Source organism: Oryctolagus cuniculus, chromosome 20, assembly GCF_051225735.1.
Source record: "Oryctolagus cuniculus isolate XC-2025 breed Fujian yellow rabbit chromosome 20, ASM5122573v1, whole genome shotgun sequence".
NCBI classification, from domain to species: Eukaryota; Metazoa; Chordata; class Mammalia; order Lagomorpha; family Leporidae; genus Oryctolagus; species Oryctolagus cuniculus.
Genome location: NC_142886.1, coordinates 37,393,753 through 37,465,841, shown reverse-complemented (window position 1 = coordinate 37,465,841; position 72,089 = coordinate 37,393,753). Strand labels below are relative to the sequence as shown.

General features: G+C 38.7%; 2 pseudogenes; both read right to left on the bottom strand.

The window, feature by feature from the left end:
* Positions 1-38,147: 38,147 nt before the first annotated feature.
* Positions 38,148-38,240, bottom strand: LOC127484671 (U2 spliceosomal RNA; annotated as a pseudogene).
* A 23,601-nt stretch (positions 38,241-61,841) lies between these two features.
* Positions 61,842-61,941, bottom strand: LOC127484687 (small nucleolar RNA SNORA31; annotated as a pseudogene).
* Positions 61,942-72,089: the final 10,148 nt, after the last annotated feature.

Genomic DNA, 72,089 nt, shown 5'->3' with positions numbered 1-72,089 from the left:
GCAGGCACCTTATCCAGCATTGAGGATATCATGTATTCAAGGATTAAAAGTGGGGTTTCCACAAAGCTGACTGAGCAGAATTCTTGCTGGAACTAGACTCTGTAAGTACAAGGGAGTCCAAGGTTAGCCTCATCAAAACGAGAACTCAGAGTAGTCAGAAAGAGGACCTCATTATGAGGAATGTTCAAAGCATCTTCAAAGTAACAGAGATACTGTTGGAGAAACAGTAAAAGCATAGTACAGTCTGGTAAGTTCATAAATGCAACATGGTTAAGTCATTTGACTTTTCTGAGTCTATTTTCTTAGAAAACAGAGGTAAAATAGTACAGTGCTGAACCCATATTAGGGTTTCTGGTACATGTTAAACAGTCAAGATATGATAGTAAGTATTCTGAATTTCCATTTTCTTTTTTTTTTAATTTTTATTTGACAGGTAGAGTTATAGGCAGTGAGAGAGAGTCAGAGAGAAAGGTCTTCCTTCCATTGGTTCACCCCCAAATAGCCGGTACGGCTGGTGCCACACCAATCCAAAGCCAGGAGCCAGGTGCTTCCCCCTGGTCTCCCTTGCGGGTGCAGGGGCCCAAGCACTTGGACCACCCTCCGCTGCCTTCCCGGGCCACAGTAGAGAGCTGGACCGGAAGAGGAGCAACCGGGACTAGTACCTGGCACCCCAACCGGGACTAGAACCCGGGGTGCTGGCGCCGCAGGCGGAGAATTAGCCAAGTGAGCCATGGTGCTGACCCTGAATTTCCATTTTCTTTATCATCATCAACATGGAATCTAGGCAAGATTATGATCTTTTGGTCAAATGTTGAGTTTCATATGTCAGCTCTGCAATTACTGCATGTGATTCTGGAAAAACTTTATTCTCCCAGAATCCCTGTGCCTTCATCTATAAATTAAGGATAGCAAAATAACCTATGAGGAAATTCAAAGTATAGTATATTTAAGAGCTATCCTAAATACAACATAAATCACATAAAACAGAATCAATAAAAATCAAAGTGATAATACTGTTTGTTATTAAATAACAATATGTACTATATATACAGTCATTGAAGAAAGTGTTAAGGCAGAAGGTTGTCCAGCAGTTAAGACACTGCTTAGGATACCTGCATCCCATATCAGAATGCCTGGGTTCAAGTCCTGGTTCCACCTGTGCTTACAGCTCCTTGCTAATATGTACCTTTGGATGTAGCAGATGCTACCCAAGTGGGAGACCCAGATTGAGTTTCAGGCTCCTAGCTGTTGTGGGCATTTGGGAACTGAACCAGCAGATGGAAAATTTTTTTTTCTGCACTGTATAACAACATTTTGATCAAAAAATGGCAATGTATAAGTGATTCTGTAAGTTTATAATGGGACTGAAAAATTCCTACAGGCAAGGTGACTTCATAGTACAACATGTTACTCACTTGTGAGTGGTGATGTTAGGTTAGCCAAACCTATTGCACTGAAGTTGTGCAACAATATAGCACATACAATAATGTATAGTACATCATACTGGCTAATAAAAATTGTTATTGGCTTATGCGCTTACTATATTATAGTTTTATTTATTTATTTGACAGGTAGAGTTACAGACAGTGAGAGAGACAGAGAGAAAGGTCTTCCTTTTGTTGGTTCACACCCCAAATGGCCGCAACAGCCGGAGCTGCACAAATCTGAAGCCAGGAGCCAGGTGCTTCCTCCTAGTCTCCCATGTGGGTGCAGGGGCCCAAGCACCGGGGCCATCCTCCACTGCTTTCCCGGGCCCCAGCAGAGAGCTGGACTGGAAGAGGAGCAACCAGGACTAGAACCGGAGCCCTTATGGGATGCCAGCGCTGCAGGCGGAGGATTAACCTAGTGCACCATGGTGCCGGCCCCCCATATATTATACTTCTTATCATCATTTCAGAATTTGCTTCTTCCCCATTAAAAATTTACTGTATGACAGTATTCTGTGTTGCACTGCTTGAGCATTACCCACATTGAATGGTTAAAAAAATGTAAAGAATAGAGAAGATTTTAAAAACTAGTGATTTATGGGCAATCAATTGAAAATGAAAGAAAAGGATACCTCTCTAACTACAATGTATTCTCAATTCTATTTCCTTTATGGATCGAAAAAAATCCTAGTGGTCATCTGTTCAGTTATTTAAAAAATATGAACATAACTCCCTTCTCAGTTTAGACCTACTTCCATGTGAAATCACTGGGGATATTAAAGAAGGTAAATACAGTTAACTATTACATCTGACTTTCTATGATTTTTTTTCAAAATTGAGTTTCATTCTTTTAGCAAGGGCCATACCAGGTTGGTCACTCTTTCTTTTTGGTATATACTATCTGGTGATAATGATTTTTGAAAGTTTTAAAGATTTATTTATTTTATTTGAAAGAGTTACACAGAAAGAGGAGAGGCAGAGAGAGAGAGAGGTCTTCTTCCATCAATGGTTGACTCCGCAATTGGCCGCAGTGATCAGAGCTGCGCCAATACAAAGCCAGGAGCCGGGAGCTTCCTCCAGGTTTCCCTTGTGGGTGCAGGGGCTGAAGGACCTGGGCCATCTTCTACTGCTTTCTCAGGCCATAGCAGAGAGCTGGACTGGAAATGGAGCAGCCGGGTTTGGAACCAACGCCCATGTTGGATGCCGGTGCTTCAGGCCAGGGTGTTAACCTGCTCCGCCACAGCGCCAGCCCAGATTTTTTATTTTTAGTTAAAAAATATTTTGTTTTCCAACAACCTGCAGTAGTAACCCTGGTTGATTTTAAAATCAGTTGACAGTATACCATTGTGCATTAACTTCCTTCTAACAGTAAAACATTTTAACTGGAGTAGACGTTTGGCCTTAGCAGTTAAGGCGCTGGTTAAGATACACGTGTCTCATAACTGAGAGCCTGCATTTGATACCCATCTCTGACTTCTGACTCTAGTTTCCTGCTAACGCAGACTCTGGGAAGCAGGCTCAAGTAATTGGGTTCTGGCAACCAATAAGAGGTATTTGGACTGTGTTCCTGGCTCCTGGATTTGGCCTCCACCCAGCTCTGACCATTAGAGGCATTTGGAGAATGAACTAGCAGATGAAAACTCTCACTATCTCCATCTCCATCTCCATCTCTATCACTATATCATCTCTATCTCTCTGTGTCTCTCTCAAACAGATATTAAAATATTTTAAAAAGGTTTTAGAATAACATTTTAACTGTTTTTTTTTTTTTTTTTGACAGGCAGAGTGGACAGTGAGAGAGAGAGAGAGACAGAGAGAAAGGTCTTCCTTTGCCGTTGGTTCACTCTCCAATGGCCGCCGCGGCCGGCGCGCTGCGGCCGGTGCACCGCGCTGATCCGATGGCAGGAGCCAGGAGCCAGGTGCTTTTCCTGGTCTCCCACGGGGTGCAGGGCCCAAGCACCTGGGCCATCCTCCACTGCACTCCCGGGCCACAGCAGAGAGCTGGCCTGGAAGAGGGGCAACTGGGACAGAATCCGGCGCCCTGACCGGGACTAGAACCTGGTGTGCCGGCGCCGCTAGGCGGAGGATTAGCCTAGTGAGCCGCGGCGCTGGCCACATTTTAACTGTTTTAACATTATATAAATTATTTAGTAAAGATAGTTGTAGATAGCATATATTGAGCATTTACTTCATGACAAAGATTATGGATTTGAGATTATAGATGAAAAATTTGAAGATTAGAAATATTGAGCAATAAGCTTAGAACATGCAGCTGATGAAAATCAGAACTTTGAATCAAGCTCAGGAAATCTGAGATCAGATGCTTGGTTAATAATTTTTGAAATAGTGTTCTTTGCTCATCCATTCATATCCCCAAAGCTTGGAGACAAGGTTAAATAGGTTGGATAAGACTAGTAGAGCAAATGCTTAGTAGAACAGGGATTTAAATTCAGAGGTCCAAAAATCTTTGTTAATCTTTCTTGATTGGTGATGCAAATAGAAGTAAGAGAAGTTATGATTTTTACATCACTTTATCTGTCTACCAGCTATACAAGTGCCAACTTCCACAATTTCTTATCACTGATATTCCTCACTGCTGTTTGTCTGCCAAACATATGGAATTAGCAATTAGCAGCTTAGAGTCCTGATGTTTCACTTTCACTGTCATCTGAGCTTTTTCTCAGCTTCATAAATAAAATTCTGCCAGGCATATAACAACCTTCAAGAGATAGAATGCAGCACTGGGGGGTAAGAGCTGCCATATTGAGCAGTTCTTGTCTCTGTGTGTCAGTCTGTCTGTAGTCTGTTGCAGGACTTTCTTGTGTCCACAAGTTTAAATTTGTGTAACTTAGCAAAGAACTCTGGCCAGGACAATGGATCAGATTGTGTCCTTAAAATGCTTTGAGGGCTGCATGATTGACTCAGTTTCCCAAAAAGAGGCCTGGCTTTTGCTCTCGGCTTCTAGGAGGTATATTCATCCTCTATAGGACTGCCATTGTTCCAGGTGAGAGCTTGCCACATAGTATCTTGGGGTAGTGCTGCTCATAGCCAATAACAGGAGGGTGAGGCTTGATCATATCAGAAAGATCCAATTGTGAAACTGCAGGTGAGGACTTGTATCATACAGCGTCAGTCAACCTCAGAACAGAGTAGCACCACATAGGCAAATAAACCAGCAGTACTATCATATGAAGCCCCCTGCAAAACTCTGGAATTGGAAACTGAATTTCCCTGGGTGAAAATTCTGTAGAGGCAGTGACAGTCTTCAAATACCAGGAAGGCAGTGCATCCAAATTCCTTGAAGAAGACAAAGGAATATTGATGCTCGGAACCTTCCCAGACTCTGTCCTAAGTGGCTTTTCTTTTGGCTGATTTTAGCCCCGTGATACGTTGTAGTATTGGATTTGACTCATACGTTATGCCACCTCATTTCAAATCTAATTTTTTTATTTTTTATTTATTTATTTATTTTTTATTTTTTGACAGGCAGAGTGGACAGTGAGAGAGAGAGACAGAGAGAAAGGTCTTCCTTTGCCATTGGTTCACCCTCCAATGGCCGCTGCGGTTGGTGCGCTGCGGCTGGCGCACCGCGCTGATCCGATGGCAGGAGCCAGGAGCCAGGTGCTTTTCCTGGTCTCCCATGGGGTGCAGGGCCCAAGCACTTGGGCCATCCTCCACTGCACTCCCTGGCCACAGCAGAGAGCTGGCCTGGAAGAGGGGCAACCGGGACAGAATCCGGCGCCCCAACCGGGGGGACTAGAACCGAGGGTGCCAGCACCGCAGGTGGAAGATTAGCCTAGTGAGCCACGGCGCCGGCCGAGTTGAGCACCTCTTAACAATGCTAACATCTTATATCTGAGTTCCAGTTTGAGTACTAGCTATCCATTTCTGATTCAGCTCCCTGCTAATATGTGTGAGAAGGATGTCTCAAGTTCTTGGGCCCTTGCCACCCATGTAGAAAACTCAGACACAGTTCCTGGCTCTTGGCTTTGGCCAAGCCCAGCCCTGGCTATTCTAGACATTTGGGAAGTGATACAGTGGGTTGGTGATTTCCCTAACTTTCTCTCTGCTCTGTTTGTGTCTCTCTTTCTCTGTCATTCTGCCTTTCAAATAAATTAATATATAACTCTTTAAAAGATTGGGTTGCTTTTAAAAAGATAGTCCCAGTACCTTTATATGTATGATCCCTGGTAAATGCTTCACAAGTACTAGTTTATTGTTTGAAATTGAAGGGCAAGTAGAAGCAATCTCAGAGAAATATCTATTCTTGAGTGATACAACTTCCCACTTCATATTCTTCCACAGATCTATTTCAGGAAAGGATTTAGGAAGCCAGTCTTGGAAAGACTGAGCCCTTGGATGTGATTATTAAAATGACATTGTTTAGGAATCATGAGTGCATTGTATGGGAATTTAAGTCCTATCATTTATTCCTTTAAAGGATATTTATTAAGGATTTTCAGTGTGCTGGCCACTATTCTAGAGGCTGAGAAAATAGCAATAAACAGAATAAATTTTATTTCTCATGGAGACTGAGCTCCTGTGGGGATAACAAAAAACATAAATTAAGTCCATAACATAATGTCAGGTAATAATAACAGTTATGAAGAACACTAAAGTAAATAGAGGGGGTGGAAAGTGAGGGGTATTTGATATTAAGTGGTCAGGAAAGGTCTTTATGGAACCATGACATTTGAACAGACATGGGAAACTGGCTAGGGGACAGCTTTGTCAATATCTGGGGGTAGAGAGTCCCAGACAGGAACAAACCTGAAACAAAACATTCCTCCGTGAATTGGAAACAGCAGGAGGTCTCCAGGGCCATGGCATTTAATTTTCTTGTTTTCCTGTAATTAATTTGTACATTTTAAATTAACTTAATAGTAGTTCAATGTGATATTTTAAAATTAAAAATATTTCTAACATTTTTGAGGGAGTATATAACTAAGGGAGAAATTTAAAGAGGCCGGCATTGTGGCAGAGCAGGTAAAGCCACTGCCTGAAATGCCATAGGGACTCCAGATTGTGTCTCTGACTTCACTTTCAATCCAGCTCTCTGCTAATGGCCTAAGAAAGCAGCAGAAAGTGGCTCAAGTGTGTGGGCCCCTGTGACCCATATGGGAGATGAGGAAGAATCTCCTGACTCCTGGCGTTGGCCTGGCCGTTGTGGCCATTTAGGGAGTGAACCAGCAGATGGAAGATGTATGTCTCTCTATCTCTTTCTCTGTAACTTTGACTTTCAATAACCAAAAAAAAAAAAAAATTAAAAGTACTAAGACATCTTCAAAAAAGGTATTAAAGAGCACTAGAAAATGACAGTGAGTAGAACACATCATGAAGACTCAAGAATCAACTCCAAATCAGCACATTAACATCAACGATCTGAAAATAATTCATTAAATGTATTAAGGAACATCTAATATTATAGAACCATTTGAAATAATTTGTTTTTTTTTAAAGATTTTATTTATTTTATTTATTCAGAGTTACAAGAGAGAGGAGAGGCAGAGTCAGAGAGAGAGAAAGAGAGAGAGGTCTTCCATCTGATGGTTCACTCCCCAGTTGGCCACAATGGCTGGAAATTCACCAATCCGAAGCCAGGAGCCAGGAGCTTCTTCCGGGTCTCCCACGTGGGTGCACGGGCCCAAGGACTTGATCCATCTTCTACTGCTTTCCCACACCATAGTAGAGAGCTGGATTGGAAGAGGAGCAGCTAGGACTAGAACCGGTGCCCATATGGGATGCTGATGCTTCAGGCCAGGGCATTAACTCACTGCGCCACAGTGCCAGCCCCCATTTGAAATAATTTGTAATGGGGTAGATTCCTTAGAAAATTGTATTGAGAAATTTTGCTACTTCTGAATAAACAAGTTAGCTCCCCTCCACACACAAACACACATTTTGTACTAAAATTTTTAAATGAGCTATGTAAATGTAAGATTGCAATCCATAAAAAATGAGAAAAAATGATGGCTTAATACTTAGTTAATCTTGGGTAGAAAATGGCTTATTATATAAATTGCTTATTATATCTTTTTAAAAAAACATTTCCACTAAAAATATTTTTTAAAAAATATTTATTTATTTGAAAGGCAGAGTTACAGAGAGGCAGAAGGAGGGAGAGAGAGAGAGAGAGAGGTTCACTTCGCAAATTGCCACAGCTGCTGGAACTGGGCCAATCTGAAGCCAGGAACCAGGATATTCTTCTAGGTCTCCCATGTGGGCACATGGTCCCAAGGACTTGGGCCATCTTCCACTGCTTGCCAGGCCATAATAGAGAGCTGGATCGAAAGTGGAGCAGCTGGGACTTGAACCGGTGCCCATATTGGATGCTGCCACTGCAGGCTGCGGCCTTACCCACTATGCCACAGCACCAGTCCCTGTATCTACCTAAAAAAAAATTAAAATACATGTATTAGAATATAATACCTCTTCAGTTATCTATAGTAAATACTTTTTAATCAAATAAGAAAAAAATATTTGGAGGGGAAAAGGAAATGGCTCCATGGGGCATTTTCCTGGTGTTTCAGCATTTCTCTGTATTTTTTCAGTTTTGTTTGTGGACTGAGTGTAAGCTATTTGGTGTGACCTGAAACTTAGTTTTTCACATAATAACGAGATATATTAGCCAATATTTCTCTAGAAATCTAGAAGTTAACATTATTTGCAATCCATCTGTGTTCAAATAATATTTTTAAATTGTGCTTTTCCCATACAAGAAACAGAAGAGTTTTGGAAACTCTTTGGAAAACAAGCTTTGGAAAATAATCATGTTGTCAAACACCTGTACGAATTCCTCATGAGTTATACTCGATGTCTGCCCTTATATTCCTAGAGACGATAATAGAATCCCCTTCCACAGAAGGAGATATTTGAGAACATTTGGATCTCACTTTCAAAGTAGGATGTTTTATTTTCCTCTCCATTTCACTTACAATCAGAAACATATGGAATGTTTTATTTGCAGGCTACAAAAACAAATCAAACAGGCAATTCTGTGCTGGAGAGAATTTATTCTTCCTGTAGAACACAAGCTGAGCTCTATGTCCAAACTTCCAAACCCTTTCTTTCTCCCCACAGTTATCACGGTTAATAGCTACTTCTGTGCCCTCTGCTACTGCTTCTGTTCTGGGTAGTGTTATCAGGGTTGACTTCATTTCCTCTCCTGATGTTCATTATCCTGTCTCTTTTTTCCAAAAATTGTTGTTTTACCTGAATTTGCTGCTTGTGTGCTTGTTCTACTGAAGAGGCCTCTTCTCTCTCCCCTGGAGAGTCTTCCGTTCTCTATCAGAAGGCACTCGCTAGTCGAGGATACCACAGTCCTACAGAGCTCTGTCTGTGAATCTAGAAGCAGGCAAATGAGGACGCATCCAGAGCCAATGGAGGAGGTGCTGAGAGAACGTTACTAAGGTTGTTTCATCTTCTCATAACTTTCCCAGTTGGAATGATCACTTCTGCAATAGGACACTCAGAATGAGGAGATAGTGGCCGCTTTTTGGGATTGGAAACAGTTTATTGTATGAGTTTCTGCTAGGGGAGTGGCTCAGGTTACTGATTTTCAATGTATTTTTATGGCTTCAAATCTCTTTTGTACCTATATTTCTTAGCTGTAAACAGTACTTGAAGAACCTAATTGGTTGCTACTAACCTGATTTTTCTCCTTGTCCCCAGGAGTCCATCTCATTAGGCTTAATTTCCACCTGATATTAACTATGATTCTCTTATCATAGACCTTTTAATCTGTGACTATGTTATTTCAACCCTGAAACATGTTATTTGAAGGTAGAAAATGCAAACATGAGTCACATGAATGTGAATAAAGAAAGCAATATGGATGTAAATGAATTAAAGTATAAATATTGGCTGGCGCTGCGGCTCACTAGGCTAATCCTCTGCCTGCAGCGCTGGCACACCGAGTTCTAGTCCCGGTTGGGGTGCCGGATTCTGTCCCGGTTGCTCCTCTTCCAGCCTAGCTCTCTGCTGTGGCCCGGGAAGGCAGTGGAGGATGGCCCAAGTGCTTGGGCCCTGTACCCGCATAGGAGACCAAGAGGAGGCATCTGGCTCCTGGCTTCCGATTGGCGCAGCGCCTCATGGAGGGGGCACCGTGGCACACTACGTTAATCCTCCTCCTGTGGCACCGGCATGGGTGCCGGTTCTAGTCCCGGCTGCTCCTCTTCCAGTCCAGCTCTCTGCTGTGGCCCGGGAAGGCAGGGGAGGATGGCCCAAGTGCTTGGGCCCTGCACCTACATGGGAGACCAGGAGGAAGCACCTGGCTCCTGGCTTCGGATTGGCGCGGTGCGCCGGCTGCAGCGCGCTGGCCGTAGCAGCCATTGGAGGGTGAACCAATGGAAAAAGGAAGACCTTTCTCTCTGTCTCTCTCTCTCACTGTCCACCCTGCCTGTCAAAAAAAAAAAAAGTATAAACATCAGCATTACATCAGAGGCCTTCTCTTATTTGGAATTTGGTTGTAGAGAATAAGAAATTATGTAATGAAGCAATACCTTTTTGTTGAAAAAGGTATAAAAATCATCATACCTAAGTAGGAATCTATATAAACTTGTATTTTTCTTAGGCTACAGAAAAGAAATCCAATTAATTATAAAATATTAATAAGTAATAATAGTCATCCAATGTCATAGGAATAAAATCTCAATATACATTGTATCATGTAAGGGATATGTTGCATAAAGTGGGCTTTTTCTGTGAGCCTAAAATTTCACTGCATTGGGGAACTTTCAGTTCTATGAGCAAAGCAACTTATACAGGTGTTGGAATGCAGAAATACTTGGGTGGGGTATGGCTGAAAGTCCTTTCAAGGGGCCTGCATTGTGGCATAACTGGTTAAGACACTGCCTGCAGTACCAACGTCCCATATGTGCCCCTTTGTGAATCCCCACTGGTCTGCTTCTGATCCAGCTCCCTGCTGATGCACCGGGGAAAGCAGCAGAGAATGGACAAAGTCCTTGGGTCCCTGCATCCACATGGGAAACTTGGAAGAAGCTCCTGTCTCCTGACTTCGGCCTGGCCTCACCCTGACTGTTGCAGCCAACTGGGGAGTGAGCCAGCAGATTGAAGATCTCTCTGTTCATCCCTCTCGCTCTCTGGAACTGCCTTTCAAATAAATAAAATAAATCTTTTTTGAAAAAAGTCCTTTCAGGCTTATTTATATCTACTAGGTAACAGGTCTCTCTCCTGCCATATCCTGGCCTTGTTTGAGACTTAAGAATGCTGACTGATTTTTTTTGTTGTTGTTCATCACAAGAAGTGTTAATTTTTTCAAACAATTTTTTTTTCAAATAGCAAATGAACAGAAATTCAAAAGTTGCTAATTTGCAGCTGCAGTCTGTAGGGAGTAGAAAACTGCACCCATCAAATCTGTAAAATACACCAGAATGTGGAAATATCAATTGATTGACAGATGTGGATATTTACATTTCTCTTCATTGCTTAAAATCATCAAGTTGGGAGACTTCTCTGGACTTGGTGGTAATTCAAGTTGACTACAATTCTTCCTTCAGTAGATTGAGGAAGCTTACATGTGCATGATACCTTTAAAACAGAATGGAAATGAAACTAAGTAAAATAACAAAAAATTACAATCAGAAAAGCTGGAAAAAGGTGCAGTGTCATAGCCTTAGGGAAATTATAGAGGAATAAGATCAAGGAAGCATTGAGTTGTCATCATCAGATGCAAGTATCACAGACTAATACAGGTTAAAATCTTTGAAAAACAAAAGTTTTAAAAACTTGTTCACTGTTAGAATAGAGTTTTATAGAAGGGAAGTGGTACTACCAGGTACTTACCCAAATAGCAAACATTTGATTTGGAAAAGGTCATGACAAGTTGCTTCTAGCTTTCAAGAAATAGGAATTATTAGAATCATAAGAACTTCCCTTGTTGATTCTCAGTTGCTTGTAGTGCTGAAGGTATGCTAATTGTAAGTTAAAGTGAATCCCATAAGTACCACCACCCACACTTGTATTGTCATGGGGGTGGGGTGGGGGATTGTTTAGACTTTTCCATCTTGAAGATTTTTTGTGGGATACCTCTCACTGGTGGAATTTAAATAGAACTCTCTTACAAGATAATCTGCTCTATGATTTTGAGGCATTTAGTCCCCATATTACAAGACATAGCTTTAAGAGAAGAGATGGTACTAGGTATCATCTGGCATGGGGAGCAGAGATTGTGGTGAAATACGTTAGAGAACTGCTTGGAACACCTGCACTCTACTTGGAGCTCCAATTTGAGTCTCAGCTGCTTTGCTTCCAGTCTATTTTCCTGCCAATACATCCTGGCAGGCAGCAGATGGCTCAAGTGCTGGGACCCCTGCCACTCATGTGAGAAACTGCATGGCATTCCTGGCTTTGATCTGGCCCAGTCCTGGCTATTGCAAGTATTTGGGGAGTGGATCAGCAGATGAAGGATCTTCTCTCTCTTTCTCTCTCTGTCTCGTTCTCTACCTTTCAAGGAGAAGAAAAAGCTTTTTAAAAATAATATATGACATAGACACATACAAAAATGAGTAAATCCATTAACAAAGTGGGACCATGTGACATTTGGATTAGAAATTGTGTGACACAGAAGGTAAACTGAATTTGTCAGATTTTTATTTTTTAAATTAATTTTGTTTAATAGTCTCCAAAGTAGGTCTTATTATCATCATATTAATAAGGAAATTGAAGCTATAAAGTACTAATTTTCACAAGCTATATATCAAATATCATAGTCAAGATTTGAATCCAGATTTTGAAAGATAGAAACCGATTATATTTCACTGATGCCATGTTTCTTCCCCTGAAATGCAGGGCTTTGAGTTCTTCGTACAAAAGATTTGTGTTCAGGGGCAGGTGTTAAGCTGCCACTTTGCATAGCTGCATCCCAGGTCATAGTGCAATGTTCATGCTACCACACTTCTGATCCTGCTTCCTGCTGATGTGCCAGGGAAGGCAGCCAATGATCATGGCCTCAGTACTTGGGTTCCTGTCACCCATGCAGGAGACCTGGGTAGAGTTCCTGGCTCATGGTTTTAACCTGACCGATCATGGCTGTTGCAGGCATTTGGGAAATGAACCAGCAGATGGAAGTTCCTCTCTCTCTCACTCTCTCTCTCTCTCTCTCCCTCTCTCCTCTCTCACTCTCCAGCTCTTGCTGTTTCTATCACTTTGCCTTTCAAATAAATAGTTTTTTTTTAAATAAAAATTAATGTTCAACACACAGAGTAAAGCCTATTCTTGTGAGGATAATTGCCAAGAAAATTTTTTGAATAACTGTCTCTCATTGTCTTAGAATAGAAAAACTATGTTCAGAAGTTATCTTTTTTGAGATCTGGTGTATGGCTTAAAAATAAAAGCTTTTATTTTTTAAAACTTTTACTATGGTTGTATATAGATATATCTTCCTCTACCATCCTAAGATTAAAGTATATTAATAATATTCTATATTCATATTTTAAATCAAACTAGGCTTTTTATTATAGTCCTTTTGCTTTCCCCCCCTTGTTTTGCTGGCATAATCCTAATTTTTTATTTATATATTGCTATGCTAACTAGTTCTCTAAATCACTCTCAGCATTATTTACAAATTATCTATTATGTTCTCACTCATTTAATCATTTAGGTTGACTTAGGAAATCATAACATTGTACTCCAAAAAATACCATTAAAAAGTTGGCTCAGATTCCTTTAACTTCTTCTCAATTTGAATTCTTGTTTCAGGAACTCGTCATATTTCTTTTTTTTTCTGTTTCATCTCATAGTAATGCTCTATAGACTTCTTCATAACTATTTCCTAAACTTTCTTTTTTATTCTAGATTATTTTGTGAGTTGATCAACATTGACAGTGAAATTTAATGTTTAGTTAAATCATCAAGTTTTTATTCCTGTTCACAGAAAATGTTAATTTTATAAAAACATATATTTGTAACTCCTGATCTGTTCAAGCCTTCTGACAAATTTAATCGTATTTTGCCTAAATATGCAACTATGAAGTGGGCGATTTGTTGTCATTTTTCTCCTTTGAACTTTTATCACTGCATTTCTAGTTTTTTGTGTTCTCTTCTATTCCTACTGCTTTCCTCCCTGCTTCTTCTCCTCCGCAGAATTCTTCAAGGGCAGGTACTAGAACTTCCAGAGCATGAGCAGACAGTAGTGACAGAACTAATAGAAGCAACAGAACACTTGCTTCTGACTCCAGGGGTGATGGCTGGAATTTCACTTAGTTATCAGTTCCCCACATTGCTTTCCACCTGTGCCTAGAATGTTCTGCCTGAAGTCAAATACACAACTAGATTCTTCTTCTGAATCTGGGTCTTTATTGAAAATTCACCCTCCATTTCACATATGCTGTGTGAAAGACATGAGCTGTCCTTGTTGATTCTTTGTTAGGGGCTGGTGCTGTGGCGTAAAAAGTTAAACTTCTCCTGCAGTGCTGGAATTCCATAGGGGTGCCAGTTTGAGGCTCAGTTGCTCCACTTCCAATCCAGCTCCCTGCTATTGTGCCTGGGAAAATCAGCAGGAGATGGCCCAAGTACTTGGGCCCCTGCACCCAGGTGGGTGACCTGCAAGAAGCTCTTGGCTCCTGGCTTGAACCTGGCCCAGCACTGGCCATTGTGGCCATTTGGGGAGTATACCAGCAGAAGGATGATCTCTCCCTTTCTGTCTCTCTCCCTTTCTGTCTCTGTAACACTGCCTTTCAAATAAATCAATAAATGTATTTTTAAAAAAAGATCTTAGGTGGAGCTTGGTAAATATCTATTGAGTCAATATTGTTGAGTCATCAAGAATAATGTTGGTTGATATCTTGACTCAGTAATTATTATCTTTAGGAAATTGATTGTATTTCTTTTTTTTTTTTTTTTTTTTTTTTTTTTTTTTTTTGACAGGCAGAGTGGACAGTGAGAGAGAGAGACAGAGAGAAAGGTCTTCCTTTGCCGTTGGTTCACTCTCCAATGGCCGCCGCGGCCAGCGTGCTGCGGCCGGCGCACCGCGCTGATCCGATGGCAGGAGCCAGGAGCCAGGTGCTTTTCCTGGTCTCCCATGGGGTGCAGGGCCCAAGCACCTGGGCCATCCTCCACTGCACTCCCGGGCCACAGCAGAGAGCTGGCCTGGAAGAGGGGCAACCGGGACAGAATCCGGTGCCCCGACCGGGACTAGAACCCGGTGTGCCGGCGCCGCTAGGCGGAGGATTAGCCTAGTGAGCCTTGGCGCCGGCTGATTGTATTTCTTGTTTGCTAAATGTTTGCCCTGGCCTAGATTTTGAGTTTTACTAGTTTTTGTAGGATCTTCTGAAGTGATAAAATTATTTTTACTTTTGATATAATGATACAAGGCCTTGATTGTTAGATTTTCCAGTGTTGAACAACTCTTGCATTCTTGTATTAAAAGCTACTTGTTTGCAATGTATCATTTTAATTTATGCTGAACTTTATTTAATAGCATTTTATTTAGATTTCACATCTAAACTCAAAAGTAAAAGTTTTCTGTAGTCTTATTTTTGCTCCATTTCAAAGGTATGAGAGTCAGGGTTATGTAAGGTATGAATTCAGAAATTAGGATGTTTTCTCTATTGTGTATTTTTAAAGTACATTATGTTTTATACCCACATTTGTCTAAATGTTGTGTTTAACTGAATTATGTTATTTACTATTGCTTATTTTATACCAACACTGTACAACAAATGTTTATTCATCTCTTATCAAGGGAAACTGGCTTCAATCTGCTGGCTCCTATGCTCCACCTGCCAGAATTTTATGTTCTGAAATGTTATTCACCCACTGTCTCATAACACTGGTTGCTTTTTCTTACTAAAATATGACAGTGTCTTCTGTCGTTGAAGATTGGAAAGAAGCGTGCAGCTAGTCTATAATTTTACTTACATCGAAGCAGGTCTTGCTGCATATATATCAATTCGGGGATATGTTTAGTTGCCCTTTTCCATAGAATTATTATGGCGATTGTAAGTATTGTTATAATTTACTGTATTTCAGTTTTATTCTATATTTCAAGTTGTTTCTTTTACATTTTTGTAGGATTCCTGCTTGGCCGAGTTTCTTCAGGCTACCTCCAAGGAGGCCAATCCTCTGTAGGAATGGGGTTGTCTGTCCATTTTCCATGTCTCCTGTGGTCAAAGCTTACCTCCATCCACACCAGAAGACGTGTGAGTGCTTATGATATATGAAGGATACCATTGGCAGTTTTTCAAATTTTTATATTGTTTCTTTTCTAAATTTTGTGTCTTAAAGGGAATCTGAAAGTATAAGTTTTCAAATTTTAAGTTAGAATTTTAATTTTACTCAGAATTCCTGCCTGAATCAAGTATTTCCTTAAATATCTAGCAAAAACTTTTGGTGAATAAGTAATGCTCAAATCTTATAGAAAATGATAATAGATGTATGAGATTCAAATTATATCTTTATGAGTACTGTCTTAGAAACCAAGAATCATCCCAAGTATTCTATTTAGAGAGTATAGAAAGACATGAAGATCTATCATCTCCTTTATGATGACACAGCTTCTGTCAAAAGAAAGACAGCAGGAATAGAGATATATTCTTGGTTCTAAAATGCACAAAAACTGCACGCATAGTTATCCCTTTATAACACAACTTTCTGCTTTCCTGCTTGACTCAGAATTAAAGCCTAAGACTTCGTTATGTCCTCAAAACATGGATGATTTCTTCCTACCTTGCAAAATCGATCCTTTCCTACTGATGTCTCCCATGGGACCTGGGCTTTCTTGTTGCGTTGTCATGCTTGCTGCACTAGTATCCTTTCTTACCTCTGCCCCACGCCATTCCCTCTCCCTGGGAGGTTCCCTCCGACCCCCTGAAACAAATGTACAACCACCGCCTTGTGTGTTTAACTCCAAGCTCATCCTTTTGGTAAGGCTGCTCCACATAAAATTTTAATTTTCCATTAACATTTCATAGTCCCAGTACTTGATTTACTTATTTTTCTTATCGCTACATAAGATATGCTTTGATGTTCACTCATGCATGTTGTTTATTCTTGGTCCCTTTCACTGCAGTGTAAGCTTCTTGATATTGTTTTATTCATTACTGGAATCCCAGTTCTCAGAACAGAGTCTGATCCATCATAGGAACTCAATAAATATCTATGCAATGAATAAATAATGAGATTTGCTAGTAACATACTTGATTACTTAGGAAATATAATTTGCAATATTCAGACTATAACTTGAATTTCTATCTGGAAGTACCATCAAGACAGGGACTTCATAATATGGATAGGGAAGTGGGCAACCTTTGGATTCCCTCTTGCAAGACTTTGTGTTTTATAGTAATGGGTGATACAAGTGGCAAAGAACTATGAAAGTCATGGTGCTGATGGTAGTAGTAGTCACTCTGATACTAATAGGAAAAGAAAGGCCATTATGCCTTGCAGAGCTATTTCCAGCCAGTGCTATATTACTTATTGATGTTATGCTTACAGCAATACTTCTAAGAGCTGACTTCTCTGTAACATCCCTGCCAGTGTCCATTCAGATTGTTAAAAATTTGAGTATCGTTCCTGCTTAGAGATTAAGAAACACCTTTATTATTGGAATTCTTTCAAGAAAAATAACTTGTTGTGGGTCTGGAATGTTTTAGTGTCTCACATCTTTTTTCTTCATTGAGTAATTATTTTTTCTTCATTTGTGATAAAGCAAACTTTCTTAGAAAAATCAACAATAACAAGCACCCTGGGAAAGGTCATGATTTCGTACTTTCTTTACCTAGAATGGTCTTCTCTGGATATTATGTGGTAGAATTTTTCTCAACATTTGCTTCTATATTTTCTACATTTTATTTTTATTTTTTAAATTGATATAAAAGGAACAAATTTCACATATACAGCTTTAAGAGCATAACGATACTTTCTACCCTACCCTCCCTCCCTCCCTTGCTCCCACCTTCCCTCCTCCTTCTTTTCTTATTTTTCTTTTAATTTTTACAATGCCATACTTTTTTATTTTGTTGAGAAATATATGTTTTTATTGTTCAAAGCCATGATGCTTTAGGATACTTTGTTTTGTAGTAATAGATAATGATAGAATTATTGTGGTGAACCTTAGCAGTGAAGAATAGAAAATATTCCCATTTAATAACTCTATAGTCCAATTTCAAAGACTATAAAACTTGAATTATAATTAAGACATAGCTCATGTGTTCTTTTTTCCTTGTTATCTGGAAAGATGCCATGTGAAAATGTAAGTTTAATAATTTGTTGATGGTTATCTGTGATGTTTAGTAGGAAGCATGCTATAGTTAATGACTCAAATGTTTGAACATTTGGTATACAACAGGCACAGATATATTTACATGTATTACTCTGTTTAATATTGACAATAACTCTATGTGATATGCTTTGTTACTATTCCTGCCTTTTATAATAGGAACTTAAGACATATGGTGGATAATAACTTTATCTAAGGTCACATTGATAGTAGGAAACAGAGTTGGAAATTCTTTTTTTTTCCAAAATTTTTATTCCTTTATTTGAGAGGCCAGCAGAGAGAGAGAGAGAAAGAGAGGGAGAGAGAGAGAGAGCTCCGCGCTCCACATCTGCTGGTTCCACTCCCCAAATTCCCATAACATCAAGAGCTGGGCCAGGTTGAAGCCAGGAGCCAGGAACTCAATCCAGGTCTACAATGTGGGCAGCAGGGACTCAGCTACTTGAGCTGTCATCTGCTGTCTTCCAGGGGGCACATTAGCAAGAAGTTGCAAACAGGAGCAGAGTTGGGACTTGGACCCAGGTAATGTGATCCAGGATATATGCATCCCAAGCAGTGTCTTAACTGCTGTGTTAAACAGTTGTCCCTCAACTCTTTTTAATTTTTTAATTAATATAAAAAAACAGATTTTATACATTCCATAGGTACAGTTCCAAGAAAACAACCACACCTTCCTCACTCCTCTACTCCCCTATAATCCCCCATCTTTCCTCTTCTCTCTTCATCAGTTTTTGCAAAGCCATAATTTTTTTTTTTTTTTTTTTGACAGGCAGAGTGGACAGTGAGAGAGAGACAGAGAGAGAAAGGTCTTCCTTTTGCCGTTGGTTCACCCTCCAATGGCCGCCGCTGCAGCCGGCGCACCGCGCTGATCCTGGCAGGAGCCAGGAGCCAGGTGCTTTTCCTGGTCTCCCATGGGGTGCAGGGCCCAAGCACCTGGGCCATCCTCCACTGCACTCCCTGGCCATAGCAGAGAGCTGGCCTGGAAGAGGGGCAACCGGGACAGAATCCGGCGCCCCAACCGGGACTAGAACCCGGTGTGCCGGCGCCGCAAGCAAAGCCATAATTTTAATTCACTCTATATTCACAACTGAATTCATTACTAATCATAATATTCAACAAGTAAAAAGTAGGATGACCACAGTCCACAGGAGTATAAACACGGCCTAAAAATGATAACCATGTCCCAAAATTACCATCTCACTCCCGTACAGTTTTTGGTATTGTATATTAACTGCCAAATATCAGAAAAAAATAAGATATTTGCCTGTTTGAGATTGGCTTGTTTAACTAAGCATAATGGTTTCTAGTTGCATTTGTTTTGTTGCAAAAGAAATGACTTCATTCTTTTTTTATAGCTGAGTTGTATTCAATAGTGTATATATATGCCACGTTTTCTTTATCCAGTCATCTGTGATGGACATCTGGGTTCATTCCATAACATGACATACATTCAATTTACTTTATAATCACAAGCTTAACCCTCCACTAAATAAAGAATTCAACAAGTAACAAGTAGAAAAAGCACTGTTCCTCAGGAGTACAGACAAGGGCTATAAACAATAACCACAATTGCTCATATATATTATAATTTTTTGTACTCTGTATATTTGTTACCACAAACCAAGGAAAACATATGATATTGGTCTTTTTGGAAATGGCTTATTTCACTAGCCATAATGGTCTCCATTTTTGTTGCCAAAGACAGGATTTCATTTTTTATGAGTGAATAGTATTTCATCCTTTATGTATACCACAATTTCTTCATTCATTAATCAGTTGATAGACATCTGTGTTGATTCCATATCTTACTTATTGTGAGTTGAGTTGCTATAAACATGGGGATATAGATTACTCTTTCATATGAGGATTTCATTTCCTTTGGGTAAATTCTCAGGAACAGAATGGCTGAATCTTAATGATAGATCTACTTTCAAATTTCTGAGGAATCCCTATACAGTTTCTATAATGGTTGTACTAGTTTGCATTCCCACCAACAGTGTATTAGGGCTGCCTCCCCCTACATCATTGCAAACATTAGTTATTTTTGGTTTTTTGGATGATAGCTATACTACAATTTGCATGATGTGGTTTATTTTCTATACCTTCAATGCTGTATCTCCAACACTTAGAATAGAGCATGGTAAGAAATATTTTGTTAATTAAATGAGTTAATGATGATATTCTATTTATACAGCTTGATATCTATGGTTTTAAATCTTATATTAGCATTGAATCATGAAGCAGGTGTTACAAGTAATGAAAAGGGACAACATAAAGAATAGCAGAACACAATCTAAAATTAAAGTCCAGTGAGTCACCTTGTGTGTTATTTTATCATATATGGCATCTGGAAGCTGTCCTCTTAGTAGTTCTGTTTTCACATTGTCAACAATCTACTGCCACGTCCACTGGAAGTGAAGCATTTATGCACCAAGGCAAAAGAATTGCTTTTGAATTTTGCTCGCTGTGAAGCACTCAAAAATACAATTCTAAAGGATAAACTGTCTGAAGGAGGATAGGTGGGAGAATTATGTGGTTCAAAACAGAAACTTACATAAGAATCGAATCTGTCCCTTAACATAAAATTGGAACTTGAATTTTAGAAAATGGAAATGAGCGTGCTAGACTGAACTGTAGGAATACTCTCAGTGTTGTTATGTGGTTGGATTCGAATGGAAAGGACAATTTACTCAGAATTATTACATTAGCAGTAGTCTTTAATATTAGCACTATTAGCAATAGTCTCTAATATCATCCACACATCTTATATTTTGATGTTTATTACATGTTCAGAACTATGTGGCAAATATTCAACAAATATTTTTAAAGCGTAAAGCATGCATCAGATACTGTGCTAAATTTTGAAGATTCAATATAAACATACCAGTCTCTGTCCTCTGATATCCAACACCTAATATAGGAAAGTCAGTCTGCTCAGCACTGGGTGAAATGTGAAGCCAGAGTAGTGAGTAGTTAACAGTTTGGGGAAGCAGTTGAGATATGCACATCCCATTTGGAAGACCTGGGTTCAATTACCAGCTCTGCTTCCAATTTTAGCCTCCTATTAATGCACACCCCGAGAGACAACAGATCATGGCTTAAGTATTTGGGTCCCTACCAACTTGATTTTGCCCTGGACTCACCTTGGTTTGTGAAAAATTGAATTGTTAGGATCTCCTTGACTAACTACCTGACTACCACTAGACACAGAACATAAAACTTGTTTCTGAGTGTGTATGTGTGTGTGTGTGCGTGTGTCTTTGAGGAAGGATGTCTGTGTGCTGGATATGTGGATTAGATCGCAATATAGTTGGACAAAAGAAGGAGATGCAAACAAATAATATCAAGATGAGGGGTCAGTGTTGTGGCGTAGTGAGTACAGTTGCTGCCTGCAACGTGAGCATCACATATGGGTACTGGTTCATGTCCCAGCTGCTCCACTTTTGATGAAGCTACCAGCTAATGGCCTGAGAAAAATCAGTGGAAGTTGACCCAAGTGCTTGGGCCTCTGCCACATATGTGGGAGACCTGGAAGAAGCTCCTGGCTCATGGTTTTGTCCTGACCCAGACCAGGCCCATGAGGCTGCTGGGAGTTAACCAGCAGATGGAAGAGATAACTTTCTCTCCCTCTTTCACTCTCTCTCCCTCTCTATCTAACTCTGACTTTCAAATAAATAAAATAATCTTTAGAAAAAAAGGCCAGATGTTGGGAGTTATTTATGTATCTATGATAAGTATTAAAGACAATCAGTCAGAGGAAGGAAAAGTTCACTGAAGTCTGCCCAATGGTAGAAGCAGCATGTAATTGGAGATAGTTTTGCAAGATTAATAAGAACTAAATGAACTGAAGAAAGGAGAAAGGATCTGTGACATTGTAGACTAGATGATGAAGATTCAGTGGGAACTAGATGAAGTAAACTTGAAGGTTTCTTATTGTGTAGAAATTCAATGAAATGTCTTTGAAGTCATTAAAATACGGTGCAGCTAGATAAAGTAGGAAAGGCAAAGATTATTCTTCTAGGCAGTGATTCTCAAAATGTAGTCTCTCGACCTACAGCACCGATGCCATCTGGAAGCTTGTTAGAAATGCACATTCTCAGACCTCCCCTACCCAAGGCCTACTAAATCAGAAATTGTGTAGGGCCCATCCATCTATGCTTTCACATAGATTATCACACGTCTTCATTGTGGTTCTAAGGCATGCTCCAGTTGGAAAACCATCGCTCTGGGTCAAGGGTATACAAGGGAGTAAAGCAACAAGTAAAAGTCAACTATGATTGAAATGTAACCTTGACCAAGTAAAACCCATATGTAGATTCTTGCAGACTCTGGGCAGGGAGATTGCAAAGTGACCAGGTCATCTGTGTAGCTCTTGAACCAGGGATTTAAAAAAATATATAAAGAGAACCTATTTAATTAGTTCATAGATACAATTCTAAGAATAAAATTTTACTTTCCTTCCTCTGTCTCTCCCTCCTCCTTCCTTTCATCCCTTGTTTCTTCTTTAATTTTTGCTATAAGCATATTTTAATTTACTTTATATTCAAAGGCTTAATGCTTCACAGAATACTTTGACAAGCAAAAAGTAGAAAGGCCTCTGTTCAGTGAGAATATAGACACAGGCTATAAACAATAATCAAATCCAGAATCTTAATTTCACTCACATATGTTAATTTTTAAAGCATCTGCATTGGTAGAAAACTGGAGTTAAGAGTTGGATATCAAACCCAGTCACTTTAATATGGAACAAATTTCTATTAAACACTAGACCAAGGAGTTGCCACAAGAAATTGTTTACAAACCAGACACACTAATGTAAATAACACCCACAACAAAGAACTAAACATTACCAGCACCAAGAACTAATGTGATCCACTCTAGCCAATACCCACTCTCAAGGCAAAGGGAGTAACTGACTTTATTTCTAGCAGCATATATTAGTTTTGACAACTTTTATCTATAATTATGACACTTTTTCTTATTTTATCTCACTGTGTTGTTTGGATGCAAACTCCTGCTTTTGATTTTTTCATTAGATTGCTGAAATATCACTAACAGAAGCATTGGATGGTGGAAATGTCATTAGTAATGTGCTGTATTTGGTGAACCTTCGAAAGAATCCCTGCTGGTCAAGGTTGTACATTAGACAAGAAATGTACAATTAGATTAACTGTGTCCAAACTGGGCAGCAGAAGGCAAGACACAGGTCCTAAGCAATGAGGCTTCCAGGAATCTGCATCTGACCTCCCTTGCCCCTTCACACCCAACCAAACCACGCTTTTTCTCTGAATTAATTGGTCCAAGAAGAAAACCATTCTTCTCAAACACCAGCTTCTCTGTGTTGACCCAGATTATGGCACTTCTATATGCTGAGTACTTTGAAATAAAGGACAGTAGGAGGTCCTCAGAAACAGTTTATTTCTGGCCTTCTCTTGACCTTTTTCTCCTGTTCTACTTTCTCCTCCATGTCAGGCTATGGACACTGGAATTTCTTCTTCCTCCTCTGAGGTCACAGGAACTAGAATCCCTATCCTTCAAAGTCAACTATAAAATCAGGAAATATTACTCTAACTTTCCCCCACCTTTCTATGTAAGGGCTGGTCATACAGAAGTTCTGTTTCCCATGTTGTCCGGAAGTAGATCAAAAGCCTCCCATTCCAGATGGGGTCCTGCACTAGATGCCCTGGAGTAAGGAATGGCATCCAGAGAGACCAAGAATTCAAGCAGACGGGCCTTGTGGAGTGTCCTCTCTCAGTCTGTTACCATTAGGTCATATTTGTTTTGTCCAAACTCATGTCTACACAGCTGCCCATTTTCCTTGATTCTCAGCCTAAAAGGAGAGTATCCCCTGCATCTTTAGGACTTCATTACTGGAGGTTCTTGTATCAAATAAAACATTGGTCATGAAAAATGTTAGGCTTTTCTCTTGTACGCTAAGCCTTTGCTATAGGAGTGTTTTAACATGATGAGCTAGAAAAAGCGTCGCATCTTTAGACTCCTACGTCGGTCACCCTCACTTACTCTCACCATCAACTTCTTGACATGCCCTATCTTCCTTTTCCACTAGGCTAAACTTTTTGGAACAAGGGAAGCATTCATTCCTCACCTCTCTAGAGCACTGGCCTCATGTCCTCAGAAATGACTTGCTGTACACTTTTTTTCTGTCTTGTGTCACATAGTGCCTTTAACACCCAGAATAGGATCTGCTCATAATGAATTTTGTGCATGAGTAATAAAATTCTAAGTGAATAAATGTATAAATTAGGAATTTTTGAATTTTATATCTGTCTTGGCTTCTCCGGTGACTACCCATTTGACCAGCTGAATCATGTATTTCTCTGTGCTTTGTTTTTTTTCCTTTGCAAAATTGGAACTGTGAAGGTTATCAAAGACCTTAAATTCAACAAAAAGCATAATGGAAGTACGTGGAAGGTCGGGATCATGGCAATAGGACTTTTAAGGGCAGCCTCCACTTAGTTCCAGCAATCTGTTACAAAAGAAATATGAAGGTCCAATACTTGCTTCAGATTATAGTATTTCTTGATTCCTGAAATTTTGGATTTTTCTTTACCAAAACTGAGCTGAAATTCTCACACTGGATTCAAGTAAGAAAAGGAAAACAACATTAACTGAATGTGGTCCAGATTTTAAGTTTTTGTTCTCAGGCTAGGTAAGCAATAGCAATGATTTGACCTATTAGATCATTTTCTCTTTCCTAACCAAAATATATTTGACATTTTAATTTATCAGATTTCTCAAGAGTTTTAAACATAAAGAGAGACTTGTAAAGTGATTTTTTAAATGTTTCCGAAGGAGTAGTAGTAGTAATTTCTGTTTATAAATGAATTTCTATGTACATGATTCAATACATTGGGATTTTGATATCAAGACAGTTCTTTATGGTTTGATACCAAGATTATCATTATTGAAAATCTTTGACCACTGCATCAATTGAAATTTCTAATAAAATAAAGTCAACTCTATGTATGAATTTATTCCCATAAAGCAAATATTTTCTACAGATTTCAAATTCATTAGCAATCCTTATGTTTAGAAATGAAACTGACTAGTTGAAACCTTGGGAAGAATTTAAATACAAAACAATAATATTAATATGGAAACTGCTGAGCAAACTAACTTTCTTGATGAAATACTGAAACTCTTAAAAAGATAGTTATTGAGACTGGTGCCGTGGAGCAGTAGGTTAATCCTCTGCCTGTGGCGCCAGCATCCCATATGGGCGCTGGTTCTAGTCCCGGCTGGTCCTCTTCCAATCTAGCTCTCTGTTGTGACCTGGGAAAGCAGTAGAAGATGGCCCAAGTGTTTGCGCCCCTGCACCCGCATGGCAGACCAGGAAGAAACACCTGGCTCCTGGCTTTGGATCGGTGCAACACTGGCCATAGCAGCCATTTAGAGAGTGAACCAATGGAAGGAAGACATTTCTCTCTGTCTCTCCCTCTCACTGTTTGTAACTCTACCTCTCAAATAAATAAATAAATAAATCTTTCAAAAAAAGATAGTTATTAAAAGTTTTTTAGAAAAATGTGAAGAAAGAATATCAAATGTTAAAAGAAAAAATTAAAATATATGTGGAACATTGGGTTTTTTTAAGTTGCTAAATTTTTGGTAGAAAAATATAATAATTTTCTGGGTTATAATTATCAATGAAAATTTTATATATAGCTTTATAGATAGATGAATATGTATATAGAGAAATATTTACATATTTATACATATTTATCTATTTATAGAGCTATATGTACATGTAAATATGTATATGTGAACTTTCTCAGATATATATTTATGTAACTTTTGAAAGTTCAAGGAAAAAAAATTCAAGGAGAACATTTATTTTGCTGCAAATAGTTTTAAGATCCTTGCATAGTATCTTTTCATAATAATAATTTCCATGAAGTTTTGCAGACCGCTCATATATTTATGTTTTCAAAATTTTTGCATCAAAATCAAGATATATATTTATGCATATTGTATCCTTGTTCAAATTTATTATGGAACATAGAACACATTTTTAATACAATTAAATGAAAAGTAGCCATAATATCAAAATGAGTCCTATCCTGATATATTCATGATTTTTGTATTGAGTTTGATTCTTGTTGGGTTTTCACTCTAACTATAAGCCTGGACTTTCTACAAATTCAAATAAAGGAAAATTATAAATGGGACTGTACACTAACTTCCTTAGTATTTCCTCTTAGACAAAAAGCCAGATGCTCCCTCAGTAGGGGAAACAAGCTGTCATCATTATCACAAAGGTTTGAAGAAATACTTAACAAAACAGCAGCAGGAGCAGGTATGAATTAAACTATTTCTGGATGGAGCCCCCAGGGCTGGACCAAGCTCTTGCTCATTCAGGCTATCTTAGGTCATGGCATCTGTGCAGTGTGCACTCAACACACTGAGAAAACAGAGGTTTAGAGAGAAATGTCAGGGTTGGTCCAGGGAATTCACTTGTTGGCACGGCTTTGTTGAACTGCTCTATGGAGAGCAAAATAAAGCGATGGTGTTCAGAAGTCTTATGTGGGGTTGAAAGCATATTAAAAAACATGAAAATGTCTTGTTTGATTAGTTTTTACACTCTCAGACTCAAGCAAAAATGAAGGAAAGAATATGTATTCCTGGAAGACTCTTCTGAAATCTTTTGATCATGAGTGACATAGATTTGTGGGTAAAAGAAGAGGTAGGTTTGCGGATCAACAGGGGAAGGGAGGAAAGACAGAAACAAAGAGGTAGATAATAGAAAGCATGCAAGCAAGCAAGTTGGGTATAGCCAGTTCTCAACAAATAAGAAACAGATGGACAGTGGTACGTTCTTAACATATGACAAAAATAGCAGATCCTCTAGTGGTAAAAACAGCCCCCCAAGGGAAGTCCGTTTGGGAGAACATTCCAGACAGAGGGATGCAGTGCAATGTCATAAACTAGGAACAAGCATGGCAGTCACTTGGAGCAGATAAAAAGGCTGTGAGGATCTGGTAGGGAGGAGGAAGCCCTGGAAGAGATGGCCCAGAGGAGGCAGCGGGAGCCCATTCATGCAGGGCCTCCAACCCAGGTCGCAGGTTCTTTCTTGGGTGCCTAGGAAGGCATGGAAGACTTTTCCTTTGGGCGTTGGGGGTGATGTGATTACCATTTTAAAAGATTCTTCTGGCTTATGATGCTATATCTTTTCAATATTTTCCATTTGTAGTCTTGCATTTGAACATCCAGGCTATAACCCAAGCCAGCAGACACAAAATAGTGACATGATTAGGAAAAGACTCTCTTTATAGTAGCCATTCTGGGCCAATCTGTAGCTTTTATGTGCACATTATCATTGCCCCTGAGCCTTAATGGGACAGAAATTGGAGGCAACATTCCACTTGAGTCATCATCCAAACCACTTTATGAAACCATCATCTATATAAGTCCCTAGAGTCTCATTCAATTACTCATAAGGCCCAACTTCTCCCAGCTCGTGAGGAATATCAACATCATGAATATGGACATTCACATTAACACCATTTTGAGTAATCGTGTTTTCATAGTCACTAAACATTCAACATAACAAATTGAGCAATGTTGCAACTGTTCTGTAATTTGGGAAAGGTTTCTTTTTGTTCTTTCTTACTTTTTTCATTTAATTGTATTGTAACCCTCCTCTGTCTTGGCAAAAGGCAGATATAAGTATTTTGCCAGACTGGTGTTATTTCAAGTAGAAAAAGAAGGGTCATAAAGACACAAATAAGTCTTGGGGGAAATAAAACTTTTTTTCTTTTAACTAAACCATCACAATATGAAATCTAATTCATGTGTAAATGTTCTCAACTCTTTTCCTCTAAAGCCCATAGAAGCAAAATATTCTTTTACCTCAATTTTCTGAGCCATTAAAAACCATTTAGTCCTTACCAGAGAAAGTTTTGGACTTTTATGATGGAGAGATGGAGAATGTGTGGAAGAAACAGCAGTCGCTAGTGTGGGAGTTGAATGGTGTAACAAGATGTGGGTAATGTTGACCTAGGAAGGAAGAAGCTGAGAAAGAGGGGAGAGTGTGATGCAGAGTGAGAGGGCGTGGTGGAGGACGGAGCAGGAGAACATTTGGAAGGAGAGAAAGAGATGTAGGAAAGGTGTTCTGGAAGTGAGGAATTTAATCAGAACTCCCGTCCCACCTGTCCTCTTCTCCCCTCTTCTGGGTCCCATGCTTTTTCCTTTCCATCTTTCTCCACCCCGCCCCTTTCCTTCCCTCCCATTTCTTCCTTTCCTTTTCTACTCAGTTTTTCTTCAAACACTGTTTTATACATAGACTCAACAGCTTGAACCAGGGACTCCAAAGGGCACAGATATGACTCATCTTCCTGTTCATTTGGAAAGAATAAAGGTAAAAGAAAGAAAAGAAAACAAAAATGAAAAATGTTAACAAAAACAGGTAAAACAGTCACATGAGTAGATAAGGATTTTGTCTTTTACTTTTTCAAATTCCATTTTACTGTACATTTTTTATCTCAAACCCCAGAGATGTCATTTTCTTTCTCAGCAATACTGAGTAGTTCTATGTGTGAGAACAAAAACAAGAGGCATTAACTTGGCATGGGGAAGGAAGGAGCTCAGGAACCTGGAGTGAATGCAGTTGCTATTTTAGTTGCATGTCCTTTCACAACCTTCTCCTTTCTTATATATCAGTCACCTGGTATTCTCACTATTCTCCAACACAGGCAAAGAGAGAGGTCCTCCATCTGCTGGTTCACTCCCCAATTGGCCGCAACAGTCAGAGCTGTGCTGATCCAAAGCCAGGAGCCAGGAGTCTCTTCCGGGGCTTCCCACGTGGGTGCAGAAGGCCCAAGGACCTGGGCCATCCTTCACTGCTTTCCCAGTCCATAGCAGAGAGCTGGATCGGAAGTGGAGCTGCAGGGACTTGAACCGGCACCCATATTGGATGCCGGCACTGCAGACGGCAGCTTTACCCACTACGCCACAGCGCTGACCGCATTGATCATTTATTTTGTACATTCTATCTGCTGATGGTTTTCCTTAAAATGATACTCATGCTTATTCAGAACAAGTATTATTTTTTTAAAGATTTTTTTATTTTACTTGAAAGTCAGAGTTACACAGAAAGAGGAGAGGCAGAGAGAGGGAGAGAGGTCTTCCATCTGATGGTTCACTCTCCAATCAGCTACAACAGCTGGAACTGCGCCAATCTGAAGCCAGGAGCCAGGAGCTTCTTCCGGGTCTCCCACACGGGTGCAGGGACCTAAGGACTTGGGCCATCTTCTACTGCTTTCCCAGGCCTTAGCAGAAAGCTGGATGGGAAGTGGAGCAGCTAGGTCTTGAACTGGCGCCCATATGGGATGCCGGTGCTTCAGGCCAGGGCGTTAACCCGCTGCGCCACAGCACCTGCCCCCAGAACAAGTATTTAAGTCAATCACTTTCTTAAATTGCTTTTGAGAGTGTATGAATATAATTTTAATCTTAATATAATATTTTATCAAGTCTTATAAACTTTCAATCCTGTGATGGTTTTCTTAACGCTCCCAAAGATGTCTCTCCTACAAAGCAGACACCCATAACACACACCTACAACTCCAAATAACTGTCCCAATGCCACATAACTTAAGCTATAAAAAAAATGCTTATCCCTAAAAATCGTGGCCTAGGGGCATTGTAGTTCTGTGAGTTAAGCACTGCTTAGGACTCCTGTGTCCCCTATCAGAGTACCTGGGATGTGGGATATGGGAATGTCTGCCTCTGATGTAGTTTCCTTCTAAGGCAGCTGGGAGGCCACAGATTAATGCCCAAGTACATAGGGTCTTGCGTCCCATGTGGAGGACCCAGATGGAGTTTCTGACTCCTGACTTTGGCCCCAGTTCCATCTGTCACAGGCATTTAGGGAATGAACCAGCAGATTGTAGACCTCTCTCTGTTTTTTCTTCTCTATTACATTTGAAACATCAAATATATAAATCTCAAATTAAAATCATTGTCTGTATTCAAACTGAAAAGGATACTAGTTCTCCATTAGCCAGTGAATAGCTCTGTTATCAGAAAGTTCAGATTGCAGGTTACTTTATTAGCAGAATAAATTTCTTCTAGTTTTGAAATTCTAGAAAATCTCCAAATTTTTCATATATATGCATATATGTGTGTGCATTTGAGAAGATTCTTGTATTTATGATATACCTCAAATACTAGCAAGATTTATAGATCTTATTATAATAGTTATTTCTCTTCCCGTTTGGAATTCTAATAACTCTACACAGCACTTTCATATTTATGTGTATGTGTGGGTCTACACATACCTAAATAAATATATACACATATATGAGAGAAGATCCTTATGTAAGCCTTATTTATTATGTACCTTAATTATTTACAAGGTTTAGAGTGTAACAAAGATTGCAATTTTTATCATTAAAAAGCGTGTTTTTTCAGTTGGATATCTTGTATATTATTGCAAGCACTTAACAATGTTTTTAAAATTTATTTATTTATTTGAAAATCAGAGTTACAGAGAGAGGGAGAGACAGGGTTCTTCTATCTCTGTTTGACTCCCCAGATGGCCACAATGGCCAGGGCTGGCTGGGCCAGGCTGAAGCCAGGAGACAGGATCTTCTTCCAGGTCTCCCATATGTGTAGCAGGAGCCCAAGCACTTGGGCCATCCTTTGCTGCTTTTCCCAGTCCATTAGCAGGGAGCTGAATCAGAAGTGGAGCAGCTGGGACATGAACTGGCGTGCATATGGATGCTGGCATTGTAGGTGGAGGCTGTACCCACTACCCCACAATACTGGCCCCAATCTCTAACAGTGTCTTAATGACTAAAAAACATGCATTAAGTTTGATCTAAATCTGTCGTCAATGCATTAATATGCCAAGGTAAATGGTTGAACAAACAAATCTGGCCATGCGGTGAGTTGATCAAGGATGGAAGTCTAGTTGCCAAGCTTGAGGTAGTGATCGCAGAGGAGTGACTGTCACACACTGCTCAGGAAACCCATTCACGTGCCAAATGGGATTCTAAATCAATTCTTCAGTTTGCTGTTTAAATGTAAGTAGTCAAAACCTTAGTTGATTAAGCATTTAATTCTGTGAAGCAGGATTCTTGAAGAACTTAATTATATCAGAGCTACAATACTAAACAATGATTTTCAATTATAGTCTACTAATATGAAAGGCAAAAGCTATTCAAATAAGTAAGTATGAATAAAACATTTTGAATTATAAAATAATTCCATAAAGTGAAGGAAACATTTTCTATCACATCCTTGGTCAGTAACAACATGTACATTTTTGTTTTAAAAAAGACTAAAGAAGAGGAAGAATTAAGGTATTGATAATGAACTAGTGATGTGCCCTCTTCCTCTTTTGTGGGGCTGTATTTCCCCACAAATGCCTGAGTACTTCCACAGTCTGAGTAGGAGCCAGCTTTCCATGCATGACTCCAAAATGATAACCAGAAGTTCCAATAACAGGTATTTTCACAATTACTTATTTTCCTTAGGCATTGATTAGAATAGATGAATTATAAATAGTTTAGCATACAGGTCAAACATAGGTTAAACCAATGGAGAATTAATTTGCTGGAAGAAAGTAAATTAATAAATTGGTTACATAGTTAAAATAGTGGGAAAATAATAAACATCAAGTAGAACTGTTTTATCAGAGACAAAATTGGATTTTTTTTGCAAAATTTTGGAAGCAGGTTTCTAGATATTTATTGTAGTATTTTAAGTAAAATTATATTTGCCTGATGGAGATGTGGTGCTTATCTAACTATCTCATTCTCAAAAAGAAAAGCAAAATTCTTCCTATATATAAACTAAGATAAATCAGAGGAGTAGTTAAACTTCATTATGAACAACTAATCCTGATGAGAAGGAATGGAAAAGAAGAAAATCTGTCACAGATATCTCTAACAAAACAACAATAAATTATGTTTATATACCTAATAGTTCACATTTATGTTATACATGGAAACTTAACCGTATTTGTCAGCTATAATGAGCTAAGAGTACACACCACAATACAATCAATATAAGGAAGATACAACAAGAAATTGTATACTTTTTAATGAGTAAAAAAAACCTCCTATTAAGTGAGCCAAAATGACTATTAAAATATAAACTTTCCTTATCAAGAGAGAAGCAATGACATGCAACTGAAAACAGGAAAGTGAGAGATTATGCCACCAGCTTTTGAAAAACTGCAAATCATAATTTGCAATGTGGAAATTTGAGATATATTTAAAAAAGAAATATAAAAAAAGCAGTCCTTTCGACAAACATCCCCTTCTGCTGCTAACAAACCCCAAGGAAGGTATCTGTCTTCAAGATGCCTCTTTCCACATACGCCCTTCCTATCAGAAAGTGGCAGCCCCTTGAGCAGTCTGCAACCACTGGACTTGTCACATGGTGTGGAGGCTGCTTCTCCCACTGCAGTCTGATTTCTATAGAGGCAGATGAGCCCCTCATAATGAAGGCAAGAGTGCTCATTGAAACATACCCTGGTGAAGTGACTAGAGTTTGACAGACACTTTGAAAGACATATATCCTTCTAGAATAAAATTATTGGCTATATTCCTTTTCTTAGTTTCAGAGCTCTTAATTCTATGAATTTCAGAGTTAAAATCTAAAGTAAACCTCTTAGAAAGAGGCAGAATCCACTTATAAACTAATGTACCATGTAGTCTGTCCTCTTCTCTCTTTCCTCACAACTTTCTTACTCTGCTCCTTAGGCAAGGTCTATTATTGCATTTTATGCATCGCTGTTTCATCTCACTGAGAGGTGGCAATGGCAGAAAGCCCTAAGTTGCTAAAAGGAACCTGAAAAAGTTCTTATAGAAATAAAATTTATTATCAGAAAAATACAATTAATGTACAAATATAAAATGAACTTAATGCTACTAGATATATAAGATTTTAATATATAACATTGTGGTTTTTATTAAAGTTGATGTTACTTTACACAATTAGTATTTTATTGAAAAAACTATCCAAACTCTTACAAATTTCCATATACATTTTATATAAACACAAACCATTTCTTTCATGGGATTTGATAAGTTTCTTAGAGTGTAAAAATAATATTTTCTAAAGTCAAGACACTTGTATGGTTTCTTGTAGGTACTTGTAGGTATGAAGAACTTCATCTGCTTTCTCATGATGTAGACATTTAAAGTATTTTTACAAAACACTGCACACCCAGAAAGTATAGGAGAGTAATATAGGAGTAATTGTCTGGTACCATTTATCAATCATACATCATGCATGAGATAATAAAATACTTTCTAGCCCAAATAATCTCTGCTGCCTTTTTCTGGGGAATAAGGCTATCAGATGTGGAATTTGAGAACTGTCCCATTTCTTTTGGCTAGAAAAAACAAGGTGTGTAGAACAAGCATCCTTTGTTGAAGTTACTTGAGTTCCTCATGCTGGGATGAGACACTTGCCCATTTGTGCTAACCAAATTTGCATGACAAATGCTTATTGTGGAACCATTGTAGGTATTGTCACTGCTCAGATCCATATCCAGCAAGTGTACACTTTAAATTATTTTATTATTTTATTTCCAATTATTTTACTATACTTATCTTGCTGCAAAAGTAATTATTCATTGCTCTTTTGCTTTTTATTTAGTTTTTAAATCCTCATATATTTAGTAAAATCTCCATATTTTTTTCTCTAACTTCAAATTTCCAAAGCTTCTGAAGCTCCATGAAGTTCATGAGAAATTTCCATTTCCAGAAATAGCAGGATATTGTTGGAGATGTAGTTAAAGCGTGTTTCAATATAGCATGTGTTTATTTAAACTCAGTGCCAAATAGCTCCTTGGCAGTAGTTCTACTTAGAGCCAAAGGTTGATTAGACCATGAGACTAATTCTAGGTACAAGGTGTCCAGCGCATAACAAATCTTCCCAGGCAGACGAATCAATTAATTCACAAGCTTTTATTGGGATTCTGCTCCTGGGTGAGGTCCCCACCCCAACCCAACAGAGTGGGGGGGGCAGGGAAGTCCTGCCTCAGAGGTTGGGAGGGCTCCTTTTATAGATACAGGGTGTGGAGTTAAAGGTTGAGGCAGGTTTGATCCTCCTTGGTTGACCTTTAGGCACCTGTGGGGACCTTGACAAGGACTTTTCTTCCCCAGAAGTACAGGTAGGGACTCTCCATTCCTGGAAGTGCAGGCCTTCTCTCCTTGTGGATCCCAAAGCTACCACCAGGAGTGAAGGAGGTTGTTCTGTGACAAACCTGAAGTCCTCTAGGGAAGAAAATGCTAGGAAATCCACTCTTCACCTTTCAGGAATAAGGGTCTTCTTCATTTCTCATCAATGGGCCATTAAGTTTGTGAAATTCTAGTACATTGTTCAGGTTCCATAGGAAACCAAATATGAATGTCCCATAGTCATATCCCATAGCATATGAGATGAAAGAAAATCTAGCCAGAAATAAAGCACAATCTCCACATGAAAATGAGAAAGCTTCTTTTTCTGTCATTGTACCATGTTTAAATAATTCATTATTCATTTTTGAAGAGTAGAAAAATTTACCGAAAGAGGTAAAACACTAATGCACAGTATAAGTAATGTTTTTGAATGCAACAATTGCTTGAAAAACTATGAAAAGAAGCAATTTCTCATAGACCAGTGATTGAAAACTTGACTACATTACAACCTAAAAATTAAAAGATTGAGAATATGGCTCACAAAAACTTTGCATATATTATTTGAACAAATAGAAGAATGAAGTACCAAGCATCCAATTAGAAAGTAACATCAAAGAAGAGAAAATGGTGATCACCTCTTTTGATCAGTACACATTATCTACATACACTGAAATGTCACATTGTAGCTCATAAATGTGTACAGTTATTGTTCATCTTTTTTTCAGATTTATTTTACTTTTTAATTAGTTTTCAACAGATTCAATGAGCTTTGTAGATACAATTCTAATAACATGATACTGATATTCCCCTCCTCCCTCTCTTCCTCCTTCTCTCTCCCTCCCACCTCTTTCAGAAAGAGATATCGCCCTACAATTATTAAATTGTTCCACAATTTATACCTGAAATGGAGGAATAAGATTTTTCTCTTTTTTCCTCTTCCTTTCCTCTACCTAACTAAAATACTGAATCACTTGCATGCTTTTAGTTAAATATCTTATCAGAGTTTAATCCTCCTGACAGTCATCTTGGCAAAGCCACCTGCCTTCAGCAACAGTAAATGCTCCTCTTCTCCGTCCCCTGACTGATTTGCATGCTCTCTCTGGTGTCCCCAGCAACAGGTGTCTCATTAGCACCTGAGTGATGCCAGCTTCTGAGGAAGGCTGTGAACTGATTAAACACATGCTCCATTTTTATCTCTTTATGAGTCATTACTTAAAGGTTTTATCACCATATTGCCACACTTAATTACGTGAAGCCATAATTAAATATGAGCATTCTTAGACCTGCTTTTTTAAATTTTAGTTTAAACTTCAGTGACATGTTTTGCTGCTTGCTAATGTAAAACTGTCTTCAAAAAAGGTATAGGAAGTGTTTTTTTTTTTTTTTTTTTAAGGGAGCATATTAGGGAAGGGCATTAATTCTTTCATACACCAGGTTGTTTTTCTTTCTCCCTTCCTCTCTTCCTCCCTCTCTTCCTTCCTTCCTGTCTCTTTTCCTTCTTTCCTCTTTCACTTTTCTCCTTTTCTTTCCCTCTCTCTCTTTTTCTAAATAAAAAAATTGGTATTTTATGTAAATCTTATAGAGAACCTCCCAAAATAGGGAAAATTGAATTAGAGGATGTTAAGTTTGTTTTCATAGGGTAAAGAAACCAGGATATTGCTTGTCTTATAAATTCCAATTTAACTAGGATGTTAGGAAGCCTCAGGCCAAATCAGATGAGCATCTGAATGCTCTATTTTCCTTACGTTCTGAAGACATCTGCTAATTGGATGAGCACAATACAAAACAAAATTATCCATATTGTCAAGAAGCTTATAAATGATGAGATTTTATTTTTCTCTAGATATGTGCATTTAGGCAAAAATTACATGGTTGAAGTAATTCCATGTTTTGCTTATTTGCTGTGATCTCCTTAACTGTCCTGTAGTTATCACCAAGGACTGAGCTAGAGTTCCTGTTGACATCCTTAATTTGCTAGCCCATGGGGGAACCAAAGGTCCATCTTAATTATCCTGCTTATCTGTGGCTTCTCAGGGGCATGCCTATGATCTCATGAATTTTTGGATATTATGACTGTTTGCCAGATAACAATTTTATTACTCCTCTAAGACCATGATCCTTAGACCCCGTTCTGCTGTAATCTCCCTTCTTAACCCCAGAATGATGAAGAAAAAGGGTCACCTCACACATTTCTCCTTGCCTTCTAGAAACAAATGTGTCATATTGTGCAAGCTGCATTAGTTATGTAAACTTTATGAGACATTTAAGGTGATCCCTTAAGGGAATTAAGAAAAAGGAGGCCGGCGCCGTGGCTCACTAGGCTAATCCTCTGCCTTGCGGCGCCGGCACACAGGGTTCTAGTCCCGGTTGGGGCGCCGGATTCTGTCCTGGTTGCCCCTCTTCCAGGCCAGCTCTCTGCTGTGGCCAGGGAGTGCAGTGGAGGATGGCCCAAGTGCTTGGGGCCTGCACCCCATGGGAGACCAGGAGAAGTACCTGGCTCCTGCCATCGGATCAGCGCGGTGCGCCGGCCGCAGCACGCTGGCCGCAGCGGCCATTGGAGGGTGAACCAACGGCAAAAGTAGACCTTTCTCTCTGTCTCTCTCTCTCACTGTCCACTCTGCCTGTCAAAAAATTAAAAAAAAAATATATATAAAAAGAAGAAAAAGGAGAGTGTGACTTTCCCTTTTGAAAATCACATGAGAAAATACCTAAAATGTGAGGACACTCTGAAAAGGACTCTTTGGAAGATCCTCTTCTCTTCCAATTAGCAGAGCCACCTCTCAAGTCACTGCTCTTCAAGGCTCACGGCTTGAAGTTCATTCCCCCTTTACAGGAAGACTCCTTCACTCAGCTCGGGAAGAGATCTCCCTCTGGCTTCCCCCAGAGTCATCCAGATACAGGAAATGTTCTGAGCCTCAGCCTGGTGGCCTCAGGGTTTCCTCTGGTTTGCCTGTACAGAAGACTAGAAAGGAATCTGTGCAGTTATGTCAAGATTCCTTAAACAAGGATCCAAGTGGACTTCCCAAGTGCAAGATTTTATGTTCAGTCCTCAGTGACCACTGTGCTCTGCTGATTCCTTTACTTGTTGACCAAGTACAACCATTTGAATGCCTTGTGCTGCAGATGTGAAAGAAAAACCCAAATGTAGCCAAACAAGAAGCCTCTGAGTCATAACCAGATTGAGCACAAGAAGACGTACATGAATTCTACTCAGGAAAATCTAGGAGTTGTTCTTGTTTCAGCCACAGTTTGATAGAAGGACTTGAATGGGACCACCAGGACCTGCAGTCTTATCCCTCTATTTCTCATTCCTTTTTGAAACAGCTTAACTCAGGATATAAAGTTTTCAAAGAAAAATTGGAGCAGATGGAGTCAAGCAGGCAAGGGAGAATTTATTTAAGCCTACTGCAATCGAGAAGAGAGTTTGAACTCAGTTCTTCTGAAAGAAAAGACACCAAGATTTCTAAGTGCTGGAGTGAACTACTGGAAACAAATGGGAAAGCATTATTGGTGGGGAGGTTGGTCATGTGATTAGGCCATCTGGCTGCTATGGAAGTTAGGATCCTGCTTTCTAGAAAGATATGGAGAAGGGGCTATATTTCTTGATGACTAAAGTAATTATATTTCAAACCACTGGGTCCCAGGTCCTTGAGAAAGACATTCATGGATTGTAAACTTGACAAGAATCTTCCAGATAATTTACATTTCAAAGTCAGGGATAAAAAATCCTGTCTGAATATGGTCAAACTGAGAATGTTAATAATGCCTACTCAGTGTGAATCCTCCAAATGAGGATCAGAGGCTTTGGAAGAACTTGTATTTTTTTTTAAGATTTATTTTTATTTATTTGAAAGACAGAGTTACAGAGAGAGGTAGAGACAGAGAGAGAGGTCTCCCATTCGCTGGTTCACTCCCCAGATGGCAGCAACGGCCAGAACTGTGCCGATCTGAAGCCAGGAGCCAGGAGCTTCTTCTGTGTCTCCCACATGGGTGCAGGGACCCAAGGACTTGGGCCATCTTCTACTGCTTTCCCAGGCCACAACAAAGAGCTGGATCGGAAGAGCACCAGCGGGGACTAGAACCGGGGCCCATATAGGATGCTGGCGCTTCAGGCCAGGGCATTAACTCACTGAGCCACAGTGCCGGCCCCAGAACTTGTATTTTTTAAAAAACTTACTTATTTGAATGGCAGAGTTACAGAGAGGGGAGACACACACATGAATACACACAACATACAGCTCTTCCATCTGCTGATTCACCCCTCAAATATTTGCAACAGCTGGTGCTGGGGCTGGGGCCAAAGCCAGGAGTAAGGAACTCCATCCACATCTCCCACGTTGGTGCAAAGGCCCAAAGAGTTAGGACATCTTATTAAACTGATAAGAACAGATACTACACTTGATCTTAGCCAAAAGGCCGAGAAGCGATGAGAGTTAGGACATCTTCCACTGCTTCCCCCCAGGCACATTAGCAGGAAGATGGATTCAGAGTGCAGAGGCTGGGAATAGAACTGGTGCCCATTTGGGATGCTGGTAGTGGCTTAACCATCCGTGCCACAACACCAGCTCCAGAACTTGCATTGAAACATAAGCAACCAATAGGTAACCACTAACCACACCATCCTTACTCAAAATCCATTTTGAGTAAGATTAGTTGCCCAAAGCACAGGGCTCTAGCCATGTCATTAGAGAAGATGGTGTCTAACATTTGTGTTGGATGAATTTAGTTCTTCCCTGTTTCATTTTTCAGCTGCAGCATGACACTCCAGAGACAAATATGAATGATATAAATTTGCTCCTCATAGGTAAAGCGAAAATCATGTTAAAAAATAAGAGAAAATGAAATCAAACTTATTTGCTTTTGGGTACCATCTCTTTAGTCTTCTATTACTGACTACTTTGCCTATGGCTACTGATCTGAGGTCATCATTATACATTAAAATCATTTAGCTTCATTATTTCTCTGCTAACTTTGGGCACAAACATTTTAATCAGGGTTTACCAGATGTAGCAATAAAAATCCAAGCACCTGGGGTCCACTTCTTGGACAGTACATGCATAGCATTACATGAGGGACCACTTCCCCAAAGGAATTGACCATACAAATATGCTGTATCCTAATTCCTTTTAAAAATACTTCAATGAGGGAGTGGCTCTGTAGCACAATAGGTTAATCCTCTGCCTGCAGCACTGGCATCCCATATGAGCGCCGGTTCTAGTCCCAGCAGGTCCTTTTCCAATCCAGCTCTTTGTTGTGGCCTGGGAAAGCAGTAGAAGATGGCCCAAGTCCTTGGGCTCCTGCATCCGCATGGGAGACCAGGAAGAAGCACCTGGCTCCTGGCTTCCGATCCAGCAGAGCTCTGGCCGTTGCGGCCATTTGGGGAGTGAACCAATGGAAGGAAGACCTTTCTCTCTGTCTCTCTCTCACTATCTGTAACTCTACCTGTTAAATAAATAAATAAAATCTTTAAAAAAATACTTCAATGAAAAAACAAACTCTTTAAACACAAAGGGTTGACTACCCTTGGAGGTAAGGAAGGAAGAAAGGCAATCTCTTTCCTTCCTTCCTTCCTTCCTTCCTTCCTTCCTTCCTTCCTTCCTTCCTATCTTTCTTTCTTTCTTTCTTTCTTTCTTTCTTTCTTTCTTTCTTTCTTTCCTTCAGGTTCTTATAACAATGAGAAAAGTATAGAAATGAGTACTTCTAAATTATCCTGCTCCATAATTTTGAATGCTTTCTCTGTCTTTTATCTGGAATTGGTACAGGCTTCAAATCAATTATTCTGATTTGTATTTTCTTTCTGAAAGAAATGGGTAGGATGGGATGCATTGGAGATGAATTTCTTCTACCATTTACAGAAATGTGATTATACAGTTTATTTTGCATTTAAGTATCACTCTTTCATCCTACAAGATTTACACCTTAAAGTCCCTTTTTATGAATTTAATTTTGTCATATAGACTAAGTGCCTTGTCAAAAGAATAAAGAGAGAGGTTTATCTTTAGGAGTTTTAATGCCATCGAATGCTTTCTGGGAAGACTTGTTTTGGAAATTCATAGATGTTCAAGACAGGTTTTAGGAAAAATAAAGTATGCAGAAAAACAGAATGTGTGAACAAGTATAGAATACTTGAAGAGTGAAGAAGAAAATTGTGAAAAGAGATGACATTATTAATGAAGAAGTATTATTTTTTTAAGATTTTTATTTATTTATTTGGCAGGTAGAATCACAGACAGTGAGAGAGAGAGACAGAGAGAGAGGTCTTCCTTCCATTGGTTCACTCCCCAAATGGCCACTATGGCTGGCGCGCTGTGCCAATCCGTAGCCAGGAGCCAGGTGCTTCCTCCTGGTCTCCCATGCGGGTGCAGGGCCCAAGCACTTGGGCCATCCTCCCCTGCCTTCCTGGGCCACAGCAGAGAGCTGGACTGGAAGAGGAGCAGCCGGGACTAGAACCGGCACCCATGCCAGCGCCGCAGGAGGAGGATTAACGTATTGTGCCACGGTGCCCCCTCCATGAGGAAGTGTTCTACACATTTTGAGAAAAATGTCGACACATGATTTAAAACTGAATTAATAGGGGCTGGTGCTGTGGCATAGCGGGTAAAGCAGCTGGCAGTGCTGGCATCCCATATGGGTGCTGGTTGAGTCCTGGCGGCTCCACTTACAATCCAGATCTCTTCTATGGCCTGGGGAAGCAGTACAAGGTGGCCCAAGTTCTTGAGCCCCTGCACCCACATGGGTGACCTGGAAGAAGCTCCTGGCTCCTGGCTTCTGATTGGCACAGCTCTGACCGTTGTGGCCATATAGGGAGTGAACCAGTGGATAGAAAACTCTCTCTCTCTCTTTTTCACTCTCTCTCTCTCTCTGTCTGTCTCTTTCTGCCTCTGTGTAACTCTGCTTTCAAATAAATAAGCAAATTGTTTAAAAAATACTGAATTAGTAGTGAGAAGGGTAGGCTAATGACCACATCAGAGGTGAAAGTGATGAATTTAAAAAAAGTGGTTTCTGTATGTGTAAAAAGTAGATTGTGAGTAAAACATGTCCTTTTTAGCTATGTTTGCTAGCCATTAGCTTTATTTGTGCTGGGAGTGAACAATTATTTAATGGATCACTGTTTTTCTTGAAATATGATTGATGTTCAAAACTGTGGAATAGAAAAGTTTTTTAAATTCATCTCAGATTTTAATATTTGTTAATACATTTTTAAAACATCAAATCTCATCATTTAATGATATCACTGTTATGCTTTGATTTGTTTTAGAAATAGCAGATTTTAAAGTCTCAGAAAATACATAGAAAATGCACTTTTTATAGCACATAATTTCTTTAAAGAATATTTATTATTCATAGTATCCTTGAGATAAATGCTTGGAATATCCAATTGCCTGTTGTGCTCCAAATAATCCTGTTTCTGCCCACATGTGGAGGTCTTTTCAAGGGCATTATCTAAAAAATGATATTGAAATTCGCATTCCCATTTTTAACCATTAAGATGTTATTTAAAAGGAGACATTGTGAGGAATTCATGTTGCCTATGCTTAATTCAAATACAGGCAGCATGGAGCCTCCAAGAACATTTTAGATCATAGAGCACAGTTGATTTGGCCCTAATAATGCAGGAAGACTAGTGGGAGCCAATTGCTATTTAATTTGAATTTTTTTTCTTATTCCAAAGGCTTCTAGTTTAAATGTTTAATGTGAAATTTTATTATGCCTGCTTTGCAGCAATATTTTTTCCTAGAGATTATTCTCTGTTTGGTGGGTCTCAGTTGTAAATATATTTCTAAATAGAAAAATTTCCCAGTGAGGGTTTAATTGCTAATATTTTAGTCTTAGAAACCGCTGCTATGGTTTAAATGTATTCCACCAAAATTTATGTGTTGAAAACTTCATTTTCAAACTGTGTTAACAGCATTTGGAGTTAGAGACTTTCAGAGATAACTAGAATTAGATGAGGCCTGTGAGTGGAGCCCTCAAGATGGCATCCATGACTCCATAAGAAGATGGCCAGGCATTTGGCCTACCAGTTAAGATGTCTGCACCCCTACCTGTTAAGGTGTTTGGGTTCATTTCTCAGCTACAGTTCCTGACTCCAGCTTCTTGTTAATGCAGACCCTAGGAGACATCAGTGATAGCTCAATACTTGGGTTCCTGCCACCCACATGGGAGACTTGAATTGGGCCTCAAGCTCTTGACTTTGGCCTAGCCCAGCTCTGGCCATTGGGATGTTTTCAGAATGAATCAGCACACAGGCAGGCAAGTTTCTCTCACTCTCTCTCTCTCAAGTAAATAAACAGAATTATTTTTAAAAAGAAGAGGAAGACAGGCCTGATTTTGCCTGTTGCTATCTTACCATGCAGTGCTCTCCACCATGTTATGATGCAATAAAAAGGCCCTCACCAGATGGGAGCAAACGCCAGTGGCCATGCTGCTGAACTTCCCAGCCCCTGCAACCATGAGCTCAACAAACTCCTATTCTTTGAAAATTACCCAGTTTCAGGTATTTTGTTTAAGCAACAGAAAGAAGACTATGACAAGTATGGAAATAATCTGACATCTGTAGTTTTCTAATGGTTTTTGGAGATTATCAAGTTTATGGTATTGATATAGAAGCAATATTTTAATCTGTAAAAACAGCATTACAACTTTTCCAACTGTGAAGAATTTTAAAGATGCAGTAAGTGTCTGCCATGTTTATACAGTTCTATGAAAATATTTTTGCTCTTCTTATTTTTTTTTTTTTTGGAATGCTATTAGAGGAAAGAAAGATAAATAATGCCAAAATTGTGTTCTGTATGGTGATTAAAATTTGGAACAGAGATGGGCAAAAAATATAAGTGAAATATAGGTTACTAACTAAGTAGTGGTTATTGGACTCATTCTGCTACAGATAATATTATAAACTGAAAAAGTGTTTTAGAAACACCAAAAGTTGTAGGTGTCAGAGATTAGACAAATGCAGGCAGATGGAGGAGGTGCACTGGGTACAGAGGAAGGGGAAGACCTTGGGGGGTTTCCTGCATTCATGGTTTCCACCTTGAGCACACACTGCACTCTCCCCTCCAAGTCAGCTAAATCTACTAGGAAAATTCACTGTTCTCAGCTTGATAAGGCAAAGGTAGGCCACGGGTACTGGGAAATTTCCTATTAGAGAGGAAATACCTCAAAGGCAAGGACAGAAGAGAGGGGCTTACCGCGGTCACCTCCTTTTATCTATTCTTGCTCCCCTCTAATCTACTCTCCACGTTGGAAACACAGTGGTTTTCTCAAATGTGCTCACACCCATATAATTGTTTAATTTTAAACTCTGAGAGGACCTGTGCTTATGAAGAATGTGAAAAATGAGGGTAGTAACCTCCATGAACTATGGTAAGAAGCTTGTACCAGCTGACAACACCAAAGACAGATGAGAGCTAATGGTATTTAGAACGTAAGAGTCAACCACATTTGTCACAACTTGGATGAGGATGGTAAGAAAGAGAGAAATACAATTTAGTACATAGAAGAGTACTCAGAAAGTTTGTGGAAAAACTGAGTTCAAAGATATTATGCATTTCCCATACACTTTTTGAATATCGATTATACAAATTGCATACTTATTTTTAAAGAAAAGAAGTAAAGAAAATGCATGGGGACAATATACACAAAACTCAATCAAATATTTCTGTCAAAATGTGGTTACAACATCACTATCAAAAACAGCTATAGGGGCCAGCTCTGTGCTGTAGTGGGTAAAGCCACTGCCTGCAGTGCCAGCATCCCATATGGCTACTGGTTCAAGTCCTAGCTTCTCCACTTCTGATCCAGCTCTCTGCTATGGCCTAGGAAAACAGTAGAAGATGGCCCAAGACCATGGGCCCCTGAACCTGCGTTGGAGACCAGGAAGAAGCTCCTGGCTCCTGGCTTCAGATTGGTTCCAGCTGTTGTGGCCAATTGGGTAGTGAACCAGTGGATGGAAGACTCTCTCTCTCTCTCTCTCTCTCTGCCTCTCCTTCTCTCTCTGTGTAACTCTGACTTTCAAATAAATAAATAAATCTTCAAAAAAACCAGCTATATATTTTAGTATCCACGGAGTTGGTTTTGATGAATAAGCAACAAGTGCTTGGTATCAACATAAATATAGCATAAAAACATAGAAGAAACAATAATTAAGTTGCTGAAGGGCATGTACAACATGATGTCATTAATAGAAGTTGAAAATTATAAAACAAGAGTATGTATTATTAATGCATGCATCTAACTTACAATATGTTTCAAAACATTAGATAGTATATCTTTTTCAAAAAGTACTTTTATTTCTTTTAAATGCTTTAAGTTCATTAGCAAAATAAAATAAATGTGGAAAACTAACAGTCAGGAAATTTGGATATTGAATGTACAGGTATTGTTACTTTCTAACAATTAATTAAAATTTAAAAATGGAATTTTGGAGTTTTCGTTCTTCCTATTAATTTTCAAAAATTAATCAGGCTTAGAATGTGCAGTTAGGAGGAAAGGTAAAGTGAATTCTTTATGGGGATGTAAAATAACAGAAATACTTTGGAGAATACTTTATCAACATCATAAATTTTTATTTCTAGATATGTCTAAGTAGATACTACTTCTAGTAGTTTTCAAAGTTTTGCCTTGGGATCTCTTTACATTCTTGAAATTGTTAGGTGAACCAAATATCTATTGGTCATGTGGATCATGTGGATTTTATGTATTGACAAATTTATCATACAAGAAATGAAGAAAATTAGAAATTTTTAAAATACAAGAATACAGGGCACACATTTTTTGTTAGCCATCAGGATAATGGTATAGGAACATCAGTGCCTTCTGAATACTCCAATATATGCAACTAAGAGTACAAGAGTGAAAAGACAAAGGATACCTTAATATGATTATCAGAACTTTTTGATGGTATCAACCCCCTGAAAAGACCTGAGGGTCTTATGTGTGATAGATTGCATTTTAATATGCAATTATAGAGAAAATCTTGCATATGTGGTTCAGACTCCATGTTGAAGAATATTATTGGAGTGTTATATGCAGAAGGAAACATTGGAAAAATAATGCTCAACAATATGGGAATGGATAAATAATTTTGGTACACTTCAATTTAGAATTCTATGTGGATATTAGCATTTTTTTTTTGACAGAGTTAGACAGTGAGAGAGAGAAAGACAGAGAGAAAGGTCTTCCTTTTCCGTTGGTTCACCCCTCAAATGCCCACCACGGCTGGCATGCTGTGCCAGTCCGGAGCCAGGAGCCAGGTGCTTTTTCCTGGTCTCCCATGGGGTGCAGGGCCCAAGCACTTGGGCCATCCTCCACTGCACTCCCAGGCCACAGCAGAAAGCTGGACTGGAAGAGGAGCAACCGTGAAGAATCCGGCACCCCGACTGTGACTAGAACCCGGGGTGCTGGTGCCACAGGTGGAGGATTAGCCAAGTGAGCCGTGGCGTGGGCCTGGAGATTAGCATTGTGGCACAGCTGCTTGCAATATTGTAATCCCATATCAGAGTGCTGATTCCATTCCTAGATGTTGCACTTCTGATCCACTCCCTGCTGATGCTCCTGAGAAGGCAGTGGATGATGGCCCAAGTCCTTGAGTCCCTGCCATCCATGTAGGAGTCACAGATGGAATTCTAGGTTCCTAGTTTCAGCCTATAGTAGCCCCAGTCATGTGGCCATTTGAAGAGTGAACCAGCAGAAGGAAGATCTATTTCTCTCTCAGTCTCTCCTCTCTTTCTGGTACTTCATCTTTCAAATAAAATTTAAATGCATCTTTAAAAAGCAAAATCCTCTGTGGTATTTAAATATATTATAGCACTATGTATCAGTATGAAAATTTAGCAGTTTCAAAGCTATATTAAAGTGAAGAAAGTAAGTTGCAGAAGGTTATTTGTAAAATGTTGCTTTTTTACATAAAAACTTGAAATTAAGCCAAATAACACTATTTACAGAGTGTATTTATAAATCTTTGTATGCACATAATTTTTATATAATTTATATATATATATATACACACACACACAGAGAAGAACACATACCAAATTAGGTTTACCAGTTGTGATTACCAGGTTAGGAGAGAAGAAACAATTAGAGAAGAGAAAATAAAGGCTACTTTAAATTTTCATGTGGAGATATCAAAGGAGAAAGAAAAACTTGTGAATTTGCCAATAGGAGCTGCATATTTATTTCTAGTGAAAAGTTTAAGATAACTGCTTCATGATTTTATGGAATTCCATGGTGAGTCAGGTAAGTAAATATGTGATGTATCTATTTATAATGTTACAATATAATTTTTCAATAGATGTACCATTATAGTGAAATATTAGGCCAAGATGTTTTCCAGAACTCATTTGAAATTATAGTTCTGAAGTAATAAACCTGTAACTCCTCATTTTTCTTTTTTAAAAAATCCATAGGTGATTTGTGATGCTTTTAGTGGGGATGAATGCAGCAGATCAAGTTTACCATGCTATGGAGCTGATATTAAGAACATTTATCTTAAAAGTAACCTTTTGTCTGTTTACCAGTGTAATGCTAATCTGGGAAAAATCTGATTAGTTCCATCTAGAGTTACATTCAATTTAGTGGGAAAATCTTTGCTTCTAACTGAGTGGGCAGATCTGCTTGTTTCTTTTTACACTTATCTTCTTTCAATCGTTTGTCATAGGTTCCGGGGCAAATGTAATCATTTTAATACAATTGATCTTAAAACGAATGACAAGAGTGGCCAGGCCTTCCACGGTAGGATAGGCTGCATCCCTTAGCAATATGGATTTTGCTGCTCATCAGTTCCTCTTATCTATCATGTGTTTGGACTAAGATAAATATTAGTGGAACTGTTGCAATCTTGCCTCGAAACATAGAATTACTGGAGAGAAAAAGAATGTACAGAATTAGCTTAAAATATGAAAAACGAGACTGGAGACACACCAAACTGATATTAAAGACTTTCTAAAAACCAGTTACTCTTTTTCAAACAAATGGCACAAACCTCACTTGTACATGGAAACCAATCTTTCTATTTGTCAGGAACACCAAGAGGAGTAGTGAGCATCTTTTAGACGTTTGTTTTAAGAATTCAGCCTTTGACAGACTAATTGCTTGTTCAGTGAAGAGAAATTCCAACGACAGATAATGATCCCCTTTAGTTAAACAATCCCTCTTCTGGTGATGTCATCTCTACTGGTGTTAGCAGAAGCTGCTGAAAAACGCTTTGCATTTAAAAGGCACTTTTTTGCTGATGAAAACATTGATCTGTCCCCCTTATCCCCATTGAAAAGTATCAAATAAATATACATTTAAAGACCTTTAAGGAGTGGCTACAATTTTTCCCATGTATGCAGCTAGTCAATTTCAGAACCTTGGTTGCTTTATTTATATTCTGAACTTTAACTATGCATCATTAGACATCAATGTACCAGTGGCTTATCAGGGCAACCAGAGAACTGTTTTTTGTGGTTTGTTTGCTTTCTGTCCTGGGATATTTGCTTTCTGAGAGATTATACAATGAGAAACACATTATACTGTGTGTTCGTTCATTTTCTGCTGCTATATCAGAATTCTATAGACTGGGTCATTTATAAGCAATAAAGGTTCAATTGGCTCATGGTTCTGGGGACTGAAAATCCAAGAGCATCTTCAAGAGTCTCTGAGCTGTGTCATAGCATAGCAAAGTGAAGCAAGTGCAGGAGAGACATAGAAAAAGAAACTTTGAATTTATCTTTTTATCTGGAGCCCATTCCACTGATAATAATCATACGAATGTACTCACAAGAGTGAAGCCCTCTTGACCTAATTATCTCTTGACACGTTTCTTCTTTCTTCCTTCCTTTCTTTCAAAGATTTTATTTATTTATTTGAGAGTTAGAGTTACAGATAGTGAGAGGGAGAGACAGAGAGAAAGGTCTTCCTTCTGTTGGTTCATTCCCCAGTTGGCCGCAACTTCTGGAGCTGCGCCGATCCAAAGCCAGGAGCCAGGAGTTTCTTCGAGGTCTCCTACGTGGATACAGGGGCCCAAGGACCTGGGCCATCTTCTACTGCTTTCCCAGGCTACAGCAGAGAACTGGATTGGAAGTGGAGCAGCTGGGACTAGAACCGGCACCATAGGCAGAGAATTAACCTACTGTGCCACGGCGCCACTCTTTTTTTCTTTCTCTCTCTCTTTCTCTCTCTCTCTCTTTCTTTCTCTCTTTCTCTCTCTCTCTCTCTCTCTCTCTCTTTTTCTCTCTCCCTCCCTTCCTTCCTTCCCTCCTTGTTTCCTTCCTTCTTGTGTTTCAAAGACCTCACACTGGGGACCCAGGGAAGCTTTGATAAGATGGAACCTGGAGGCTGGAGATCGAGGACAGCCAGTGTGGCAATTCAAATCCGAGAGTTGTCTACTATAGAATTTCTTCTTACTCACAGAAAGTCAGCCTTTTGCTATATTTATATCTTCAACCGAATGCATGAGTCCCATCCATATTTTGGATTATGATTTGCTTCACTCAATATCTGTCAGCATACTTATTAATATCATTCAAAACATACTCACAGAAACATCTAGAATGACATTAGACCAAATACTCTAGAATTGTGACCCAAAATTATCACAAAGTGACATATAAAATTGAATTTATGTGACACATAAGATAAATTATCAGGAGCTAATATTTAAGTTAAAATGTGAGTGCAAAACATTACAAGGACTAAAAATTGGGGGAAGTGGGAAGAATAAGTACAAATATTTCAGAAACAGAAAGAAAGCTAGATAACTGTACTGTAATGTGTAAGAAAAGTGATGGAGAAAGTGTCAGAAAGTGAGGAATGGGCAAATTATATAAGGCAAGAATTTTAAACCTGAGTTGTTAGAATACCAAAGAAAAAATCTTTAAAACCCTCTCTGGGGATTTAACGAAAGACCAGTTGGTTTTCTGTGTAGTTCAATGTGCAGCTAAAATCGACAAGCACCAATATAGACCAGGTGTTAAAATTTTATTTCATATGAAAGGAGATGTTACTGGCAAGTTTTTAGAAGGGAAAGTGAATAATATTTTTATATTTAAAAATATATGGCAAAATTATGATTCCAAGAGTGGTGGGACTCTCCCTTTGTTTACCAGCACAAATTTAGGCAAGATATTGAAAAACATGTAAGTTAACAGCACAAAAAGCAAACCAAGCAGCCAAAAAATGGAGTCTGATTCTGAAAAATTATATTTTATACTTATTAATGAGTATGGCTTTTCCCCTGAGGGTATTTGGCCATGTCTGTAATGCAGGTTGGCCTGAACTAAAGTAGAAATATATGGTTTTGTTGGCTGCAAGGAGAGGAGAACGGCACTTTGGGTTACTAGATGGCAGGCAAGAGTAATCCTGGAAAACAATTATAGAAAGGGAGACTCCAAATCTGCATCCATACTGCAGTCACATCTTGGCTAAGCCTTTAACAGCACATATGTGTGGGAAGCTCCATTAAGCGTTGTTATTGGTGAGCAAGACTTACAGAGCTGAGCAGAGACTTCGTATGCTGCCCATTGCACAGGGCACTGAGTTTAGAGGTGGACTCCAGCATAAATTGAAGACTTGAGTAAACTTCTGAACTTCTTCTAAAATCCTATAAAGGTCACAGTCTTAAGAGCTTAGATGTAATCTCAGGATAACATCCTAGATGAAGTCTCAAAATTGTGAAGCTTGCCTTATAACCAAGGACAAAGTCAGAACACTTCTGCTGTAACAAGGCAGTTCAAGGCGATTAGTTTATAATTCAAACTGATTAGCTTGTAATTGCTGGCTAGAAACAAATATAGACAAATTTCAAAGCAGCATAAAATCAAGAGTCTCTATAAACATATCATTCCCATTGTTCACAACACAATAAAAATGACCACATCAGGGACAGCATAGTGGCACCGCAGGTTATACTGCCACTTGGGACGCCCGCATGCGATATTGGAGTGTTCTGTTTTCCACCCAGCTTTCTGCTAACACATCCTGGGAAACAGCCAATGGTGTCTCAACTACTTGAGTCCCTGTCACTCACATGGGATCCCCAGTGAAGTACTGGATTCCTGGCTTTGGACTGGTCCTGCTGTAGCTTTTGCAGGCATTTGGGGAATGAACCAAGGGATGGGAGATCTGTCCCTCTCTCTCTCTCTGCCTTTCAAGTGGGTGAAAATTAAAAGGCAAACATTAAAAAATACTATATCAGTAAGGAAATAGAGAATTGTTACTAAAAGTTGGTTTAAGATACATGTGGCCAGTTCCTTCCATTTTAGTTATTTGTTATGGGGAAAGAGAGAGAAAGAGAGAGAGAGAGAGAGAAAGAGAGAGAGAGAGAGGCAGACATAGATAGATCTTCCTTCTGCTAATTCACTCTCCGAATGCCCACACTGACTGGCGATAGGCCAGGCTGACGCCAGAAACTGGAAACAATCTAGTTCTCCCACACAGTGCTAAGAGTCATTAAATGATATTGAATCCAAGTGCTTAAGTATGGGATGTGGGCATTTTAACCAGTGTCTGAACTGCTAGGCTAAAAGCCCTCTTCCACCCATAGTCTTTAAAAAAGCAATCAATTAAAATAGAAACTAAAGTGATGAAAATTTTGAATTAGAAAATAATTCTAAAGAAGGTTATATAAATACTTTCAGGATAAAGGGAAAGATATTCATAATGAATAAAGTAGTGGTGAATCTCAGTAGAAACTGGGTAAAAAGAAAACAAATGGAAATGCTAACACTGAAAACTGTACCTACATTGAAAATTTTACTTTATGGACTTGAAGGAAAGCAACATGGATGCTGGATCTGTAAACAATTTCCAGTCTGCAGACCAGAGGAACTCGTCTTAGCTTTAGCAACCTTTAGGGAAACATCAATCAGTCTAACTTACACTTGACTGGAATTTCTGAAGAGACAAAGATAGAGACTGGAATGGAAAATATTTAATGTGATAAGTTAAGACCAATAGTACCCAAATTTTGGTAAAAACCATTAATTATCAGAATCAAAAAAATTTAATGGATACAATAAAGCATTACATCACTAACAATTGTATGGATAATAAGGCTGTAGTAAAAATTTTGAAGGTTCTTTGTTGTGGCATAGTGGGTTAAACTGACTAGGCCCCAGCATCCCATATTGATGTGCCAGTTCCAGTCCCAGATGCTCTGCTTCTGATCCTGCTCCTTGCTAATTCACCTGGGAAAGCAAGGACAATTGTTCCACTGCTTGTGCTCCTGCCATCCATAGGGGAGACCTTGTTGGATTTTTAGGCTCCTGGCTTTGGCCTGGCCCAGCTCAGCTTGCTGTGACCATTTGGAGTGAACCAACATTTGAAAAATCTCTGTGTCCCCCCCGTCTCTCTTTGTCACTCTGACTTTCCAATAAACAAATTAGTTTTTTAAAAATATTATAAATAGAAGGTATTTGGCACAGTGGTAAGTTGCTCATTGTAACCCGCACATGCTATATCAGAGTGCCTGGTTTGAGGCTCAGCGATTGCAGTTCCTATTCTGCTTCCTGCTAATCTGTATTCTGTAAGGCAGCAAAAGATGGCCCCAGAACTTGGGAGCCTGCAAAATAAATGTGGGAAACCTGGCTTGAGTTTTGGCTACCTTGCTTTGGACTGGCCCAGCCCAGATTAGTGCAGACATTTGGGGGAGTAAAACAAGAATGAATAACTCCTTTCAACTCTCCATCTCTCTCTCCCTCTTTCTGCCTGTCTATTAAAATGAAAATAAATTTGAAAATAAATTAAAATAGTAAGAAAAATTCATGCTAACAAATTTTAAAAATTAGCTGAAATGAAAAAATTCTGTTTAGAACATTCCTAAAGAAAATGTTGGGTCTAAATAGTTTCACTGTTGAAACTATGAGGCAGGGGCCGGCGCTGCGGCGGAGCAGGTTAACGCCCTGGCCTGAAGTGCCGGCATCCCATATGGGCACCGGTTCTAGTCCCGGCTACTCCTCTTCCTATCCAGCTCTCTGCTATGGCTTAGGAAAGCAGTAGAAGATGGTCCAATCCCTTGGGACCCTGAACCCTTGTGGGAGACCTGGAAGAGGCTCCTGGCTCCTGGCTTCGGATCAGCACATCTCTGGTCATTGTGGCTATCTGGAGAGTGAACCATCAGATGGAAGACCTCTCTCTCTCTCTCTCTCTCTCTCTCTGCCTATCCTCTCTCTGTGTAACTCTGACTTTCAAATAAATATTAAAAAAAGAAACTATGAGGCATTTAAGAAAACAATAATGCCAATCTTTCAAGAATTCTTTGAGAACCTCCCCAACATCTTTTATGGAACCTGCATAGTCCAGATGAAAAATGGTGAGGAAGACATTATAAGCAAAAAAATTACACACAAAAATCTTTAAAAATAGACCTTCACAAATATCTGTGTATTGAATCCATCAATATTCAAATGTATATATCACAAGCAGTGGTTTAGCACAAGATTAGGAGGAATACAAAGTTTAACTTTTCTAAGAATCAGCTTAATTTTCTATGTAAAAATAATAAAGAAAATGCTATAATCTCAATCGATGCAGAAATAACATCTGACAATATTTAATATCATTTATGATTGACAAAAGAAATCTTAGAAAGGATTGTTTCAGTCTTTCAAAGATCATTATCTCAACCAAAAGTTGACTTCACATCTAATGGGAAATAGTTAACATTCTCTGAGTGGGAATAGTGGCAACTGGGAATAAGACAAGGATACCTGCTCTTGCCACATTTTTCAGCACAGTGTATGAGGCCTTACCTAATGTAATCAGGTGAGAAAAATAAGTAAAAGACAAAGATATTGGAAAAAAAGGTGAAACATTACTTACACATTAATGATGGTTTACATAGAGAATATTTTGAACACAACAAACAACTTCTGGGACTCAGATGAAAATTCATCAAGGTCACCAAATGTAAGGCTATTATATAAAATTGTATCTTTGTATACTAGTACCAAGAAGTGGAAAACAAATTTTAAAATTTTCTTTTCAGTCACATCAAAAAGTATAAAATCTTTGGGAAGAAATTTAATAATTGCAAAGTTTTTGCAATAAAAATAGTAAAACATTATTTGTTAAAAATGATTTGTTTATTTATTTGAAAGGCAGAGTGGCAGAAATAGAGTTGGAGAAAGAAAGAAAGAGAGGGAGAGAGAGAGAAAGAGAGAGAGAGAGAGAGAGAGAGAGATCTTCCATCCACTTGGACACTCCCAAAATGGCTGCCATAGCCGTGGCTGGGCCAGGCTGAAGCCACTATCAAAAACTACCTGCATCTCCCACATTGGTAGAAGGGGCCCAAGTACTAGGGCCTTCCTTTGCTTTCTTCCCAGACATATTAGCAGGAAATAGATCAGAAGTAGAGCAGCCAGAACTCATGCCAGCACTCCAATCTCAAATGCTAGAGTCACATGTGGTGGCTTAACCCCTTCACCACAATGTCAGCCCCAGTCAAACATTATTAAAAAAATAAAATAACTAAGTAAAAGGTTATAATACCTTTCATAGGTTAGAATATGTCCATTCTCCACAAAATTAATGTATAGATTTATGAAATACAAATAAAAATTCAAATAGACCCCCTCACCAAGTTTCAGTTGGCACTGAAAAATAATTTAAACATTTATTTATTTATTTGAAAGGCAGAGTTAGAGGGAGAGAGAGAGAGAGAGAGAAAGAGAAAGAGACATCTACCCAAATGGTCTCAGTGGCTAGAGCCGGGCTGATTCAAAGCTAGGATCCTGGAGCCACGAGCCAGGAGCTTCCTCCAGGTCTCTTATTAGGTTCAGGGACCAAGGATTTGGGCTATCTTCTGCTGCTTTATTAGGCACGTTAGTAGGGAGCTAGATTGGAAGTGGAGGAACCAGGACTCAAAACGATGTCCAGTGGGATGCTGGTGCTGCAGGAGGTGGCTTCACACTTTATGCCACAGTGCCAGCCCCAGAAAGTAAATTTAAATGTATATGAAAATACAAAAGCACCATAAAATGGAAGCCAATCTGAAAATAAAGACAAGTTTGGTGGACTCACAGTACTTGGTATCTGGAATAACTGTAATGCTATTTTCAAGATGGTATGTTATGTATGAACAAACATCAAAGGCATAGAATAGAGAATGAAAGGCACTGAAAGAAATTCTTTTCCAGGACTGGATATCTAAGGAGCAATGGAGACGATAATGGGAAAACTAAATATATGTGAGGAAATAAAATGATCAAACAATGTCTCATTTCATATACATAGCAGTAGTACAATCCAGATCATAGACTGAAACACAAAATCCAGTGCTATAAACTTATTTTTATAATCTTCATGTTGGCAACAACCTCTTGAAAATATACCAGAAAGCACAAATAATGGAAAGGGGGAAAAAGGCAAATTTGACTTGATATAAATTGGATTTTTTTGCTCATCTGAAAAAATTTCAGGAAAAATAAAAAGCCAAGCACACTCTGATGATATTTATAATAAATATATTTGAAGTATTTGAATGCATAATATATAAATAACTTTCATATATTAATAAGAAGGAAAACAATTCAATGAAAGGATAGATGAACACTTCCATTCAGAAATTATACAAAAGGCCAATAAACATGCCAAAAATAGTTTGACAACTTTTCATCATCATGGAATTCCAAATTAAAAACCACAATAAGCTATCACTGTGGTTAGCCACTTGTTATCATTTAGAATGACTAAAAGCAAAGACCAGCTGCATGAAGCAATGGAGAACAAATGGAACTCTTACATATTATGGGTGGGACACAGCCATTTTAGAAAATATTTGGAAATTTACAACAGAGTTAGATACACACTCATCTGATTGTATTTCTAATGCTACATGTTTACATAGGAGAAATAAAACATATGTCCAGACTTAGACATGTATGCATATTTTCATTATACCTTTATTCAAAATAGCACAATTTACTGGAAACAATCTAAAGGTCATCTATGGGAGAATTAATAGACAAATTGCTGTTTATTACACAATGGAATTCTACTTGATAGCAAGAAAAAATCAGCTACCAATACATGAAAAAATTGGATGAATTTCAGAAACACGACATTGAGTAAAAGAAGTCTGCGCATTTATACACAAGAATACATAGTATATGATTTATATGTGCCTAAGCACAGGCACATGAATGTAGGGTGAGGGAAGTCAGAACTTGGATTGTCTAGGGAGTGGGCTGTGTGTTGGGAATTGAATAGAAGGAATCATAGGAGATGCAATAAAAATGTTTAAAATCTTGGTTAGAATGTGTGCTGAAATCTATTGGAAATCTTCAAATTGTGTAATTGAAACAAGTGTATTTCTATTGACTAAACTTGTGTTAAATGTGAACAGTTTATGGGTAGATATGAATGCTAGTAGAGTTAGAAGGCTACTTTGGTACTCTAGACAGGACTTGATGGCACTTGAAAGTAGGAGACTAGTAATGAAGTTGGGGAAAAGTTAGATTATGAAAGCCTTAAGGAGGAGCTGGCAGGAACTGCTGATGGATTTGGTTACAAGAGGTAAGGGGAGAGGAGCCAGCGCTGCGGTGTAGCAGATTAAGCAGCAGCCTGTAACACCAGCATCCCTTATGGGTGCCGGTTCAAGTCCCAGTTGAACTGGTTGCCATTTGGGGAGTATACCAGCAGATGGAAGATTGTGCGCGCGCTTTCTCTCTCTCTTTCTCTCTCTCTCTGGAATGCTGCCTTTCAAATAAATAAATCTATTTAAAAAGCTTAAAAAAGAGATAAAAGGAATTCAAGGATTTTTTAAAATCTTGTAAATAGGTGGATGGCATTACTCTTTCACGACTACGCTCAAGAATGAGGAAAGGAACTGTGCTCAAGAATGAGAGGCTGTGATGAATCAAGTTTTGTCTCAGCGAAGTTAAGTTTGCAATATCTTTAGCAACACCAGCACAAGCAGAGACGTTGAGCAAGCACTTGCATATATCATTCTTCAATAAAGAGGTCAGTGGTGGGTGCATGCATTTCAGTCATTAGCATAGAGATTATATTTAAGGCCATTGAATTTTGAAACACAGGGTAACCAAGTATCTATGGTTGAATAGTTACACGTTTCATTTCCCCTGCATGACTAGATTAAAATTCTCTGAATGTAGAGATAGTGTTTTCTTCCTTATAATTTTACAGCTGAGCATTTTACAAAGAAAAGATTCTCATTAAATGCTTGTTCAATGTATTGACAGTGAATGAGTATGTTAAAATGTAAGGCTTATTTTTTGTCTCATAACAGGAATTGAAAAGATACAAAAAAAAAAGAAAATAATTAACTGGCAAAGCACAGAACAAGAAATGAATCTGAGTATGCAAAATATTTGTCAACACTTATTGGTGATTTATGAAAACAAACACCCTGGGGCAGACTACACTTGGGACTCCCTCACCCAGGGTTGTTGTACTTGGAATCAAATTCTGCCTCTTCCTTTGCTTCCAGTCCACCTTCTTGTTAAAGCACCTGGAAGGCAGCAGACGATGGCTCAAGTACTGAGTTGCTACCACTCACTTGGGAGAACAAGTGAATGGAATCTTTCTCTTTCTCTCTGTCACTCTGCCTTTTAAATGAACAAAAATGAATACATAAAATTTTAATAAAAGAAAATAACATGATTAATAATTCTATTATACAAAAGGCTATGAGACTAAGAATAGGAAGAACATGATTTGGCTTCTGATGGTGGTACCCTTTGAAAAGTGACACTTTGGGCAAAGGCTTAATAACACATTTTTATACGTTTTTAAAATTGGATAATAATTGTATTTATAATATGGAATCGTGCAGATCAAAAGAACTGAGTGTTATAAAGTATTTGATAAATGGTCATAAGAATCATAAATGCTGGTTATCAATGTCACATTCCTATCAGATTTTATTATTTTTTTAATATTTATTTATTTGAAGGGCAGAGAGTTAGAGAGAGGTAGAAGTAAAGAGAGAGAGAGGTCTTCCATCCACTGGTTCACTCCTCAAATGGCCGCAAAGGCTGGAGCTGGCCCGATCCGAAGCCAGGAACCAGGAGCTTCTTCTAGGTCTCCCATGTGGGTGCAGGGGCCCAAGGACTTGGCTCATCTTCTGTTGCTTTCCCAGGCCACAACAGAGAGCTGGATCAGAAAAGAAGCAGCCGAGACTTAAACCGGTACCCATGTGGGATGCCAGCACCGCAGGCAGCGGCTTTATGCATTACACCACAACATGGGCCCCAAGACTTTACTTTTTACATAACCATTTTATTACTAATAGCAAATTACTACCAGAATTCCTGGAATTTCAACCTTCATCATCAGATGGAAAAGCCCAGAAAGTATGCAGCTGAGATGGAAAAGTTTAACCTAACCTATGAAAACCTGGTAAGGAAGTGTTTTCAAAAGGCACTCCTGTGAAATTTCACCCATTATCCAGGGGTGTCTGCTTGTCAGACCAGCACTGGTCTGTAGGCTGAACATGACATTCCTTGAGACATTTTTCACCCTCGCCCCAGGAAGGACCAGATTGCATTCTCTTTGGGGTGGCTCGTAAAAGGATTTCTCCTAGCTTTGTTCTTAGCTGAAGGTACAAAGGTAGCAGGTCCTACGTCAGGAGAGACCCGTGAAGGCCTAGGACCCGTTTCTGCCAAGGTGGAAGATGGATGAAGCCTGGAAGCAGCTGTGCTTGACCACACTGAGAAGCAATCAGTCAGGGCTGCCTCAGTCAGAGCTCTGGGCATGCATCTGCGAGCCAGCATTGCATCACTTCCCCCAGCCCAGGTGGTAGGCAGCTCTGGGTTTACACAGCTGGGTCGGATCACATAAGCATGAGAGTATCATGAGAATGGAGTGTCATGGGATGTATCATGAACAGAAATGCCAAAGCAGCTGTGGGCTGGTCAGCCAACCACGCTGCACAAAGCCGGGACTTCCTGAAATGCAGTTAGTAGCGACAGCCTCCCCTAGAGCCTGTACAACAGTGCAAGTACACTTCTCACAGCTGGGCCAAGTAGAAATGGACTAGATCTGTGTTAGCAGACCTGAATTTGAATTCTTACTCTATGCTCATTAAACTTGTGACCTTGTGCGATGTTTTTTCTCTCTTTATTACATTCAGTTTTTCATGTTAAAATTGAGGAACATCATTACCTAATTGTTAGAAATAATTTGGAGATTATAGGATCCAAGTTATAGAATGCCTAGCCTGCAATTTGGCACCCATTAGGCATTCCAAATCGGCTAATCCCATTGTGCTTACTCTAGCCATGGCCTAAAACAATATTGCTTAAAAGAAATATAATGCAAACCGCACATATAATTTATAATTTTTGTCATATTCATATTAAGAAGGAAATGGAAAATTAGTTTTAACAATATGAGAGTATTTCAGAAAGTTCATGGGGAATGGAATTAAAAAGATAAGTTCATTTTGGCACTAAAATTTTTTGGAATACAAGCATAGTTCTTTCACAATACATACTTTTGATGAATTTTTGGAGACTCCTTATGTATATAATTTGAAAGTTTTGTGCCAAAATAAACTTAGTTTTAATTCTATTTTACATAAACCTTTAAAAGTACCTTTTTATATTATATTGAACATGAGAAATCTACTACAATATTATCATTTGAACAGGAATCATTTTTTCATTTTTGTTTATATCTAAATTAATTAAAGTGAGGGGCTGGCGTTGTGGCATGGTGGCATCCCTTATGGCCACAAGTTCAAGACCTGGGTACTCCACTTCTGATCCAGCTCTCTGCTAGTGCACCTGGGAAAGCAGCAGAGGATGGCCTAAGTGCTTGGGTACCTGTACCAACAGGAGAAACCTCGAAGAAGCCCCTGGCTCGACTTCAACCTGGCCCAGCTCCAGCCATTATGGTCATTTGGTGTGAACCCTGGATGGACGATGAGTTTCTCTCTGTCTTTCCCTCTCTCCTTGCAACTGTGCCTTTCAAATAAATAAATCTTTTAAAAAGTTAATTAATTAAAGTGAAATGAAAGCTTAAAGCTTCAGTTCCTCAGCTTAACTTGTACTTTAAGTGCTGAGGATTCACATGTGTCTCATACTGAGGAGAAAGCAGGTCTGGTATTAGTTATATGGGGAAAAAAAGGTAGATGTAGGAAGGATAAAATTAGATTGGCTAAGGCTTACCAGCTGCGAGGATAGGTAAAATAAGGTGAATTTAGCAAATGTGGTATAGAAGATGACATCTTGAGTATTGAGTAATCATTTTGTAGAAATAGGAAAGTAAGAGTAATTGTAAGGGGCAGGTGTATTGAAGAGTAAAAGTTAAATTGCATACATTCTGAGTTTGGGGTGATATCAAGAGTCCTCTGCAGAGAAGCCTGGGAAATAGATTAGACCTCCACAGAGAGCTCAGGCAAGAGGGGTTCCTCTGTGTGAAAGTGAAGATGTCGACTGTGAATGAGTTTCCAACAGAGATGGCTCAGAGAGAGGAGCATGCAGTGGGATGTGGATCCTGTATTTAGGTATGGAATGAAAAGGAACCAGCCCACCAGAGACAAAGGAAATAGGAGGCTAGAATGTTAAGTCACAGAGGCCACGTGTAAACGACTTTTTGAGAAGCAGTGAAATGCTGTGTTGAATGCTGCTGCAGAGACTGAGGAAGCAGAGAAGAAAACATCTCACCAGAGCCTCCCGTCTTGTTCTTCCTGGCTGCCTGTGCTGTTCCTGTGCTTCTCAAGTCATGCCACACCCTAGCATCGGTTTGATCATCATATGTGCTCCTCCAGCAGTCACGTTATTCAAAAGGAGGAACAGTTCTGCCACTTTTCCTCCTGATTCCTTTATGCATAATTTCAGTGGTTGAGTTCTTTGGTTTGACTTGTCTATTCATTGAACTCTACCCGTTCAACTCCTATTTCCTGTGTGCTTAGCACTGGAGGTACAAAAATGACCAAGGTCTTCACTGCCTCCTTTTGAGACTGATAACACAAATGACCACAGCCCTCCCTTCCACTTTAGGAAACTGATTTGCTTGTTGCAAAACTACCTGTTTTTATCAACTCTAAACTAAATGTTTTTTCTGTTTCTATTGAGGGAAATTGCGTAGGACTGGAAAAGACACTCTTTGTTTCCCTATTTTTCTGAAGTCTCAGCTTCAGCATGCCTGGTGATATGTTAAATTGCATGCCCCAGATACCACCAGATTCCCAAGAGTTACTGGCTCTCTTTGTAGGACCACTGCCAGTCATCCACGGCAGCATACCCCAGAGTTGCATTTCCCAAGAGATAATCTAGATGACTTTAGGTGATACACTAACATTTTTCTGCTGATGTCATTTAATTTATTTTCATGTTACTAACAATTTATGTCAATCAATACAGGCTTTTAACTTTAGCAATAATAGTTCCTCTTAAATGTATTATTAAAAATAAATATATTTTAAATTTAGAACACAAATTTACTCTTTAAAAATGCCAGAATGGTTTCAGCACTTTAAGATTATGACAAAAGTATGATGTCTAAAGTTTGGAAAGCCATAAATTAGAGAATGATAAAAGGGACACACATCATTAGAATCAGTTAAACTGCATGGCACGGAATCTTGATTCTCCAGGAAGATATAGTCAAAGAGATTTCAGCCGCATTCTTTTCTAGACAGAAAAAGCAATGTCAATGTTAGGAGGTGTGCAGTGTCTTGGAGACTCTGCCCTATTTTCAGGTGACCAAGTTAGGCTCTCACAATTTCATGGTTGCTTGGAAGCCAATTTGTTATTCAATAACAATAGCAGTACTCAGAATAGAAGTGCTTTTGTGTTGATTCTCCAAACCCAATTCTGACTGGGTGATGTGAAGAACATAGATTTTACGTGCACATGCTGTAGGCTGCACTTTAGGAAAGGAAACTGAGCCTGGGGAGCCATAATCTCCTGAGAAGAAAGCTCTGGAGTAGGGCATTTTATTTATTACACTGGACTGAAGCACATTTGCTGTTTGCTCCAAAGGGAGACACTATTTCTGTCCTCATCTGTCAATGCCTTTCTTCAAAACACATCCAGAAATCTGACCGCTCCAAGGATGATTGCACTACTGATTGTCTGCTATCAGTAACTTCATATATGAGGGAAAATAACCCACATTTGCATCCTTGTGATATATGGTATACTGTGACTTGTTGACATGGTAGTTCACAATTTGAGAACCATTGAGCTATCCTTTCTTTGCCTGAATGTACCTTGATATTTATAGGAACCAGTCATTAATTAGACTTGCAATGAGTTCTTATGTTAAAATAAATATAAACAACATGAAGAACCAGATGTATAGGACATGTGAATCCATTTCCTCTGCTAACTAATGTACCTTATTTAATATGAGACTTGAACCTTTCCTAGTATTTACTTTGTAACAATATAATCATAAATTGTGATGGATTTCTAAACAAAATACAAGAGGCCTTCAAAAAGCTAATGGAAAATGCATATTGTGAAAAACCTACGCATGAATTTAAAATCTCTTGCACCAAAATAAATGCTAATTCCATTTTCTCATGTACTTATTAAAGTACCCTCATGCTACTTACTTGAATGTGGCATTTAGAGTTCTATCATATGCTGAAATAACACATTAAGTGCTGGCAGAGGTGGGAGTTTTGCAATTATGCTAAAATCTTACAATGTAAAGAAATATTCAGCCAAGAGTGCATATAAAAAGATTTACTAATTACTCAAAGTGTATGCATTCTTTTCCCTTTAAAGGCATGTTACATATGCCACATGCATCTGGAAAGGTATAATATTTTTTGGATTAGTGACAAAACCTCATAAAATGTTTTCGGTAAATTTCATACTTTTTATATCTTTATTATAGCTGATATATCATTTCATAATACATATCTGATTCATTAGCCTAAATTTGCATTTTCAGATAAAAGTTGGACCTACTTTTTAAGAAACAATATTTATTTGAAAGGCAGAGTTACAGAAAGAAAAGGAGGAGAAGAAGGAGAGAAATCTTATGTCTGCTGTTTCACTCCCTAAATGGCCAGGGTTGGGCCAGGCCAAATCCAGAAGCCAGGAGCTTCATCCAGGTCTCCCATGTGGATGCAAGTGTCCAAGTACTTGGTCCATCTTTTCTTTTGCATCCAAGTGCAAGCCAAAAGAACAACAGCAAATTGTTCAAGGTCTATCAGTGGATTTAGTATTTCATTAATTTTAAACGTTGTCTTCTAAAATTTCTTCAATTGCTTGATTTTGCTTTTCCCGCTACTTCTCTAGCCACATCGCATTCCTGTAATCAAAACTATCTTGAAAGGATTCTTGTATGTTTTTTCTGACCATAACTCTAAACAGACATATAAAATTTAATGTCATTATTTTATAAAAATGTATAGTACTACAGATTTGCTTTTATATTTTGCATTTCTCACTTAACAATACTTTAGAACTCCCTTCCACTTAACTGAGCTATTTCTAATTCTTTGGATGGATGTGTAGTAATATTCTAATTTATTTATACAGTTATTTAATTAATGACATATATTTTGTTTTCAGACATTTTTGGTACTATCAATAATGTGATGATGACCTTCCTTGTACATAGTCCTTTATTGCTAAGATTAGATTTTCAGGATTTGTATTTCTAGGAAAAAGGTTATATAGCCAGTCCTCCACATCTGTGGGTTTCTCATCCATAGATCCAACTAATCCTGGATAGGAAAGGTTATATAAAATTGCATCTTTACCGAACATGTACAGATTTTTTTGTAATTATTCTCTAAATAATATTGTAAGACAACTGTCTTCCTAGTACTTGTATTAGGTATTTATAAGTAATTGAGAGGTAGTTTTGTGCTCGCTTCGGCAGCACATATAATTGAGAGATAGTTTAAAGTGTACAGGAGGATGTGTGTAACTTATGTGCAAATATTATGCCATTTTACATGAAGGACTTGAACATCTACAGATCTGGGTCTTGGCAAAAGGTTTTGTAACTAATTCCCTACAGATACCAAGGGGCAATTGTACATATTTTAAGTTTTTAGGCTTGTTTATTTTTTAAAAAAAGCTATACAGATTTATATTTCTCCCAGCAAGGAGTTTGACATTTTCTCTTTCCTTGTAACAGCTAGAGATTTTGTTTGGTTCTTTGTAAGGCTGAATAGTTTAGCAAGGGAATATATTCAAATATTCAGGAAAGAACACATCATTTTTCTTCAGCAAAGGAGGTTCTCACTCTTCACAATTATTGTCCTTAGCTGGGATACACAATTATGAACATAATAATGCACTTGTAATAAAGAGCATTTGGTTGAACCACATAGGATTATCTATACTTGGTCATTTTTTCACTTAAAATGTGGCATTTTCATGTGGTTCAACATAATATTTCTATGACATTTTTTAGAATTTATATTATAATCACAGAATTTTAATAGCAAAATTAAACACATTTATTTACTACCTGCTCTATGCCAGACACATTGCCCAGTGAATTTTCTATGTGTTTTTAAAAATAATTAATTAAACTTGTTCAAGGGGAGAAACTCCAGTCCTCATCATCTTGGTATCTAGTTGTGTCCAGGTCTTAGATTGGACATCCTGTCTCCCTACCATCACCTGTTTTCAGACTCTGTCTTGCTCCAGTTATTTCTTAGTTGCTCCTTCCATGTTCTCTCCTCCCAGCCACCTTTACCCCCTGCCACAAAAGCCACCATATATTTTTGTTTTCAGTTTTTGGAAAGTCAATTCAAAATCACATTGAATTGTTATAGACAAACAGAAACAATAGAACAACATAATAGATATAAATATATGCTATACCCAGATTTGTTAAACAATATTTTATCATGTGATCATAGGGCTGGAGAGTCCTGTGACTTGTTATCTGCAAGTTAGAGACCCAAGAAAGCCAGTGGTGTAGTTCTATGGCCCGAGAGCCAGAGAGCTCGCAGTACAAATTCCCGTGTGAGTGTGAAGGTCCAAGAAGTGGGAGCACCACAGAGGAGATGGCTATTTCAGCTCAGCAGTCAGTCAGAGGGTGGATTCAGCTGTCCTCTGGGTCTTTGTGGTGGTCGAGTTCTCAATGGGTTAGATGATGCCCACTCACATTAGTGAAAGCCATCTGCTTTATACAGATGCTGCTCTCCTCCAAAAACACCCTCCCAGACACCCCTAGAAATAATGCATAGCCAGATATCTGGACATTCTGTAACCCAGTCAGGCTGATACATACAATTAGTCATCATGAGAGAAACTTTATCAAAACATAAGCTAGGTACCTTTCTTCTCCTAAACATTCGAACTCCCCAAATCATCCTATCACTGTGGCAATCCATATATACTGGCAGAAAATGAATTTAGTCCATGATTCTATTGCAGCCAAACTTTACATTTGAAAACTCTGTGATAATACCTTTGTTCATGTGTCTGTAAAAATTATGAAAAAGAGTGGCTAGATATCACTACCTAATTTCTATTAAGAATAATCTTGAAAGCAATATCAGCTAAGCAGCAACATGTAATCAAGGCAGATTTTAGGAATTCATATCTAAACACAAATTAAGGAAAGCAAATAAATGTCAAATGAATGGCATGTGAATAAGGAAACCTGTCATGGGTTAGTAGAAATAACTGAAAAGCAGCGATAACATTATAATCAGGATGTCAACAGAGATGAATGCCATTTATACAGGTGAAGGGAAGCAAGATGACAGGTGGCAAAAATATTCAAGGGCCTAAATGTCATTGGAAAATTAACGCTTTTCGACATCTTTATCCAGGATCAGAGCTAGAAATCCGCTCTTTGCATTTTATGAAATTTACAGATAACATGGACATATCTTCTCTCGCTTGTGTTCCAACTTTTCCTGTGCATTTGTCATTTATTCCCAAGTGGTTATACTTCCTGATGGAGTAGAGAAATTTCACTCTCTGTTATTTTTTAGGCTCCTTACAGTGAAAGGCACTTCCCATGATGCAAATTCTTGATTACTTGAAGTATTAATCCAGTGTACCTTGGAGGAAGAAGAAAGTGGGTATTTTAATGTAGAATGGGTGCACTGACAGCATTACTTTCCATGGATGACCATTGAGATTGCTATAGATGAACACTGTGTGACTAGAAATTCAGTCTCTCGGCCAGCGCCGCGGCTCACTAGGCTAATCCTCCGCCTAGCGGCGCCGGCACACCAGGTTCTAGTCCTGGTCAGTGTGCCGGATTCTGTCCCGGTTGCCCCTCTTCCAGTCCAGCTCTCTGCTGTCGCCCGGGAAGGCAGTGGAGGATGGCCCAAGTGCTTGGGCCCTGCACCCCATGGGAGACCAGGAGAAGTACCTGGCTCCTGCCATCTGATCAGTGCAGTGCACCTGCCGGATGAACCAACGGCAAAGGAAGACCTTTCTCTCTGTCTCTCTCTCTCACTGTCCACTCTGTCTATCAAAAAAAAAAAAAAAAAAAAGAAAGAAAGAAAGAAAGAAAGAAATTCAGTCTCTTGCCTCAGATTTTCTGTGTTCATATCCTGTTTGTTGTTCATATGATAACTCATAGTAACCCTTTCTCATCTAAAATAATAATATCTACCCCCTTGGTATCTGGTGATGTTTAAGGAAGTTAATGTTTGTAAAATCCTTAGAATAAATTTTGATATATAATAAACACTCACCAATTATTAATGACTGGAATGACTTATTTTTTGTATGTAGTTGCTATTGCTATTCAAATAAAAATGAGTATTCAGAATTTACTAAGACACCAATATCTTCAGCCTTGATAAGAAAACAGTAGTAATAAAGGGAGCATACCTTGGACCAGAAAGATATGAGCTTAAATTCTGGCTCCTTCCCTCTGTAGCTGTTGAATCTTAAGCAAGTCACCTGTTTTCATCCAGATCCCAGAAGAAAAAAGGTGGTTCACACATTCTGAGTATTAGCACCAATTTGAAGAAGATATTTTTCAAAGGTAGAGTCAGGGTTTGTACAAATCAAAGAGAGACAACACCAAGAGTGTGATAACCTGATACTATTTCAGGTCCTAACAGAGCTGATCCACTTCCACTCCAAACTCTCATTTCTATCTCCTTTTGTTGTTTCCCATTGAGGAACCTGATCAAAGACAAAGGATAAGAAAATGCTTTGACAAAGTCCATACATATCCTTCTCCCAGAGCAGAGAACAGAGCAGAGCCAAGCAGAGAACTGATCTACAACCACTCAGCACATTAACATCCCAAAGTCACAGCTATACTTTAGCTCCAAGCTTCTACTGCTGCACCAACCTTGGAAATTATCTCAGAGTGACTTTAAAGCTGACTCTTGTATTAAGCTGCCATGAAGCTTGTGTTAGTCACTCAATGACTAATATTCTGGGTTCCCTCAAAAAGAATGCATCATAAAAGGTTGAACTTTCTTTGAAAAAAATGATACTAAATTTAAGTAAGACATTAGAGCTGTAAGTAAGCAATGGACAGATATTAGAAAAGTGTTTTTTAAAATATATTTTAATGGATATGTAAATTGCTATGTAAAATGTGAACATACAAGAAAGCAACATATAAGCAGACAAACATATGACTTGAACTAAGTGGTTTCCTTACTGATGGACCGCTCAGATCTTTTAATATGCTAATATTATGAATCTGCAAGATGCTTAAGTAGACCTAGCTTTCAAGTATAATTTATTTTGAAACTAGAAAAGATTATTTTCCATACTTGCAATTTTATAAAATATATACTTCATATATTTAGAATGAAAAACATTACCCTGTATTTTGTATTTTTAATGTTTGTAAAATAAAACATGGTCCACAAGTTATAACCGCTATTTTTATGAATAGATCACCATAACAGCTTAATTGGCAAACAGCTATTAACAAATGTCTATTATGCATTTGATAAACCCACATTGTATTAGAGTTGCCCTACCAAACTAATTGTATGCCAAGAGTTAAGTAATGGTATTTTAATACTAACATCCGGTACCAGGAGAGAGCTATTAAGATATATGTAAATGGAAGTGAAAGAGCAATTGCAAAATAAATCTTAAGATCCAAGCATAACTGAGGAAAAATAGAGATAAAAGGTCCATATTTTTCAAAGAAAAAATATGTGAAGCCATTTCTCCAACAATAGTATGGCTATATACAAAATAGCAGCGAGAAGAGATCATTGTCAGTTAGTTAACATCATTTATTCATTCGTTCCATCAACCAATTCACTTCAAAAGTGGAGGGAATGCATATAACATGCAAGATTATTCTAGTTATTTGGAGACAGCAAAGAGTGATTAAGAAGTATCGCAGAGACCTTAAATGGGCAAGGAAATGCTTAGGTATGTTCCTCAAAGAATGCCTTTCTGGAGAGACCTAGTTCAGAGGTCTTAGTAAAGTGAGAGGATGTGTGGATATGAGAGAACAAAATCTGTTGGAAGCTGATGTGATAGGCAGTACTCAAAATCTGATATGGGAGCTTGCTTAGAGAACTTGAGCAAGAGTGAGAAAGTCAGAAAAAATCTTTTATTCGCTTTCAATCAAATTGTGTAAGTGTTAAATCAGTTTATAAAAGAATATTTTTGATAGAGACTCATTTTCTGCACTATTTCTCTTTGTGGATACAAAGAGGTTTAGGTTAGGGGAGGTTTCCAACTGGTTTTGTAAATGGATTTGGTTTTGTTCAAGTGTCACTTTGGAAAGCTTGGTAAGATTATTTTGATATGTGGAATCCTTGACCTGTGGAAAAAGAAGAGGACTTACTGTGCTTTGTGTAAGGAACCTATGATGAAAATTATTTTTTAAAACTCAACCAAAAAATATTCCTTTGTTTGGGTGAATGATAATGCTTGTGTTAGCTGACAGTTTCCTTCATTATGGAAGTGGTCATGTCTACTTGTGCTGAGACAATGTTAGCAGAGCTGTTTACCAGCCCCAGAAGAGACACTGTGTTTTATTGACAATCCTCCAGGGTTTTGCCTGGAAAGAATATGACCCTCTGCTAACTTTAGGCCCTAGAGTTGAGTTTTTCTCTGTTTTAAAGGAAAATGTAATTTCCTTTTTCAAGGAGATTTCAGATTCACAGAGTCTGTCATCTGCTCTGCCCCACCCATTTTTGCAGTCAAATAAATCTATACCAAAAACTATCTTAGCAATTTTCTCTCCTAGGTGCAAAGACATGGCAATAAGATCAATTTAGTGGGGCAAGCATTTTGTGCATCTCTTAAGATGTTGCTTGGGATGGCCACATTTCCTATCAGAGTTCCTGGGTTTGAATCCCTACTTTCTAATGGTTTGCATCTCCAAGATTTGAGGTTTCAGTTCCGTTTCAGTCTCTCCCACACAGGTGGAACACTTAGCTTGAGTTCCCAGCTCCTGGCTTCTGGCCAGCCCAATCCTGGCTGTTGTAGACATTTGGGGAGTGAACCAGTGGATGGGAAATACCTCTGACTTTCTTATGTTCTCTCTTTCCATCTATTTCCCCCTCTCTCTGTTCCTCTGCCTTTCAAATAAAGCAAAATAAATGAATCAAAATTATAAAAAGAATCAAATTACTGACATAAGAGAAGTGACTCAAAGTCACTGAATGAGAGCTGGCATTCTGTTCTGGGAGCCTCAAGACCAGGAATGAGAGAAAAAAGTCAAAGTAAAAGAAGTTGCTTATCACAAAACATAAATATCATATACTTTCTCTGATATGTAGTAATAAATATAGAATACAAAACAAAGCAAAAAGTTCACACAATATATAAGAATGAAACCAATGTCTTATGATCTGATTGTAGTGTTTAGCCCTTCGCTATACTTCTGTGGAATAGTGGTCTTTCTACTTTTTACTTGTTTAACATTATGGTTAGTGGTGCATTAAGCCTATGATTATAAAGTAAATTGAAATTATGTTATTGCAAAAATTAAAGGAAAAAAGGGTAATTGAAGGGGTGGAGGGAAGTATGGTTACCTTAGAATTATATCTATGAAATATGTTTATATTAATAATTTTTTAAAAAAAGAAAAGAAAAATGTTGCAAAAACAGCCCCCTGGAATCAGAGGGACTACTCTTCAATTCTGGTTACTTGCTCATGGAGAGAAATTTCTCTCCCTACCTGCATTTCGAAGTGCTCACAGCCTCTTAGGACAATTTTTCTGAACAAAGGAGATCAGCCATTTTCAAGACATGCTATGCTTTGCCCTAAAAATGTGATTCTTAGTATTCAATTTTCTACTTAGGTAATATGAATAGTGGTTAAGAATAAAGTATTTGGAGTTATACTTAATAGTTTAGTTGCAACAGGACAACCTTGAGGGAGTCATTTCACCTTTCTAAACTTTAGTTGATTCCTCAGCTGCTTTAGTGGAAGCAACCATCAAGAGAGATTCCAAGATGGTCTAATAGGGAAAGAGCATACTTCTCTAGGCAAGAGGAAAATGCTAAAAAAAAAAAAAAAAAATGGAAAGTGAAGGAAGTCATTACAGATTAAGAGGAAGGAATTTGGAATTACAGAGAAACTAAAGTGGAAATTCTATGGGAGGAAGAAGGACACCATGGATCTGTGTCGTAGCTGTGGACACGCAGCACAAACATGGACACAACACACAAATCCAGCAGCCGAGAGCCAGTGAAGTGCCAGCTTTGGAAAGTGAGATGAGATCAGACTGCAGCAGCCTGTGCCATGGGTGATATCACTGGAAAGAGAGCCTGATGTGAGTCCGGCCTGGAGCCCTGTGGGTGATAGTGTACCTGCTAACTCAGCGGGGAAAAAAGGAGCACATTTCTCTCTCCCCATCCCCTCCACAATGATGCCTGGCGCCGGGATGAGAGGGTGGGTGCCATTTTGGATATAAGCGGCAGCTGCAGCAGCTCTGTTGTGCTCACCCAGCAACTAGAGCACTGACCAGAACTCTCTGGCCACACCCAGCACACGCCTGTGCATTCATCGAAAGAGAAAACACTCTACTAAGCCACAGAGATATGGTACAAACATAAAAGCACCAGAGGAAAAAAATCAACACGCATTTCCCCAAATGCCTAAAAATAAATGCAGAAATTCAAGAAACAAGAATAAGGAAGACAACATGACTCCCCACCTCCCCAAAGAAACACAACACTTGAATATTAGAATGTGAAGATGAAGAGATTGATGAAATACCTAAAACGGAATTCAAACAATTAAGCATAGGATTACACAAAAGCAATGAGTAGCAAAATAATGAATTAAAGAAATCCATACATGACATGAATGAGAAGTGTTCCCATGAAATTGAGATTCTGATGAGAAATCAAAATGAAATATTAGAAATTAAGAATTCAATATCTCAAAAAAAAATACAATGGAAAGCTGTAACAACAGAGTTGGTGAGGCAGAAGAAAGACTATCCGAGTTAAAAAACAAATCTTTGGGAAAATTTCAGACAGACATGCCCCTCCCCCCCAAAAAAGAAGAAGAAATTAGGAAAGTTAAAAACAGTGAAGAAAATTTATGGGATACTATCATCTGATCCAATGTACGGGTCTTAGGAATTCCTGAAGATGTGTAAGTAAAGAATGAATTAAAAGGCCTATTCAGTGAAATAATTACATTAAACTTCCCTAATTTCCTTTCCCTAGAACGAAAGGGATGTCCAAGTACACAAGGCACATAAAACTCCTTGTAGACATGACCAGAAAAGATCTTCACCATGACATACTGTAGTCAAATTTCAACAGTAAAACATAAAGAAATGATGCTAAAATGCACACAGGAGAAATGCCTGACTACTTTCAGAAGATCTCCAATTAGACTCACAGCTGACTTCTCATAGAAGCACTACAGGCTATGACAGAATGGAGGGAGAAAGTCAAAGTCTTAAGATAAAAAAAACCCAGCAACTATCCACTCAGAATACTGTACCCAGCAAAGCTCTCATTTATGAGTGAAAGTGAAGTAAAGCCCTTCCATAACAAACAGAAATTGAAAGAATTTGTCACTATTCATCCAGCCTTACAAAAGATGATTCAGGATGTACTACACACAGAAACACAGAAAGATAGTCATCACTATGAAACAATGTGAAGGCAGAAATTTTCCCAGTAAAAGTACAAAGGAAATCCAAAGCTAATAGTGTCTTTATGGAAAAATGGCAGGGCAAGTCATTACTTGTAAATAATAACCTTGCATGTAATGGTCTAAATTCTTCAATAAAAAGATACAGACTGGCTAAATGGACTAAAAGCAAGATGCATGTATTTTCTGCTTGCAGGAAATACATCCCACCAACAAAGATACATGCAGACTGAAAGTGAAAGGGTGGAAGAAGATATTCCATGCTAATGGAAAGCAGAAATGCACAAGTGTATCCATTCTAGTATCAGACAAAATGGACTTTAACATAAAAACTTTAAAGGGATAAAGAAGGGCACTATGTAATGATTAAGGGATCAACTCTACAGTAAGATGTGACTATAATAAATGTATATGCACCTAATGCCAGGGTGCTTGGCTGTTTAAAACAATGTTAATGGATCTAAAGGGAGACTTAGACTCCAATACAATAGTAATGGAGGACTTCAACACCCCACTTTCATCAATGGACAGATTAACTAAACAGAAAATCAACAAAGAAACAACAGAATTAATTGACACTATAGATCAAATGGACAGATCAACTAAACAGAAAATCAACAAAGAGAAAACAAAGCTAATCGACACTGTGGACCAATTGGGCCTGTAAGGCCGCCACAAACCACACCAAACTCCAGAGTTAAGAAAATGGTTTATTTGGAGAAACCTGACAGACCTGAGGGAAGGGGGTGAAGGAAATGAGGAAGAAGGAGGGCGTAAGAGAATCAAGAGACAAAGAGAGAGAGAGAGAGAGAGAGAGAGAGAGAGAGATCAGGAGACAGAGTGAAAGAGAGCCACGTGTTCAGGAACAGGTCCTCTTAAGGGTTGTAGGCAGGGAAGTAGGAGCAGTGAATCCCATTAGGATGGAGGTGGAGCTGATACCAGTGTTTGGGCCACGTGGGCACCTGGCTTCCAGCAATGGCAACGGGGGATTGAGCCTAGGATGGTGTCTGGGATGTAGGTTGCGCACCATTTTTGGCTGCTTTCCCTAATATATCAGAGGTGGAGTAGCTGGGACCCAAACCAGTGCCCATATGGGATGCTTGCCTTGCAGGCGGTGGCTCAACCTGTTGCAACACAGCTCCAGCACCTATTTGGGAGTATTTAACACGAGAACTATTGAAGTTATTAAATTTTATTTGTTACTCAAATTTCATGTATTCCCACTCTTAATTTTTACAGAAATCTAATTTCAGTTTACCTAATGATCATAAGGTTAGCCCTACACTAAGTAGAAGTGTTCAACAAGTAGTATGAAGAAAAAAAGCA